General features: G+C 37.4%; 2 protein-coding genes across 2 annotated transcripts; one reads left to right on the plus strand and one right to left on the minus strand.

Moving 5' to 3' along the window:
* The first annotated feature begins 319 nt into the window (after positions 1-319).
* Positions 320-11,723, plus strand: got1 (glutamic-oxaloacetic transaminase 1, soluble). Its single transcript, XM_084392278.1, has 9 exons — positions 320-580; positions 3,101-3,282; positions 4,075-4,198; positions 4,434-4,546; positions 5,267-5,371; positions 7,605-7,755; positions 7,848-8,013; positions 10,116-10,258; positions 10,504-11,723. The coding sequence occupies exons 1-9, from the start codon at positions 472-474 to the stop codon at positions 10,641-10,643; spliced, it is 1,233 nt and encodes a 410-aa protein (XP_084248404.1). The 5' UTR covers positions 320-471; the 3' UTR covers positions 10,644-11,723.
* Positions 11,724-15,443: 3,720 nt separating this feature from the next.
* cnnm1 (cyclin and CBS domain divalent metal cation transport mediator 1) lies at positions 15,444-49,977 on the minus strand. The gene is made up of 10 exons (XM_084391996.1): positions 48,350-49,977; positions 38,286-38,429; positions 34,620-34,760; positions 33,338-33,507; positions 33,039-33,138; positions 29,589-29,734; positions 25,067-25,295; positions 23,206-23,310; positions 21,861-21,971; positions 15,444-18,857 (listed from the first exon to the last, which is right to left on the minus strand). The coding sequence occupies exons 1-10, from the start codon at positions 49,791-49,793 to the stop codon at positions 18,778-18,780; spliced, it is 2,670 nt and encodes an 889-aa protein (XP_084248122.1). The 5' UTR covers positions 49,794-49,977; the 3' UTR covers positions 15,444-18,777.
* Between the last annotated feature and the right edge of the window lie 2,658 nt (positions 49,978-52,635).

Consider the following 52,635-nt stretch of genomic DNA (forward strand, 5'->3'; position numbering starts at 1 on the left):
TACAATTTATATATAAAATCAGATAAAAGTCATACATTACACAATTTAAAATATGTTGCAGATAACTGTAAATGGAACTCCGATAGGCTAACTGTGTGGGTGTGAATGAAAAGAACGATGCCTATTGAATCTAACGTGTTCCGCCCTCTCTGCTTTACTATAGGTCAGAAGGCACGTCATTCTCGCATGTTTGAGTTCTCATTGGTCCCCGCAGTGTTATCGAGCGCGTTCTTTGATGACGTAAAGGCTTGACCTTCCTGTACTAGAAGTTGATTGGGTAATCTTCGAGTCCAACATGAGCTTCTGATTTCTATTGGTCAGGTTAGACACGCCTGGCCTCCATTGCCCAAATCCCAAATCTGAAGGTTAAAGTCAGGCATTCTCCATCACACCGCACTTCAAATCCAGCGGTACTTGCGTATTACTCTCTCCACTCTCGCTCGTAATTTATAGAAATATTAACACAATATCATGTCGATATTTGGTGAAGTCCCGCAGGCTGCTCCTGTCGCAGTGTTTAAACTGTCAGCAGATTTCCGTGAAGATCAGAACCCCAGCAAGGTGAATCTGGGAGTCGGAGGTGAGAGATGCGCTTTTTAATAAACACACACTTACATATCAGAGTTTACATGAATGTCAATGTGCGTATGTTTTTGCATTCTCCTCCCATGCACAAACAGTTCTTCTCTCTCTGTGACAGCAATAGGCCTAATAAATAATAAGACCTGAACACATCTGCTCCGCATCATTTAATGTAGATCTGTCTCGTTCTGAATTAAGATGAAATACTTTTTTTTTTTTATAATTATATTATGTTGATAGACATAGCACGTGATCACAGATCAGCTGTTTTCTGGAGGCATCAGTAACATGAGATTTTCCATACGCGATGATATGATATTAAAGGGATAGTTCACCCAAAAATGAAAATTCTGTCATTTATTACTCACCCTCATGTCGTTCCAAACCCGTAAGACTTTTGTTTCAGTCCAAATGAATTGAGCAGTTTAGTCCAAAAGTTTCTCAAGAGACACAATCGCTTTATATGATGAACAGATTGAATTTAGGCTTTTATTCACATAAACATTCATCAACTCAAACATCAGTTGTAGGAAAGGAAGCTCAAGCATGTTCGCTTGACGTGCGAGAACCAATGAGGTTCATTCTTGTGTGTTATGCGTCACTTTTGAGCTTCCGCAAGAACCAATGAGGTTCATTCCTGTTTGTTACGCAGTAGGTTTGAACTTGAGCAAGAGGTTTGTTCTCGCGCGTTAAGAGGGTTCGGTTGAGCTTCTGTTTATGTTCACTAAACAATGATTATATGTGAATAAAAGCCTAAATTCAATCTTTTCATCATAAAGTGACCGAGTCTCTAAAGAAAATTTGGACTAACCGCTCAATTCATATGGATTAGTTTTACTACGTCTTTATGAATATTTTGAACCGTCAAAGTTGTAGTTGCATATCTGTCAATGGAGGGACAGAAATCTCTCAGATTTCAACAAAAATATCTTTATTTGTGATTTCGAAGATGAACGAAAGTCTTACTGGTTTAGAACAATATGAGGGTAAGTAGCCTTATTAATAACAGAATTACATTTTTTTGTTTAAATTGTTGTTAAAGCTTAAATTCTTGAAATAGTTTTTTGTAGACTAGTATAAATGTAAAATTAAATTAATTTTATTATTCTAAAATATGGAAAAATTTCATTAAAAGTTTTGACTGATTAAACTAAAGGCATATCATGACATGTTGGCTACAGTGATCTAACATTAAACCCAAATCATTGCATGCAGGTCCAGAGGCATCTAGGGTTTCTAAATATATTAAGGGATAAAGTTACTCTTCCGGCATTGGTCGTTTTCATTGGTCACTGACTATGTGACTGATCTCCAATGAAAACAACCAATGCCATGTTAGCCGGGGGTGAATAGATTGTGTTATGTCAACAGTATTATTGTGTAGAAGCAGTCGTCATGTGTCATCTGCTGTGAAGTTATTCCTGATCCCGGTTAGAAAGCTTGACCTCGGAGGATTCTGGGAGGATTATCTTTATCTTCTGCTTTTCCCGATGCCCTGCCGACACCACGACTCCTGAGGTTCTGGGACAGATTAAAGACGAGCAAAGGATGAAAAGTCAACTCCCTAAAAATCCCTGAGTCATGATTGTGTGGACTGTTTTTGAACAGCTTCTCCTGTCCTAGTCCTTCCTCAGACTGAAATGATTATCCCTCTTGAGCAACCCAGAACACTGATTTACAGTGTGTGACTATTTCTTGTCATACTTCTGCAGACGGTGACAAAAAAATTCAGTATTTCTCATCTTCTTTTTTTTTTTTTTAAAGACAAATTGCTCATTGATCTAATATGAGATACATTCAGATATGCCACTTAAGTGAAATGAATGCTCTGCTTCACAGTCTTTAATTCTAAAACTTCCCCAGTTTATGTACAGAACAGAATTTATTTGGATAAGTTATATATTTGTGTAGGATTTGTAAATCAAGAATTGCATCAGGACATGAGCAGTACACGCTTATGTTGAATAAGCTCATTTTGCTCTTGGGTAAAAGTTCACTGATAAATCCTGATCAGCGACCCTTGATAAAAAGGAACAATTACGCATGACAAATATTGATTAGAAAGCAATTCAGTGAAACTTAGGGTGCTGTAATGTACACTTTCGTTCAATAATTTGGCTTAGTAAGATTTTTACAACTTTTTTTTTTTGCATTTAGGTTTTATTTAAGGTTGCATTTAAAAAAACAAAAGAAGTAAAAACAGTAATATTGTGAAATAATATTACAATTTGAAATCTATTTCGATATATTTTAAAATGTAAATACTGTTATATAAAATATCAATGTTGAAATATTTTTGTGTTCAAGATTCTTTAATGAACAAAATCTTTTGTAACATTACAAATGTCTTTACTGTCACTTTTGATCAATTTAATGCATCATTGCTGGATAGAAGTATTAATTTCTTTCAAAAAATGAAAACTTGCTGAGCTCCTTTTGAACGGTTGTGTACAAATCATAAGTTTGCCTCTGTGTTTGGAAGTGGTCTGGTTGTAATCCTCCTCTGCTTCTTCTTTAGCCTACAGGACAGATGAATGTCAGCCCTGGGTTCTCCCCGTGGTGAGAAAAGTGGAGAAGATGATCGCTGATGACCATAGTTTGAACCACGAGTACCTGCCCATTTTAGGCCTGCCAGAGTTTCGTTCCAGTGCGTCTAAGATCGCTCTGGGTGAAGACAGTCCTGCCATCAAGGACAACCGGGTCAGATGAGACGCTAAAAATCCTGTTTTGACCCCCTGTATTAATAACTGTGTGTCAGCAGCCATTTTCAGCATCATTACTCCAGTCTTCAGTGTCACATGATCCTCTAGAAATCACTCTGATATGCTGATTTGCTGCTCAAGAAACATTTCTTATTATTATCAATGTTGAAAACAGCTGTGCTGCTTAATATTTGTGTGGAAACCATGATACATTCTTTTCTTTTTTTTCCTGTTCGAAAGAACAGAATGTAGTCGAAATATGTTATAAATTACCTTTATGTAAATTTTGATTCATTTAATGCAACCTTGCTGAATTAAAGTATAAAAAAAAATCTTACTGACCCCAAACTTTGGAACAGAAGTGGCCAAAAGTGTTATCCGGCCTAAGAACATCTTCATCTTCACAAAGACATCTTCACCCTTTATGAACACATGCAAAACAATAGAGAGAACCAACAAAATATCAATAACAAAAAGTAAAATAAAATATGTAGCTGTAATTTACCCCTTTTTTGCCATATCATTTTGTCAGATAAATACTTTAACCAAGTTTAGGTTTTTGTTCTTCCCTCATATTCCTCGTATTTTGATGGTTTAATCGAACTTTTAGGGTCATCAAAAACAAATCCCCAAACCAATCACTTTTTTTGGCCACTACTGTATGTGGAGAAAAAACTAAAGAAATATCTATTCACCCACAATTCAAGTTTGACAAAAAGTTACACATTTCTCTTCTTGTTTGCACTAGCATCATTCTAATGTAGAGATTGCTGTTGTGTTTGTATTGCAGGTAGGAGCTGTGCAATGTTTGGGCGGTACTGGCGCTCTGAAGATCGGAGCGGAGTTTCTTCGCCGCTGGTACAATGGAACTGACAACACGAAAACTCCCATTTATGTGTCTGCACCCACATGGGGTGAGCACGAGACCTAATCGCACATGGAAAATACTGTGATGAATGTCATTCTGATAATAAATTGGCTACAATATTGTACAAAATATATGTAAAGTTTCACCTCAAAAGAGCATAACTAATTTCATGCTGGCCTTGAGTTCAATGATTACCTTTGTGTTTATATGTTGTTGTCTCAAATGCCAAGAATGTTTAACCAGCTTCCATGTTCAGTTCAGTTTGTGGTCTTCCGTTCTAGAGAACCACAATGCCGTTTTCTCTAACGCTGGATTTGAGGACATCCGTCCATACAAATATTGGGATGCAGGGAAGCGTGGACTTGATCTGACAGGTTTTCTGGGTGACCTGGAGGTGAGTAGTGATTTTGAAATTCCATTTTCTTACACAAAACAAGCACTTTATAGTTACTTATTTATCAGTTATTGATAAGATATCTAAAAACCTTGGAATATGTGTAGAAAGAAGTGCCTTTTGTCATTTACCACTGTCATCAAACTTGAGCGTGACAGATTTGTATTTTTTGCTGGGCTCATATCAGGCTACTTCAGATTTTCTATAAATATATTTTGAAAGAAATTTATATTTTTATTCAGCAAGGATACGTTAAATTGATCAAACGTGACAGTAAAGACTTTTACATTGTTAGAAAGTTCAGTTTGAAATGAATGTGATATTTGGAACTTTTTATTCATCAAAGAATCCTTTATTAAAATATTTAGCAGCACAAAATATTGTTTTCAACTTTGATAATAATAAGAAATGTTCTTGAGCAGCAGATTAGAATGATTTCTGAAGGATCATGTGACACTAAAGACTGCCATCCTGCCATCACAGGAATAAATTACATTTGAAAATATATTAAAATAGAAAACATACTGAAATACTGTTTTTACTGTATATTTGATCAAATAAATGCAGCCTTGATAAAGAATATTTGGTCAAAAACATTACAAAAAATCGTACTGAGCCCAAACTGTAGTGTATTATGATTTCTTTACAAGGAAAACTGATCAGTTTGAAAATAAATATTTGCTATATAATGTGTAATTTAAAACATGTCTGTCCTGCCAGAGCGCTCCTGATCACTCCATCTTTGTGCTGCATGCCTGCGCTCACAACCCCACCGGTACAGACCCGACTCAGGACCAATGGAAGCAGATCGCTGATGTCATGAAGGTGAGACCATCACAATTAACCCCACATCATCTGACTGTGACACCAGTGGCCAGTTGCATAAACTGCTTATACTAGTCTTAAAAGTTAGTCATCATATTTTTTCTTCAAGACTGGTCCTAAATTTTTTAAGTCAGTTACATAAAAAGGTAGAACGATCTAATTTGAGTTGGAAAAGTAAGATTGATTACCTCTTATCTAACTGTTAGTTGGTCAAACTAGTTCTTAAAGGGATATTTCACGCTAAAATGAAAATCATAATTTACTCACCCTGGTGTTGTTCTAATGCCTTATGCTCTTCTTTATTGTATGGACCACAAAAGGAGAATAATAACAACAACAAAAAAAATAGCGACCTGCATCAAGCTGGTATATTCCAAGTGTTCTGGGGGTTTACGATATGAAATGTAATGTATTATTTAACAAAAATCCTGACCTTGGCCGCTGGTCTTCTGTGAAAGGCTACGCGTCATGTGGGTTTGTCTGACTCTGTTAGAGCCGCAGTTTGCCCAGAAAAAACACACAATTTGTGAGAAATCAAGATTAACAAAAACGTGACATGAAATACAATCCATGTACCTTCTTCTCTGAGGTGAATATTTCCGTTGTGTTCGTCGCAACAAGAAATCAAAAAAGACAGTCAACTGTCATTTTGACTGTCATCAGACAAACAGAGTTCCGGGACTCAGTGAAGAAACACAGATACTTTTTGGGATTTCTATTAATCGCTTTTATTAATCTTAATTTCTCACAACTTGTGTGCTTTTTATGGGCGAGTCGGAGTAAACTGCTTCGCTAATAGAGTCTCATGAACGCTCACGTCATGCAGCCGTGCACAGAAGACCAACGGCCAAGGTCAGGATTTTCATTAAATAATACACTAAAATTCAATTTTTACAACAGAAGCTCATGCTCTATTACTTGCCTCGGAACATATTGAAAATGCAAGAGAACTGAACTTCATATTCAAAATCCTGTCCACAAACTCTGGAGTCTTTGAAGACAAACCATTCAATAATCATTGATAAATTAAAGCAAATCAGTTACGGAGACTCAAGTACAACATTGTTTTCTGCTGGATTCCAGGACATAGTGGCATTATTGGAAATGAGCAAGCAGACTTGGTTGCAAAAAAATCAGTAAATGCCAAATCCCACCCTTGGACCTAAATCCCTTAATCAACCAATATATATAAGTGAAATGGCAAGCAGAATGTCAATTTTTTTACAAATTATTAATTTTGTTGCAAAATTTTGCATGTCAAAATAACAAATTCTGTGAAATTCTGGAAAAGATGTGTCTACCCTTTTAAATCAAGACATGACCAAGTTTTATATACAAGGTGTCAGATAGGTCATACTAGACTGACGCATGGGCATTTACTGAAAGGTGAAGAAGCACCAAAATGTCAATACTATAGTACCAATAATCTTGTGTATAAAACATACTTTTATGAGACAGCGCTTTTTATCTGGACAAACTTTTAAAGACTAACACTTATTTATGGATCCTGAAAAACTTCTAGCAAAAGCACATTTAAAGAATCTTTTATCGAATTGTATTATGATATTATGTTGTTAAATGTTTAATGTTTCTGCAGTGTAATAGCTGGTGATGCTAAACTCAAATTTTAATACATCTACTACTCATTAAATAATACATAACATTTTATATCGAACACCCCCAGAACACTTGGAATATGTGACACGTTGCATGGGATCATTCTGTGATACTTTTACATCTTTTTTTAAAAAAGCTTGACGTTAGTCGCTATTCGCTGCTATTATATGAACGAGCGCAATTCTTTATTTTTTTTATTCCCCTTTTGTGGTCCATAAAAGAAAGAAGAGCATACTACATTAAAACAACACCAGGGTGAGTAAATTATGACTTACTTTTTAATTTAGGGTGAACTATCCCTTTAAGACACAGTCTTAACATAGAGGCTAAGTTTATGCAACAGGTTTAGAACATTGAAGCATATGATACAGAAATGGAACTTAATTGCAATAAGGCATTTAGGTACAACCTGTAATTACAACCTACTGTTGTCCAAATTTAAACTCTTGATAGTTTGATGAATACAGAGTTAACTATTGCATAATTACCTAAACCCAAAATATCATATACAAATTGTAGAGTCAGACAGGACAAAGAATGTGAAGAGTTGCATCATTGGAGCTGTAATTCCCCTTTGTTTTCTAACTTTTTTTTCTTCTCTCTCCTCTCTCTTCAGCGAAAGAATCTGTTTGCCTTCTTCGATTCAGCCTATCAGGGTTTTGCCTCAGGAAATTTAGAGAAAGATGCCTGGGCTATCCGCTACTTTGTGTCACAGGGTTTTGAATTGTTCTGCGCCCAGTCGTTCTCAAAGAACTTCGGTCTGTACAGTAAGTGATTCCAACAGGTTGTACATTCCTCGCTACAGATTGCATTTTAATGCCAGAACCATTTGATTTTAAAGAATAACCTGATTCCACAGATGAGAGAGTGGGGAACCTGACTGTTGTAGCTAAAGACCAAGACAATTTGAATCGTGTTCTGTCTCAAATGGAGAAGATCGTTCGGATAACCTGGTCCAATCCTCCGTCCCAGGGAGCTCGTCTGGTTGCCATCACACTCAACACCCCTGAGCTTTTTGCTGAATGGTAAATGCAATTCAAATGAATCTAAATTTGTTATTTTTGTTATATGTACAGTGCTGGTCAGAATTATTTGCCTCCTTGGTAAATATGATCAAAGATGGCTCTACATTTTTTTTATCCTTTTGATATTTTATTTAAATGCAATACAAAAATCTAACCTTTTATTGAAGTAAAATAATTGAAAGTGGGGGGCAAATCACTTTATGAAATAAATGTTTTTCTCCAAAACACATTGGGAACAATTATTTGCCCCCTTTTATTAAATACTTTTTGCAACCTCCTTTTTCCAAGATAACAGTTCTCTTTAGTTCAGCCAACTCATTTTCTATAGGGTTCAGGTCTGGGACTGAACAAGATGTCCAGGACCTCTGGCAGAAATTTAGGCCCACAGCATTAAAGATACAGCACAGTATTTCATTTTACACATGGGGTACTTTTTTATCCCTGTATGAACCAAACCCATATTAAGTGTTTGCTGCCAAAAAGCTCTTTTTCTTTTTTCTTTTTCATCTGTCCATAGAACGTTTGAAAAGTAACCGACACTACTGTAACTTCAAATGGGACGGGTTCTATGGTCAGATGAAACAAAAAAAATTGCTTTTTTGGCAGCAAACACTTAAGATGTTATAAGAAATCTTATAATGGGCCATGTTTGGATCTTCCAACAGGACAGTGATCCAAAAACAAACATCAAAATAAAAATAAAAATGGGTCACTGAGCACAAAACCAAGCGTCTGCAATGGCCATCCCAGTCCCCTAAACTGAACCCTATAGAAAATGAGTGGGCTGAACTGAAGAGAAGAAGCGCCAATATGGATCTGGAGGAATGGTCTCTGATCTCTTGTCAGTTGTTCTCCAAACTCATCAGGCATTAAAGGAGAAGACTCAGAGCTGTTATCTTGGCAAAAGGAGGTTGCAAAAAGTATTTAATAAAAGGGGGCAAATAATTGTTCCCAATGTGTTTTGGAGAAAAACATTTATTTCATAATGTGTTTTTATTTTATTTTATTTTTTTACTTTCAATTCTTTTACTTCAATGAAAGTTTAGATTTTTGCTATTTTTTTTAAATAAAATATCAAAAGATCATATTTACCAAGGTGGCAAATAATTCTGACCAGCACTGTATGTAAGACCTGTATACAATACCGTTCAAAAGTTTGTTCTAAGATTTTATTGCTTTTGAAAGAAATTAATAATTTTACAAACGATTTTTATTTCAAATAAATGCGGTTCATTTTAACTTTTTTTCAAAGAATCCTGACGAGGCATCCTCACAGTTTCCACAAAAATATCAAGCAGCACATTGATAATAATAAGAAATGTTTCTTGAGCAGAAAATTAGAATATTAGAATGATTTCTGAAGACACTGTGTCATTTCTGTGACACTGAAGACTGTGTATGTTGCTGAAATGTTGCTGAAAATTCAGCTTTGCCATCACAGGAATAAATTACATTTTAAAATAGAAAACAGTTCTTTAAAATTTTAATAATATTTTACAGTTTAACTGTTTTTACTGTGTTTTTGATCAAATGAATGCAATCTTGGTGAGCATAAGAGACTTCTTTTTAAAAACATACCGACCCTAAACTTTTGAATGGTAGTGTTTGTGAATTTTGCACATGATTTACTCACCCAGAAGCCATCCTAGGTGTATATGACATGCTTCTTTCAGACAAATACAATCGGAGTTATATTAAAAAACGTCCTGGCTCTTCCAAGTTTTATAATGGCAGTGAATGGCCGTTTATGTTTTGAAGTCCATAAAAGTGCATCCATTCATGATAAAAGTGATCCACACGGCCCTGGGGGGTTAATTAAAGCGATGCGTTCGTGTAAGAAAAATATCCATATTTAAAACTTTATCAATCGAAATAACTATCTTCCGGCAGACGGCCGTATGCATCGATTTACAAGTCTAAAACGAGAATTATTAAAGAGAAATGTCCGAAGAGCTTGAGTTTGTTCCCAGCCCTGTTTGTTTGAACCACGAGAGGCGTCAAAGCTTACGTTATATTATATAAATATATATTAATTTATTGATATGAATTTAAGGTCAGTTTATGATGTGATTATTCTTTTGCCATTTTCTATCTTCCAACAGGAAGGACAATGTAAAGACTATGGCAGACAGGGTCCTGTTGATGCGTGCTCAGCTGAAAGAAAAACTAAAAGCACTAGGAACTCCAGGAACCTGGGAGCACATCACTGAACAGATCGGCATGTTCAGCTTCACAGGACTCAATCGTAAGCACCTCCTTTACCTAAGGTTTCTGTATTTGAATTTCATACACAATTTCCATCCATTGGGATTACGCAGTTATTTTTTTGAGAGTAAGTGTCACTACTTAGAAAAGCCACATTTTGTTCAGAACATAACTTTGTGGTAGAGTTTACATTAGCCACTTGATATTTTGTTATCTAATTCATTGTATGCTTTTCAAATTCACATAGAGCGTCACTAAGCCATTTCAAAATGTTCTGTTTTACAGCTAAGCAGGTGGAGTACATGATAAAAGAGAAGCATATTTATCTAATGGCGAGCGGTCGCATCAACATGTGTGGCCTCACAACCAAGAACATCGACTATGTGGCCGAGTCCATTCATGAGGCCGTCACTACAGTCCAATAAGCACCTTTACCACACTTCCTGTTTGTGTGTGTGTGTGTCCACATGAACATAGACGCACACAGACACACACACATACTCCTGGTCTAATTTACTCATCAGCATTTCAACGTCCTGTTTTAACTTGTAATTATAAGGTGTTGAATCGGCCCCAGAAGATATATATTTCCTTCTCCTAAATATTCTCTGTAGTGAATATTTCAAATCATCTTGTTTGTATGAATAATCACTTTGTGGTAGAGTTACAGTCAACCAAACATCTTTGGATTTCATTGACCTGAAGTTCCATCTTGAATGATTTTGTGATCTTTCTCATTAAATTCACACAGCTTAGTGTCACTGAATCAGTTATATAAAGTTGAAGGGGAAAGATCTTAAGAACTAGCCCTATCTTAACTTGATTTTTATTATCACATTTCTGAACCTTTCACTGTATTGAGTGCTCAACTGAAGGATAATGTGCATGTTTCAAGTTTTATGTGTCTGTATACATTGAGAAAACTTGCACACAGAGACGACTCTAGAACTTGAATGACTGGGGGCATTAGATTGTTTCCCTGTTAATTCCAGTGTGATTTGTTTGTCACCTGATGCTCTTACCTCAATTGAAATGGTTTGAAGCAACATTTTACCTTTAAATCAACTTTTTGTGATTCACTTTGAATGGAGGGACAAACCTGGTATTGTGTTCTGTGTGAATAAGTGCATTCTGGCATATTGGGTCTCTGACAGCTGAGGGGGAGTGAATTAATACAGAAAAGTGATTTGGGGGTGTAATATTCTTTTAAACTTTTCGTCTTTGATGTTTTTTCATGAACTTCTGGGTTGTGAAGACCCCAGGCATTCTTTTGCACTTTATTGTCTTATGTTTTTTAAATCTGCTGATTCTGATCCATCACTTTCACTGCTGTGTTTCAGGCTCATTTGTGCAAGACTGCGCTGTTTATTGAATGAATGTGTCATTAGTCCAAGTACTCCCACCCAGCTTAGTCTTGTAAGATCAAACCTCTAGGAGTATAAAAACTCTTTGAGCACAAATCGACTAATCGAAGTGCATTGAAATAAATGAAGATGATGAATGAACATGTTGTCTTACATGTTTTATTAGCACAAGTATATATACGGTTGTAATCGAAGTTATTCAACTCCCATTGCAACTCCCACAGACTTTCAGCAGTTTGCAATGAACAAATCAAACAAAAGGAATTGAAATAGTGTTTTCTCCAAACTTCTGTAGTCTCAAAATTATTCAACCCCCGAGTAGAATCCCTCACGACAGCACAAATCTGCAAAAAAGTTGTCTCAAGCAGACCTTATGCAACTAATCAAAGACTTAATTAGTTGCACCAGGTGCGCTTGAGCTAGAACACATGAAATATCTCAAGTGGCTAGGTTTGGTTAGTGTCATGTTTGACTGCATGTTAGAAATATGATCAGAAAGAATAGTTCAAGAGAAGAGAAGATATCATCACACTTCACAAAAGGAACAGGATACAAAAAGATAGAGAAGGTACAAAATGTTCCTAGAGACACCGTTGAAAGCATAGTTCACAGTTAAAGGAATAGTGGTTACACTATCTGGACGGGGCAGAAAAAGGAAGCTATCAATGGCTACAACCAGATTTCTGAGAAGGCAGATTCAGAAAAACCATCAAAAGACCTTCAGTAAGACTTGGTGGCAACAGGCACTGAGGTTTCAGCTTTCACTGTAAAGTCATGACAGAACTCGAAGACATGCACCACTACTGACCCGAAAGCACAAGAAAAGTGCTCAAAATCATATAAATAAGCCACAGAAGTTCTGTTATGTGGAGTGATTAAACAAAACTGGAACTTTTTGGCCCTATAGATCCACTATATAACCCTATGGTCTGGAGGAAGAAGAATGAAGCATATGCTGAAAAGAACATTCTGCCTACAGTTAAGCATGGTGGTGGCTCGATGATGCTCTGGGGCTGCTTTACATCCTCTGGCACTGGAAACCTGTAGCATGTGGAAGGCAAGATGGATTCATTGAAGTATCTGGAAATCTTAAAACGTCATGTCATCAGTGAGGAAGCTGAAACTTGGGTGTCATTGGACCTTCAAACAGGACAATGCATATATCAGGAGAACTTCTCACCAAAAAAAACCTTTGCCTAATTCACAACATCTTTCTGATGTTAGTGAATTTGGAGTATTCGAAATGAATGGTCGCGTGCACAAGGTTATCAATTTGCATAAAACATGCCCAAACCATCTCCATATAAGGGCTTTCCGCACACACTTTCCTTACAGCCTTTGTCATGCTCGTCAAACTTGTTTGCAGACGTGCCTTAGTCCGATTCTCGAGCATTTCAAAGTGTGCCATTCTCACCAGTTCTCACAATAAAGACCTTTTTACAGACCTCTCATTAGCCAGCTGTACTGCTACGCTACTCTATCTGCATTATTCAGAGAAACCTCGCAGCTGAAGCAATAATGCAGCTTTCCTTACTCTTAAACTGTATATATGATGGAATATATTTAAGATGAAATTAAATTGTATTATTTAATACTTTTATTATATAATTTTATGGATTACATAGCTAAAATATAACTTCTTAACACGATTATAAGGCCATATAGACTAAGTGCTTTTTTTTGTGTGTGGTTTCAGTTGTTCCTATATTCTTTAGTAAATTTAGATTAAATTCTATTACGAAATTTTGGTGAATCATGATTTGTTCTTAAAATCGTTCGAACGCACATTTCACGCTCAAATTTGTGTGTATGCATGCTTAGTGAATGAGACCCAATGATCCCAACCATACCTCAAATTCCACCAAGGCTTGGTGGCAGAAGAAGTCCTGGAAGATTCTACAGAGGCCATCATAGTCACCTGACTTGAACCCCATAGAAAATCTCTGGTGGGATTTGAAGAAGGCGGCTGCAGCACGCAAACCCAAGAATATTACAGAACTGGAGGCCATTGCTCATGAGGAATGGGCTAAAGATTCCTCAGAAACGTTATGTTGTTTGCAGCAGGTCATAACAGAAAAAGGGTGTTCTACTAAGTACTAAAGATGCTTGCCATGAAGGGGTTGAATAATTTTGAGACTGCAGAAGTCATTAAAAGTTGCATTTTCAGTTGAATTTGGGGAAACCACTTAAAATACTTGTTGTGTTGAGCTATTTCAATTGCCTTTGTTTGATTTGTGCATTGCAAACAGCTGAAAGTGTAATTTTTGCCATTAAACCTGATTTGCAATGGGGGTTGAATAATTTCAATGACAACAGTATATATAAGTAAGTATAAGTATTTCTTACAATCTTTTTCGGTATTTTAGTACACTTATTGGTCTTGTGTACTTTTTTGTGATATTTGCTAGTTAAGTCTATTTTTGCACCTTCAGTGCTTTATAAGCCCTGTAATGCTCAAACTTGTAAAGTTTGGTTTTAAAATGTGTGATTTATAAACTGCACACAGTCTGGCACTAGAATGTATTCTTATCTATTCAAGTTGTAAGCATGCCCATTTTAAACTTGCTGTGACAGGTTTGACTTAAGAAACTATAAGTTTTGGTTCTTTGCAAATCTGGAACCATATAAGTTTGGGGATCAAAAGTTTAGGAATCTGCCATTACAGGCACAAATCACACTTCTGACTGTTGGGCCTTAGATTCTGAATGATCAAGTGGCATTAGCTCCATGATAAGCATATTCAAAGAATGTGTTCTGCCTCAAAATAACAACCAGCAAAGGTTATCCTGAAATAGCCCTGCAGTCAAACCCATAGAATGTCAAACCTCAACAAAGTTTCTTTACACTCAACGTACAGTGTTTTGGGTAATGCATTACAATTAACACAAGTTATGGAATCAAATTTCCTCTTTTCAAGTAATCAAAAAAAAAAAAAAAAAAAAATCTGAGCTACTTTTTCAAACAAGTTACTTTGTTTTCCCATTTACCGACTGGCACCTCTCCAGTCCCCATGTTGAGAGAAATTGGAAGTATGGTGTTGTGTGCGCTGTGTAAACATAGTTCTAGAAATGTGAGCATATTTCTCAACATTTACTCAACAGATTCAGTATTCCTCAAAATTATTAAAAACAGTGAAATAAAAACTAGACTACTACAAAAACCTACAATATGTTAAACAACACAAGTATACTTTATGTATTTAATCTCACTTTATTAACAAATGTCTTTGCTGCTGACCTTTGATGATCCTTTTCAACCAGACAAATAAGCAAAAATGACATTAGCTAAAAATCACCTTTGTGTTTCATTAGGGCCCGAGCACCAATGATGTAAGGACCCTCTTGGAATTGCTCTGTTTATTTTATTTTATTCATTAATTTTTAGTGTTAAAATGCATTTTCCTGCATCCTATTCTTCTGCAATCCAGAATGACTTTGTTTGAGCCGAGCCCTCTACTGAACAGGTGTGAATTTGCATTTCCTTCAGCCTGAGGCTTATTCATTTCACTTTTGGTGTGAAAAGGCCTTTACTTTTGCCAACAAAAAACAAGAAAGCCCGGCCCATGTGAGAAAAAGTAACACAAAAGTAATGTAACATTACTTTCCATAAAAAGTAACTAACACAATTAGTTACTTTTTTAGAGAGTAACACAATATTGGGGCTGTGCAACGATTAATTGCAACCAAAATAAAAGTTTGTGTTTACATAATATATGTGTAATACACACATGTATATTTAAGAAAAAATGTGTTATGTATAAAATATTTATTATTTCTATATAAATACATGTAAATATTTCTTAAATAGGCTATATACATACATGTGTGTGTACAAAATAATTATACACAGTACACACACATATATTATGTAAACACAAACTTTTATTTTGGATGCGATTAATCGTTGTACAGACCCATGTAGCAAGAGAAATTTGATGATTTTGATCTAAAAGTTTCTCATGAATGAAAAATGGATCTGTGTATAAATACCATAAAATCCCTTTTGTAGTATTGGTTAAAATCAGCATGAAACAGAGTTTGCGATAGTCTTTTCTTCCCTATAGTGACATACGGCCTCTCGAACAAGAAATATTGTAGGCGGGCCTTGATTTTGTCCATCAGGAATTGATAAGATGGTTGTGGTTTGCTATTGGTCAATCTAATATGAGTGACAGGTTGTCCCGCCCTCACGCATATAAACACATCATCACAGGAGAGATGTCACTGTAAGAGGGAAGGGGTTCATTTCGATTAAAGATTACGAGGGCACGTGAATTTCAACAAAATGATGTGCACGGATAATTCATTTATATTAAATAGGCTACTGCAATAAAAATGTCAATCTTGATTTCATGGTGACTTTCATTGTACTGAAAAATTATGTTTTCCAAGACATATTTGATTCAAATCTTAATTTATTGGGAAGCTAGTGGTACTTTTCATACTAAAAATACCACATCACGACTTAATAGAACATTTGATATTCTCTTTTTATATATATATGTCCTTTTTTAATAAATTCATTCACAATTCATCAGGTGCTTTCAAATAGAAGTCTTTGTAAACTCTGTAGAAACATATATCTATCCTTCGGCCAACCCCACTGCACAGAGAGCGAGAGCTGGAGAGGATTTTCTCCACGTCTTTAGCAAATACCTACAGTTTAAGGCTTAAATATACACGTCGTCTAATGTGTTGTTTCAGTGGATTTTGTGCATGTCTAGTCTTGTCAATCAGTACTCGTGTTTGTTTGGATGGGTTGATTCAGACGTCGGCATGCGTCACTCAGTCCACCCTGCAATGCAGCACTGTGACGTGAAAAGGGCTGTTCCTCTTTCTTTCTCTCTCTCTCTGTCAGCATGTGCTCTCCGTACAGTGGCTTTAGCTCACAGTATTGCACAACACAAAGTGTCCATGTGGCCTGAAAGCGAGCAGGCACATTCAGTTCACTCCAGCTCAACAAGATGCAAAGCAACTTTATAAAAAGGGGCTAGCCTGGTTATTGCTATTAAAAGTTACTAGGGATAAATATCATGGGATAGAAGAAGAAACAGACATCCAGTGTTTTCCAGCTTGAGTCTTTGTGCTTTCTTTGTTCGACTCCCTGGTGGTGCCATATAGGTCACTGTTAGCAAAGAGGTAAAAAGAGTCTCGCTTGTCGCCCAACAGTCTACATCACCAGTGTCTGCTGCATGCATGCAGGAGAAAGGTATTAATTTGACATACTCGGTAAAGAACAGCCTTTCATGCAAAACACATCCAAGCCCCTATAATCCTATGGCATAATGTAATCATGTGACCTGTTGTTGGCAGGGATGAGCTGATTGGTTAGTTTGTCATGATCGTGGCATGCTGGGTAAAGTCATGGCAGTGAAGCAGTAATGGGTGCTCAGGTATTTATATGATGTTTGGGTGATTGTACACTACCGTTTGAGGTCAGGATTATTATTTTATTTTTTTTATATAAGGATGCTATTTTTTTATTTGATCAAAAATACAGTAAAAACTGTTAGATTGTGAAATATTATTACAATTTAAAATGACTATTTTCTATGTTAATATATTTTAGAATTTAATCTATTCCAGTGATTGCCAAACTGAATTTACAGCATCATTACTCCAGTCTTAAGTGTCACATGATCCTTCAGAAATCATTTTAATATGCTGAAACATTTCTTATTATTAATAATGTTGAAAACAGTTGTGCTGCTTAATACATTTTTTTTTTTCACGAAAGTTTTTTTTTTTTAACAGCATTTATTATAGAAATAGAAATTATGTTACATTATAAATATCTTTACTGTCACTTTTGCTCAATTTATGCTTGCTGAATAAAAGTGTTAATGTAAATGTCATTTCTTTCAAAAAACACAAAATCTTACTGACCCCAAACTTTTGAACGGTGGTATAAATATGAATGCCACATAAAAAGGCTCTTAAAATGTACACAAAATATGAAGTTTAGAGATGAAATTCGCATATAAGTATGCTCATGGAATGAAACGTGGGTGCTATTTTCAGCATGTTGCAGCAAATAACTTAGTATTCTATAGTTTTCAGTTTTGAAAGGGCTGAGAAAAAAATAAATAGGCTTCTTGCATTGTTTGGATATTGCTTATTATTTTATATATATATATATAATTTTTATATCAATGCTTCAAGTTTGTTCAAGTTATGGCTTGCGCATATTCTAACTATCTATATTTCATACATTAAACACAATGCTAATCTAATAATAATTATACTGCTGTTTGAGAAAAGCATGCCAATATAATAAATGTTAATTTTAGACAAATAAATCTATTGTCAAATATATGTGATTGGACCATTAGCACTGGCATCTCGGATTATTTTTTAAAAAACTATTCAAATATGGCCTAAAATAGCTCAGAAAGAAAAAGAAAAGCCATATCACTTTGTACCCTGTGCTCTCAGCGCGAACGGAAGTGCAAAAATAAAAGCAAAATGATAAGAAACCGACATTAAATATTCATTCTTTTGAAAACAGAAAAAAAATAAAAATAAAAAACATCTGACAGCACTTACCTAATATAGGTATTTTTCCCTCTGTCAACCATTTAGCTATTCAACAGAATATGAAATAAATGGGTCTGATCTGTCTCAAAGTGCTTTGATATTAATAAATTCATCTTAATTGATTTCCAGGCACAGCCTGACAAATACTCCTGACTTAATATGATATAAAATCACACAATAAACACTTTGTTTCAAGAGAATTCTACTGACAGATGACCACGTTTAGAGACGTACTAAAAATCCTGCCGTCTCATTGGTCAGATGGTTGGCTTCACGTATCCAGGCTTGTGCTTGCTGGCTTTGCCCAGGTCAGAGGTCAGACTGTCATAACCACAGTGACTGGAGATGACATCATCATAAACCGGCATCAAAACTGTAGTATATCAATGGTTATGTAGCATTTCGTCAATTTAAAAAAGCATGTCTTGCTGCATGTTGGAAATTTCAGGTTTGTTGAAACAGGCGTTGAGCGTCGTCCAGTTTCAGTGCTGAAGGCAAGGCTTTATGATGCTACATCCTGTTGTGGTGGTCTGTGGTTGTGCTTTCTCTCTGGATCTCTCTCTCTCTCTCTCAAGATCCAGAGGAAGGCTGGAGAGGATTTTCACATTTGTCGGAGAAGCAGGAGAGTGCGAGAGAGAAGCAAACCCATCAAATGAATGCTAGGTCTTCACCTGTGAATGTTCAGGATTGTCCTCCAAAGGTTTATCTCCATCACGAGACTTCTTTCTTTTTTTGTTGCCTGGAGAGTAGAAAGAGAAATGTAAAATGCCTAGTTTTGAACTGACATGAAAATCTTAAATGAAAAGCTGGCAGTCGATGGACAATTTTGCGCTTTTCGCGTACAGGCGACAACATTGTCGAAGTGATTCCCGTTCAACACAGATCCGCAAAAACGATGAAAAATACTGTATTATGTATTCCAGGCCAGTAGTTGGCGATGCCACTTTGTATTTTTTAATGCGCCTATAGACTGAGCCCATAATACGTATGCGCATGACATCACGGTTTTCACGAAAATTAGCATTTTTGTAGTTTACACTGAGATGACAACGGTATCGTTTTCAAAAACTTGCACTTTGAAGCTCGTTATAAAAAGTTTGCGCTTTCAGGCCCCCAAAACGCTGTTGTTGTGTAAATGAACAGCCAAAACACAAAGTTTTCTGTTTTTAGTTGAAAATTGTGTTGTGTAAACAGCCTTTAATGACCAGGAGAGTGAGGTTTGATTTATTGATAGTTTGATAAAGTAATGTTTGAAATAAAACAAAAATGAACCTTAAATATTATGTATTTAATTAATAAAGATATCATATTTTATTATTATAAATAGTTTTTGACCTGAATATCTTAAATGAAAAGTTGTCAGTTGTTAAATAAGTTTGTAATTTTGGTCATATATGACTGATTAATCGTGACAGTGATTTAGCAAAGAGGACATGATCCTGATCTGATAGGTGGAGCTCTTCAAAATTTGAATTAGGAATGCCTTCGATTTGAAATAAATTTGAACTGAGAAAGCAAACAGGATGCAGAATTTGAATTTGAATTTGAATGTAACAAAGTATAGACATATGCCCCTAGAAATGCCCCTAGAAATTCCTATTAGTAAAATATCTCTGAAGTATATTCCCATTAATATGGACATTTTTTAGCACAGCAGGGTGACTAGGAACATGAAATTATCCTGCCATGACTTCCTGTTTCACAGGAGTATAAATATGAGGAAACACAAAGGCCAAATTCCCTTCATCATCAATGAAGAAAAAATCCTTCTCGCTCATTCAGAAACAAACTCCAGCATAACATCAAAAGGAACATCAAAAGGGACCAGATTTTATGGACAGATTAAACAAACAAAAAAAGAGTTTTTTTGCCAGTAAACCCACCAGATGGGTTTGGTGCAAAGAGGGATCAAAAAGTACCCCATGCCCACAGTTAAATATACTGTTGGATCTTTAATGTTGTGGGCCTATTTTTTTTTTTTACATGGTATGTAAAGGATTTGGCCTTTAAATTTGGCCTTTGTGTTTCCTCATATTTATACTTCTGTGAAACAAGAAGTCATGGCTGGACAGTTTCATCTTCTTAGTCACCTTGGTGTGCTAAAATAGTATGGGAATATACTTCAGAGATATTTTACTCAAAATAATTTCTAGGGGTGCTAATAGTGGTAATGTGTATTAGAGAAAAACATTTATTTCAAAATGTGACCCCCCCCCCCCCCCCACACACACACACACACACACACACTTTCAATTGTTTTACTTAAATGAAAGGTTAGATCTTTGAATGAAAGATCAAAAGGATAAATGCATATTTATTTTCACAGCTTTCTTTGCTCATATTTACCAAAGGGGCCAATAATTCTGACCAATATATATTTTTTTCTTCAATATAATAATAATAATAATAATAATAATTAATAATAATTCGTTACATTTATATAGCGCTTTTTCTGAGACCTCAAAGCGCTTTACATAGATGGGGGAATCTCCTCAACCACCACCAATGTGCAGCATCCACTTGGATGATGCGACGGCAGCCATATTGCGCCACAACGCCCACCACACACCAGCTTACTGGTGGAGAGGAGACAGTGATGAAGCCAATCAGTGTATGGGGATGATTAGGAGGCCATGATGGACAGAGGCAAGGGGCAAATTTGGCCAGGATGCCGGGGTTACACCCCTACTCTTTTTCGAAGGACATCCTGGGATTTTTAATGACCACAGAGAGTCAGGGACCTCGGTTTAACGTCTCATCCGAAGGACGGTGCTCTTTTGGCAGTATAGTGTCCCCGTCACTATACTGGGGCATTAGGACCCACACAGACCACAGGGTGAGCAGCCCCTGCTGGCCTCACTAACACCTCTACATATAACACTGGGCTACAGGGTGATATGGCTGCTGTATATATTAAAAAAGTAGAGCATGGCGCCAGCAAAATCAAGGTTATAAGTTTGATTCCAAGGGACATTTAAATAAAATGTAAGTTGATCTGGATAAAAGTGCCTGCCAAATACATAAATGTAAATAGGAAACATCACTGAAATTGATGATGAAAGTGGTAACACTTTACAATAAGGTTCATTAGCTAACATTAGATAACTATTAGTTAACATGAACTAAGAATGAACTGCATGTATACAAGCATCTTTGTTGATGTTAATTTCAACATTTACTAATACTTTCTTAAAATCTTGTTAACATTAGTTAATGCACTATGAACTAACAATGAACAGCTGTATTTTTATTGAACTAACGTTAACAAAGATTAACAAATATAGTAACAAATGGATTTCTCATGGTTAGTTTAACTATGTTAACTAATGAACCTTATTGTAAAGTGTTACCATGGAGTTTTGCTGAAGCACCAGCCTCCCACACAATATATTTTTTAACAGCAGGGATGAATCTTGTTAAAAAAAAATTCCAGGAGCAACAAAGGCTTCTGGCCCAGAAACATGCCCTACTTGCGCAAATAGCATTGTTTTGAGTGACTTGTCTTTTTTTATTAATCAGATATGTGGGCTGCAGTTTGTCTGGCTAGTTGCTAGGAAACAGATGGAGTTTGAAAATGCAGAGTAAAAGCAGGTGTGTGAGTGTGTGTGTGTGTGTGTTCAGCTATAAACTCAGGTGTCGTGTCATTACGGGGCGGATTCCCAAATATAGAAACGTTTTGCAGCAGAGTATAGGGACCGGTTGTGTGTTTGATTCAGTCAAGTGATTGGCAGCTGATACACACTCAGTTTCCGGAGCAGTTTTTTCCCCAGGTTCTCATCCGAGCCGCCCAGAGAGTAAGAGCTGATGAGCTGGGACGTAGACAGGTCCGTCTCCATGGGTACGGCCGAAGCATCTGAAATAGATCGGACACACTATGACAGCAGGCCATGATCACATGACAAACTGAGCTGGCGAGTGATTGATTCAGCAACTGTTCTCTGATTCATTGATTCCTGATTCAGTAATTCCTGTTAACCTCCAGTCATAACAAGCAGAGCTGAAATGGACAGTTCTATAGCCTGATGTCAACATTCCTCTGCAGGTCATATAAACAGAGACTAGAGCGTATGCATTTCCTCTCCCTGCAGTCTGTCAAACGTCCCTCTCGCTGTCAAACAGCTACTCCAATGTTTAAAAGTTTGGGTGCATTTACTCAGAGAGCAGACCACCACCCTTCTTAAAAGGACATTTGACCTAAAAATTAATATTGTGTCATTATTTACAAACCCAGACTCAAGTCATTTTCTAACCTGTATCCGGTTGAACAGGTTTTCCCAAATCACGGACGTGACCTCGACGTCCGGGTTAGCGGTAGCATAAGCCATCAGGCAAGTGTTATTTAAATAAACTCCTGATGTACTTACAAACTTTCCAATGCCTCGTTTTATGAGTACAGAACCTATGTGTACTACTGTATAAGTTTGGTACCATTCTGGGCATTATTAGTGGGGTAATTTACGAGATACAACCTTGGATCCATTAGCGCCTGCACTAAGCCATTCGGATGATATCTCTAAATAAGCTCTAACTTTAATAATGTTCGACCAAGGGAAAAAAGCTTCGGTTTGGCTTGAGGTCATGGTGCAAAGGACCCTAGGTTGATTTTACTCCGAAACATCCCTTTAAATAAATAAATAATGACATTTTGGGTGAACTATTCATTTAGAATTTGAAAATTAGGTAACACTTTATTTTACAGTGTCCTTGTTACATATGTTACATGTACTTACCATAGTAATAACAGTAAATTATGCATAATTACATGCAACTAACCCTCAACCAAATCCTAATCCTACCCTAACCATATAGTAAGTACATGTAGTTGCTTAAAATTACTCAGTACTTAAATATGTAATTACACTGTAACAATGACACCTTAAAATAAAGTGTAACCGTAAATTATTTATGCAATAATGACAATGATTTATGTTCACCTGACCAGCAGTTTGCTCCAAATGCAACTTTTGATTTCATTTTCTAGTAGCTTTTATATTACATTTTTGGACTTGATGAGGTAATCACTGTATACTGGTGCTTAATAATATTGTCATGGTTTTGCTTCAGAACTAATCCTTCTATTCACCCACCAGTTCCTTCTTTTCTCTCCACACGATTCTCTCTAATATATGGGATGTCATCCATACGGAGGAACACAGAGTCACTGGGGCTCTTCTGTCCATCTGACTTACTTCCTACAGGGGGAGACAGAGAGACACAGTCAGCTGATCACACAGGAAATAAACAAGACATCAGTTTGTAGTACTACTATGTACTATAAGTGTATGAGTAAAAGAAAGTATGAACAATCAAAGCTTTGAAGATTTTAGGAACTGTCTTTTCACATGAAAATGAAATGGTTTGGCAAACAATGTTCTGTCCCGTGTTGACTGGAATAGCATGGGTTACTATTTCTGCAACATATGCAATGTTATGCAGCTAGCTAATATGCAATTCTGAGTTGAGTCACATTTCCTAATGAAACAGGACATTTCAAATTGTTTGCTGATTATGATGTATGATTACTGTTGTATAATTCGATTGGTGGCATGTGGTATCTATAATTCTGACTGAGGAGATATTTTCATTATAGAAAGCATTTATTGGACAAAAATATATATTTATCAATATTTTTGGTCAATTTTTTTGATCCAGAGAAAGACTGTCCATTTTAAATGCCCACATCTGTATATTTTGTCTAAGTTTGTTTTGACAGTTTTTATGAATACACGACCTCGGACAACCTCAAGCCTTCAAACTTGGACGAAAAGCCAAACAATTCTGATTTCATTAGGATTTTAAGTAAAACTCTGCAATGAATTCCGGCTGTGATGGTGGAACAACGTTGTGAAGTTTGCTATCAGTACTACATTACACAGTACATTAAATATTTACAGTAGACTTTGATATAAATGCAAACATTGATGTGATCTTGTTTAACAGTGTAATTTGATTACCCTGCATTTGATCCTGTGAACACTTTAAGACAGATTTAATTTATTAGTGGAAACTGAACTCTGTTTTGACATTATAAGTGATTTCTAGCTTAAGAATCGGAGTTAAAATTTGTCACACAAAGTCTGATTGGTTTTACTGCTAAGAGGATTAGAGTTCGGCCTCGGCCATCTGTCTTGTTTTGCGCTTGGAAGCTGTAAGAAACGTCTTAATTCTATTACATGTATCATCATCAACATGCATTATCTGCATCCTCAGTTTCCACAAAGATTAAAGTGCCCCTATTATGCTTTTTTGAATATTAATATGTGTAATTTAGCTGTTTGTGAGCGTCTACTTTGCCCGCCCTCAAACACTGTAGTTGTAGCTGAGACTGGAAGAGTTTGGTTCGAGTTGTTGACATGTAGAGAAGAAGTGTTGCTGCGAATCCACTTAGCATGCTCTTAAAAAGGATGAGTACTCGTGCTGGAATTGATACGGAAAACCCAACAGCATCTTTCCTGTTCGTATCGCTGTGTATCAAGTGCTGAGGAAATTCAGATATGGTAATAGGCGTTTTGTTTCCCTCATGCGTTGTAAGCAGTAGACCAATCACAACAGACTGGGCCGTCTGACCAATCAGAGCAGAGTAAGCTCGCGGAAAGGAGGGGTTTAGAGAGACTGAATCTTCAAACAAACCGTTTCAGACTCTTTGAGAAAATAGGTGATGTGCAATGTATATTATGAGAAAATGTAAGTGTTTTTTGACCTTGGATGCATATTGTAGGAGACCTCCAAAACAAAAATAAGAACCTTCATAAGAAACTTCATAAAAGATCAGAGCCTTTATAGATGAGCTCATAATCTGTCATATAAAGCTTTCGCTGACTGTTATCTAGCTCCAGAGTAAAAATATATTCCAGTGTCAAATTGTTTTAATATTTATTTGCTGCCTGACAAATAACCAAACAGACCTGAGAAAGTCAGACGCTGTAAACGAAAAGCGAATGCACTCACGGACTATGCGGTTTCTCTCGTTGAGGGTGGTGGTGCTGTCTGGCTGTCTGAGCTGGTGGAATCGGGTCAGACTGGGCCGCGGTTCAGTCAGAGGAAGGGCGATGCTGTTGGAACGTGTCTCGGGGATCGTCATTCTCCCCCCAGGAGCTTGACTGTCTGCATCGGGTGTTTGCGGAGAGATGTCCATGCGTGTAGCTGTCAGGGCGTTCTGATAATGGTTACGAGTGATCTGGAAAGAATGACAGAAAATATTGAGGCAATTTTTTCAATACATATCTTATAATACTATGTTTCTATCGTAGAATTAGAATATTTACATAAACATTATTATTATTAAAAAGTTTTTTTTTTTTTTTTTTTGGAGCAAAGAGAACACTGGAAATAAAAGTGTGATGCAAGTCCTTGGTTCATTCTTAACAAAGAAAACTGGGTCTGGGTCATATTGCGCCTCAAAAGAAATAATATTTTTAATAAAGAAAATGTATTTTCTATTTCATTCACCCTAAATTCGCATTATTGTAATTTCATCTAATACACCAATACAGTAAAAAACGTAATATTGTGAAATATTACAATTTAAAAAAAACTGTTTTCTATAGTAATATATTTTAAAATGTAATTTATTCCTGTGATGGCAAAGCTGAATTTTCAGCATCATTACTCCAGTCTTCAGTGTCACATGATCCTTCAGAAATCTTTCTAATAATATTAATAGTAATATTAATAATGGTTCTTATTATTATCAATGTTGAAAACAGTTTTAGCTGCTTAATATTTTTGTGGAAAATGTTTTATTTTTCAGTATTGTTCGATGAATAGAAAGTTCAAAAGAGCAGCATTTATTTGAAATAGAAATATTTTGTAACACAATAAATGTATTTAGTCACTTTGTATCAATTTAATGTGTCCTTGCTGAATAAAAGTATTAATTCATAACGTCATTTATATTATTTAAATGGAAAGTACAATTGTAAGTATACATTATGATCATATTTTATGTACTGAATTTAATGCTAGTAAATATTTGTTTAAAAAATAAAAATGATGTACTTATCATTTCATTTATGAAAATATTTTTTTGAAAGTTCTGCTTTAATTTAAAAATAACATTTATTAGCAAATTATACATCAATGGACACATAACGGTAATTAATATGATTAGCCTTTGGAGAAATATACTCAGCAATGCTGTTGATTGATGAATTTGAACATGGTTTGTCTTAGAAGCATGTAAAAAAAAAACCACCACATAGACATACACTCACCTAAAGGATTATTAGGAACACCATACTAATACTGTGTTTGACCCCCTTTCACCTTCAGAACTGCCTTAATTCTACGTGGCATTGATTCAACAAGGTGCTGAAAGCATTCTTTAGAAATGTTGGCCCATATTGATAGGATAGCATCTTGCAGTTGATGGAGATTTGTGGGATGCACATCCAGGGCACGAAGCTCCCATTCCACCACATCCCAAAGATGCTCTATTGGGTTGAGATCTGGTGACTGTGGGGGCCATTTTAGTACAGTGAACTCATTGTCATGTTCAAGAAACCAATTTGAAATGATTCGAGCTTTGTGACATGGTGCATTATCCTGCTGGAAGTAGCCATCAGAGGATGGGTACATGGTGGTCATAAAGGGATGGACATGGTCAGAAACAATGCTCAGGTAGGCCGTGGCATTTAAACGATGCCCAATTGGCACTAAGGGGCCTAAAGTGTGCCAAGAAAACATCCCCCACACCATTACACCACCACCACCAGCCTGCACAGTGGTAACAAGGCATGATGGATCCATGTTCTCATTCTGTTTACGCCAAATTCTGACTCTACCATCTGAATGTCTCAACAGAAATCGAGACTCATCAGACCAGGCAACATTTTTCCAGTCTTCAACTGTCCAATTTTGGTGAGCTCGTGCAAATTGTAGCCTCTTTTTCCTATTTGTAGTGGAGATGAGTGGTACCCGGTGGGCAAGGCCGGACTTACCATTGGGCTTGACTGGGCTCAAGCCCATGGGCCCCGCCCAATAGGGGGCCCCGCCCGTTTACGTTTGATTTTTTCAATAATATGTCAGTCATTTAATTTTTCATTTAAAGTTTGTTGATTGGTCTAGCATTGTTACCTGGCCCGGCTGCCCTGCAATGAAAAAAATGTAATTTAATTAGCTAAATTAAATGTCAGTCATCTTGAGGTTTTACGCTCACATGAGGTGGTTTTTCAGGCAATTCGAAAAAGGAATATTTCGCAAAACTGCAATGGAAACAGTTTTTGCGCATTTACAGTCACCACAGTTAGAAGACGCGGTGTGTTTGAGGTCCATGTATAGCTACGCAAATAATAATAATTTTATATTATTAAATTATAACATTTAATAGGCTATATTTAGAAGACGCTTTTATGCAAGAAAGGAACAAAGCTAAATGTGTGGAGCGCACTGCATGGCACGGAGGCGCGGCCGCGAACACTTGCATTTTCCTATCAACAGTGGAAACAACTTAAAATACTCTATCATTTCTGGTCATACAGAAAATAATAATACATTATTCCCAACTACTTTTATTTGTGTAAACTCACAATAACAAGAAAACGTTTTGTAAAATAAAAGAGAACAATCAGACGCACTTTCATGATCTCCGTAAACTGGAGCACGACAACTGAAACAATATATAGCCTATGTAGGCTAAAGCTTGAAATGTCCACTTTAAAACGAACAAATTCGAATCGAAAGCTAATACCTTCTGATTAATCCGTATGAAATGTGCATTTCTCTCTAAAAGCGCATCTGCTTAGCGGAGATGGAGATGTGATTTTAGCCAAAGCAATAGTTTATTAATAATATTATGGCTCTTCTCATTCAGCACTGCGGGAAAAACATAAATTCCAGGTTCTAATTTGGCCTTTGAAAACCAGTAAAATCGACATGTTTTCCATATTAATTTGTGGATATTTTAAATGTTTTATAAAGGGGCAAAAAGTCATAAACAAAAATCTGAAAATTCGTCGATATTTACTTTTTTGCGCAGCAGTTGGTGTAGCCAGTTCAAATTAAAATGTTGGTGTTCAACTTTGCGTTTTAAAAAGACAACAACCGTTCATTTTTCGTTTTTCAATTACGGGTTAAAAAAGGAAAAACGAATGGACACAAAAGTAGCCTACATGGATCGTTTGGACAGAATACGAGACAGAGTTCTTTATTAAATTCATAAAAGAAACAATAATTAGCCTATAGGAATTCTGGATTCTAAATCTCAAAGAAATGCCACGATCAAAACATATGTTTTCCAGGTAAATAAGTGTTTTATTCTCATTCTGACCAAGACATTTCTGCATTGCAATAAACTTATGATCACTTTGAACTTTTTTAATCATTATTTATTTATTGGAAAATAACTTTTTCAAGCTTCAATCGGTGGTCATATAAATAAATTATTACGTTTTTTAACATGTAACACTGTCTATGGTACCAGTCACCTTTTGAATAGCTTTGCACTTCAAATAACGTTTGGATCGATTATATTGTTATGCCACCAGATGACGACAAATGACTTTTAAAAAACATTTGTCATTGAATCGTTCATTCAGGAGATTCGTTCAAAAATGCTGATTCATCTATTGAAACAAGTGCATTTGATTGAGGAATTGAATCATTCATTCAAACCCAAGTTTTTTTTTTTTTTTTTTTTTTTTTATAATTCAGATTAATTAAACATTTTTAATAGACTTCAGTAATTAACATAAATTATGTTATTTTGTTTAGTTGTTTGTTCAGAATCGTGATCTCTATTTTTATTCTCAGTTTATCCAGAATTGTGTAGCTCTAATACAAAGCTTGTGTATGTATCATTTTGTTCTATTTAAAGTAATGTATAGAAGGTAGGGCCCGAAAGTGACTCAAGCCCAGGGGCCCCCACCACCCTAAGTCCTGCCCTGCCGGTGGGGTCTTCTGCTGTTGTAGCCCATCCGCCTCAAGGTTGTGCGTGTTGTGGCTTCACAAATGCTTTGCTGCATACCTCGGTTGTAACGAGTGGTTATTTCAGTCAAAGTTGCTCTTCTATCAGCTTGAATCAGTCGGCCCATTCTCCTCTGACCTCTAGCATCAACAAGGCATTTTCGCCCACAGGACTGCCGCATACTGGATGTTTTTCCCTTTTCACACCATTCTTTGTAAACCCTAGAAATGGTTGTGCGTGAAAATCCCAGTAACTGAGCAGATTGTGAAATACTCAGACCGGCCCGTCTGGCACCAACAACCATGCCACGCTCAAAATTGCTTAAATCACCTTTCTTTCCCATTCTGACATTCAGTTTGGAGTTCAGGAGATTGTCTTGACCAGGACCACACCCCTAAATGCATTGAAGCAACTGCCATGTGATTGGTTGATTAGATAATTGCATTAATGACAAATTGAACAGGTGTTCCTAATAATCCTTTAGGTGAGTGTATAAACAACTAGCCAATAAAACCTTGATTTTCACCACAGGGGTTCTTTAAATTCTTTCAGCATAATCAAATGTACCTTAATGATCTGTAGGTCTGTGAGCTGACGAACTGAATAGTCTGGTATATACGGTCCTGCACTGATGCTCAGTTGACCCAGGCTGCCTCCATGGATCGTAGTATCCGAATGATTGAGACCGCTGCTCCGCGATGGTGACCTGTGGACTGGATCACAGAGATCAGTTCATTATTGCTTAAATTATTGCCACAGATATTTAGACACTCCTTTCCTCAACATATCGAGAGACTATAATTACACAGTCTAGAACTTAGACTGTACAGTATAGTGTATATTGTATATTTTTGTACACTTAGCTTTGGTGGAATCATTCAAATAGTTTGTAATAGTTTGACTTATTGATACTATTATAGACATTATTTAAGGTTTTAGAGGTTTTTCAATGAAGAAAAACAAACTGTTGTTTTATAATGAATTGTACACTTTTGAGTGAAATATATATTCATATGAATAGGCTATTTTTAATTTGTTTATGCATAACACAATTAAAACACTCTGCTTAAGACAAAATACACTCCTAAAGATACATTCTCTTGAAAGAAGTCTTATACCCATTCTAGTTTGAACACAAAAAAAGTTGCTGCCTTACATTTTTTAAGTACAATCAACTCGGATGTTTAAGTCACTTCAACTTAAATTACATTAAACTGATTAAAAAAATGTGTTGAAACTTGTATAGCTGAGTTAAAGCAATGTAAAAACATGTTGTCATAAATTATTGATGATATAATTTTTTACAGTGTATACAGTACTGCTTGTTTCAAGGATTTTTAGACAATTTAAAGTCCCTGTAAAGTCAAAATTAAGTATGTGTTCTGAGTTTGTCATACCACCGAAAAATGTGTTATTAGCCACCCAGCCCAATTTCAATGATTAAAAAGCCGCCAAGTAAATAAAATAAGCTATCAAAATCTCGAAAAAATGAGCAGTAGTCTCAGCTCTCAAACGCTGGGGGCGTGTCCGCTGGCTGCGCTGAAACCACGCCCACTCGCGGTAAATATGACTCGCGCACAGCTCGTGCATGTCGGCGCGACGGGAGGATGAAGGCCGAAGCGGACAGCGGGAGATAGTCGGTTCGGCCCCATTCACCAGTAACAGCGGATTATCAGTGAATTCCAGTTGTCTCCAACGAAAGTAAACTATCCTGATCTCTACAGAGGCGGGTGTGGTGGTGATCATCAGCTCTCCATCAAGGTAACGTTAGCTCTTCACAAGATAAATCCACCTCTTCTTGATATGATCATTTTTCGGAAATTTAAATAAGGACACCGATCTGTTTTCTAAGTGATTGCATCCAGGGAATACGCATTTACATGACGAAGGCATAGCCAGAGCCGTGGGCATAGTAGCTAGCAAACTGTAGGCTGTCTGATAGTAACTCGCGATTGAGCGATAGGCTTAGTGACTCCGTGCGTCATCAAGTAGGGGCCCAATCAAGCTCAGGGGGTCGCAGTGCGTCATCGAGCCCCCGTTTTAGCCCCGCCCAAAAAATCCGTCTCACAGCAAGGATGAAAAACTGTTAAACGGTCTAACTCCACAATTTAGTACTTCACAGTTCTCAGTCTTTGTAACATGTTTTAGCAATACATTTCTAGCACTTATAATGTGTTTAGAATTTTTTTGCAGAATTGCCTTTACAGGGACTTTAACTTAAAATTTGGAGTGTGGACTTGGACTTGAAAATTTGGACTTGCAGTGTTGAAAAAATGGAAACACTTTTTAGTGTTGACAGATTGTGAAAAAAAAAAAAAAAATAGGGATATCTTTGGCTTCATTTTAGATGCCCATTTATATGTAATATCTAATTAGCAAAGAATGAGGTCCTGGACGGAGTGTGATGGAATGTGTGTTTGCATCTGCGGTGTGGCTTTGTGTGTCTACATCACTGAGAGACACTGATAAACCTCACCAGAGAGACAGACTTTGACACAGACACTTGGTTTAACTTAGATTTAACGCACATTTGTTCTGAATTAATCTCTTCAACGAGGGCTAAAGGCTCCATCCTTGGAGTTATTTTTGCATTTTCATGACGCTAAGCTTATGAGATTTTCATCCTTATATAATAACGTGCCAATTTTTGCCTGAGTGGGCAGACAAGAGTTTCTCTCCCGCTGTAATTACCCGACTCTACTCTCCAAAGATTTACATAGCCGCTCTGTTTAGATTTTCTGCTTTAATTATCTCTGGAGAGCGTTGCTAGAGGGGTCACGTATGCTCCGCGTGCTCAACGCCTAGCACAGTTTTTAATTGCTCATTAATATTTTTAATGCAGGAAAATCTTTCGGAAATATTCTGGAAACTCAAGTTGATTTATCAAATGAGACTCTGTTCAGCTTAAGTGATGAATTCTGATAGTATTACAATGCTCCTATTATGCTTTTCAGATATTACCTTTCATGTAGTGTGTAACATAGCGTTTTGTGAACGTAAAAGGGCTACAAAGTTTAAAAGATCAAACTGCACAATAAATGTCTCCCACAAGAAAGAACTGATTCTGAACTACCTGAAATAAGTCAGTCCAGCATTACTTCCTTACCCTGGAAATCCAGAGTTCTCGCGAGAGCACAAGTTGAATTTGCTCAGCGAGTTACTCTGGCGTCGAGTAATGATGCTCATTAAATATGCCCTTGGCCTTGTATCCGAGCTGCACCAATCACATCGGGTTATCTGATATAGGCGGGCCAGAGGCGAGCTAAACAGATGACGACAGCACTGTGACGTCAAAGTCATTAGTAAACATTGCAAGATGGCTATGGATGAACACCAGTTGTTTGAAACGGCTTAGGCCGCTATAATGAAAGAGTTAGACTTGGCTTTTTATCTAAAAGAGGAACAGAAGACGCTGCTCAAATCGTTCCTTTGCAAGAAGGGCATTTTTGCTGTTTTGCCACCAGTTCGCTCCGCTGGTAGCTAAGCGATAACTTGTTGTGATTGGTCGTAGTGTTATCCAGTTGCGTGCAGTGAGATTTTCAAATGCATTCTTGGTGCCACCCCTCGAGCTGGGCGATTTTCATTAGTCGATGCCAGACCATTAATCTTTCAGATTTAGGTCTGGATTTCCAGGCTATTACATCCTGCTCAAACCTAACAAATTTGCATGATGCCAGCCTAAGTTCTTCATTGGCTGTCCACGAACAATGATGCCATCATTACTGTTTGTATCACTGTGTATTAAAGTGCTGAGGAAGCATCCGGAGCTGAAATTGCCGTTTCGTTTCCAACACTCGCTGTAAGCAGTAGACCAATCACAACAGACTGGGCTCAACATCTGACCAATCAGAGCAGAGTAGGCTTTCGGAAAGGAGGGGTTTATAAAGGCCAATCCTTTATCGAGCCGTTTCAGGCACTGTGAGAAAATAGGTGATGCTGCATTGTATATTAGGAGAAAATTCAAGTGTTTTTTGACCTTGGATGCATGTAAACCTGTTATAGAAGACCTTTACAAACCTGAGGGTAGGATGGCCATGATAGCAGGTAAGCTGTAGTATGTGAACGGCCCATTTTCAAACTTTAGTCCCTCTTTACCGATCTCTACCTCGACTCGACCCTGCAGCCAGAGAGAGATGAATCACACATTTATTCTGCTGAGACCATCTGAAATCAAGTTTGCATTAATGAAAACTGAGCAAAGTAGCACTTTTACTCCACTTACAGTGGGGTCCAATAGTGAAAATGCTTTTATTTTGCATATGTATTTCAACATAAAAGTCATTTCAGAATGTATTTCAAAGCTTGTAGCGCTGCACCTGCAATATTAGGATGAAATAATCCACAGGCTTGTTGCGCAGGAAGAGGAAGTGCTTTGGCGATCGCTTGTTTTTCTCATCAAACTTGAGTTCCTGCAAAACGCTCGGGTGCTTGATCAGTCGCAGAAGGATCTTTTCTGAGAGATGCGTTGGCTTAAAAGGCTCTAATTCTACCGACAGGAAGGGAACAGAGAGAATCATTGACAGAGAAACACAGCATTTATTGATGGTTTACAAATCTGCACCAAATGAGTATACTATTGTCAAATAATTGTGCGCACATACCTTTGGCCATGCATTGTATGTGCTTTAAACTTAAAACAACATCAGATAATGTCTAATAAGGGGAGAACTTCCACTCTCAGTAAACTTACGGCTTCTGAACTGGTTGCAATTTCACTCTGGTTCCATGTGAGGGCGCTCACAGGACGAGTGCAGAATGAATGGAGGTCTATGGAGCTATACCCCTCAAAATCCACTTTTCTCAGGATATAATTTTTTGTCTAGTAATTTGAATGTTGTATTCGAAAGGAGATGCAAAAAAATTACACATTGCTGGGTGTTAGATTTTTTAGAGTCACTTATTTGCTTTAAAAAGTCTTTTAAAATGTCAATGACGTCATACACATCGTACGACCAGAGATACTGCTTTACGGCAATCCTTCAGTCACTTTGGTGCTTTCGCGCCCTGCAATTTCTTTTCTCTCGAGGCATCGACAACACAGCTGACACAGGTAAACACACGTGCTAGAAGAGTTTTTGTTTTGTTGTTTTAAAAGCCCACACCGAAAATACACACACACACACGATGCCATCAAGCGGTATCTCTGGTCGTAATCAGTCCTTCACTGACCAATCAGCGTTCATTAGCAGAATGCTAGCGTGTTATGGGCAACAACAACTCAACCTGTAAGAAATCGAAAGGACATAAGTACTCGTTCATTCAACTTTCGACCTATAACCCATGTTGAACTTGCAAAACCTACAATCAAATCTGAGATTTCTCAACGGCAATCGGGTGAAAGAGACACATTTAGCCGTCTAGCTCTATAGACTCCCATTCATTTTGCACTCATGGGCGATCGCCCCCAGTGGAACTCTGGTGGAACTACAACCAAAATTTGGAACAATAGGACTTAATAGGGAGTGGCCAGGCTCTCCGTAGACGGGCTCTGACAACATTTTAAATTTCATAAAACTAGAAATCCTGTTTAACTTAAATTGATCATTAGCAAAGTTGACATACATTTGACTCTCTCCCACATCTGTGAATTGAGATTACCTGTGGCTAGAAAGCGATGTGTCGCGAGCAGAAGCTGTGGTGAAACTTTGACCTTCATTTCACTCTCTGAGAGTTTAAATATGGAGAAATCTTGCTGTTTCCTCTCATGGTGAGACACTCTCCTCTTCGAACGGTTATCAGCTGCCAACACACAACAGCAATGGATTATGTAGGCTTTACCGCAAACCAAGAAGCAGTAAACGAGAGCATTGAGAATATGTTTAAGATGTATAGAAAATAAAACTGTTAAATTGTTCTCCAGGTAATTTATACCATATTTAACTCCATATAATTGAATTAAATATAATGGAAGAACATTTTCAGGTCATTTTTGTATCGAGCCTTGATTTTTGGTTTTCAACACAAAATGGGTCCAGTGAAATTATTTGCAATACTTTGTTATTTTTATTTATTGATTTATTAAATTTACAGTAAATGTTGTGCCAAAAAGACTCAGATGCACTTGATTGGAATTAACATGCTCAACAATAATTGTTAGGATTAAGGATTTATTTTTAAATATCTTCAAGAGTAAGATATCAAATCTGGCATGTGGTAGGCTATTTCAGTTTATTTTGGACTGAAGTTTTATTGCAAAATTGTATTGCAAAGTGTCATACTTTTATTGCCATTTCAAATAACCAATATTAAATAATTTTAATTCACTTTTTTTTTTTTTTTATAACTTAAACACAACAGTATTGTTTTACATAGTAATATTCAGCATGCTAATGGCATTGTCCCAGTAGCAGGACACTTGGCGTGCTTCTTTCCCGATCTCGAATTTTAGAAATCATGGAAAAATACTTCTATGAAATCAACTTCAACTTTGGACACAACTTGGTCAGACAAATGGCTTTGATCAGTTTTAGAATACAAATTATATTATAAACTAAAACATGTGCTAAATATATGGTTACTGCAGCAGATATTAATAATAATAATATTAATTACAATGTTGTCATAACACAGAAGGATGCAACACAGTTAATAATCTCAAAATAAATGTATTTTGAAGGTTTGGCAGACGAAGTAGATGTAAGTAGTCGAAGTAAGGAAGTGAGAAACTGAGAAATGGGTAGTTGTAGAAGGAATGGCAGTGGATAACAGTCTTATCTGTTGCAGATGCAGTGTTGGAGATACATGGTTGAAGCTGAAGGCAAACAACTGAAGACTGAATTGTACAGGAGAGTGAATAGTACAGGTGAGTGAATCGTACAGGTGCCTGAATCGTACAGGTGAGGTAATCGTACAGGTGAGGTAATCGTACAGGTGAGGGTATCGTACAGGTGAGGGTATCGTACAGGTGAGTGAATCGTACAGGTGAGGGAATCGTACAGCTGAGGGTATCGTACAGGTGAGGTAATCGTACAGGTGAGGGTATCGTACAGGTGAGTGAATCGTACAGGTGAGGGTATCGTACAGGTGATTGAATCGTACAGGTGAGGGAATCGTACAGCTGAGTGAATCGTACAGGTGAGGTAATCGTACAGGTGAGGGTATCGTACAGGTGAGTGAATCGTACAGCTGAGTGAATCGTACAGTTGAGTGAATCGTACAGGTGAGTGAATCGTACAGGTGAGTGAATCATACAGCTGAGTGAATCGTACAGGTGAGTGAATCGTACAGGTGAGTGAATCGTACAGCTGAGTGAATCGTACAGCTGAGTGAATCGTACAGCTGAGTGAATCGTACAGGTGCCTGAATCGTACAGGTGCCTGAATCGTACAGGTGAGTGAATCGTACAGCTGAGTGAATCGTACAGCTGAGTGAATCGTACAGGTGCCTGAATCGTACAGGTGCCTGAATCGTACAGCTGAGTGAATCGTACAGGTGCCTGAATCGTACAGGTGAGTGAATCGTACAGGTGAGTGAATCGTACAGGTGAGTGAATCGTACAGCTGAGTGAATCGTACAGGTGCCTGAATCGTACAGGTGAGTGAATCGTACAGGTGAGTGAATCGTACAGCTGAGTGAATCGTACAGGTGCCTGAATCGTACAGCTGAGTGAATCGTACAGGTGAGTGAATCGTACAGCTGAGTGAATCGTACAGGTGAGTGAATAGTACAGATGAGTGGGCAGGTAAGTGGTTCAGGTTTGAACAATGAGACCAGACAAGACAATGTGTGTCCTTAAATCTGGTGCAGAGTTGATTAGGTGAATAGTGTCTGAGCTGGTGATGATTGTGGAATGCGTGCAGGTGGCGGACCAGAAAGGATTCTGGGAGATGTAGTGCTGAAGGTGACAGGGCTGGTGATTTAGGATTGTGACAAATGTATAATCTGTTATAATGCACTTAATTAGCTATTTAATGGCAGGTTCCCATTGACACAACCTACCTCACTTTCTGGCTATTGGGATACGTTGTCACAAAAGGTCAAGATGGTATTAATAACTATAACTTATTTCCTGGGCGGTAACTGTAAAAATGTTCAAAAGTCATTCAGCAATTTAGCAGATGCCTTACAAATGAGGAATACAGCAAGCGAGTCATCATGAAGAGGCAAACAATGCAAGAAGTGCTCAAAATACAAGTTTTAGACATTGCTTTGAGTAGCATAAGCTAAGATTAAAGGAAAAAGAAAGGATAGATTTTTTTTTTTTTTTTTATGAGGTTAAGTGCTCACAGAAGAGATGAGTTTTCATCTGTCTTTTGAATGTTGTCAGGGATTCTGCATTCTGGATGAAGGTGGGGTGATCATTCCACCAGCAAGGAACTGTGAATGAGAATGTTCTGGAGAATGATTTTGTGCCTCTCTGTGATGGTACAACGAGCTATAATAGTCAAGACTTTAAGGTAAATTACCTTTCCAAGCTAGCTTAAGAAATATTCACAGTAAAACATGTAACAACCAGTGCTGAAAGTAACGCATTACAAGTAACATGAGTTATGTAATCAGATTACTTTTTTCAAGTAACTAGTAAAGTAACACATTCCTTTTAAATTTACAACAAAATATGTTAGTTACTTTTTCACATAAGTAACACACATTACTTTGTTTTCCTATTTATTGACCGACAGCTCTTCTGTCACCATGTTGTGAGAAATCATGAGTAAGTGCAGAGACGTTGTGGGCGCTGGATCACCGAAGGATCATTTCACTTTTGGTGTGAAGGGGACTTTGCATTAGCCAAAAATAGCCCAGCCCAAGTGGAAAAAAAAAGTAATGCAAAAGTAATGTAACGCATTACTTTCTATCAAAAGTAACTAAGTACCGCAATTAGTTACTTCTTACTTAGGGAGCACCGCAATATTTCAACACATTCCTTTTAATAGTAACTTTCCCCAACACGGTAACCCCAGTCTCCCCCTATTTTTAGCACTGTTAATATAATTAAAAGCAATCTGTTGATTGCAGAGAACAGGATTTGCCAGAAGACAAATAACACAGAGTTATGGAATCCAATAAGTGTGGTAATTATTTGTAACAGGGTCACAGTATTATTGACTATGCATGAGGAAGCAGCAGAGATTAGCAGGTTTTCACAGTCAAATGCTCTATAATGGCTGTTTAGAGGAATATATCTTACAATTCACCATTTTTGTAACTTTTAGATGTTTGAATGTTCACCTGAAGCTTTAATAATGATGGAAAGATGAGGCCAAGGATTTGCACAAGTGAGCTGGAGAAAATTTAAAGAAGAGAAATATTAAAAACACCTACTGTAAAGGTCCGTTTCGTCCACAATCTCAGATTTGATGATTTCCTCGATGACGTCTTCCAGAGTGACGATGCCCATGACTTCGTAGAAAGGATCTCCTTCTCCTTCATTATTGACCCTCTGCACGATAGCCAAATGAGATTTCCCTTTACGGTGCCAGAGAAAGACATAGGAGCATCATGGCAGGTTATGCAATTGGCATTTCATTTTATGCTCATAATCCCCATCCTCATTTAAAACACACTAAAGCTAATTTCACACAATTACAGTGCTATTAAATCAATCCATGAATCAATCCAGTTATTATGCAAAGTGTGCAAAATCAGTAGTCACATAACTTTAGTAAATGACGCCCTGTCCATTTGTTTTACCCTTTTATGGATGTGCGGTCTTTTGCATTGTTGCAGGAGTTGAACTTTGTCGCATGCCATAAAGAGTGCTTGATATGAAGGTTCATGACAGTTCCGAAGATCCAGACCTGACCTTATGTAAAACAGCGTTGAAGGATTATGCAATGGGGTTTGGGAATCCCTACGGCTATGATGATAAAGCTGACCAAGCTAAAAACCTGGAATCTGCAATTTGCTGTTTTAAGCTGCTCAGCCATTATTGGGCTTTCATTAGTTCATATTGCCCAATTTCCCTGCCTATCTATGTTTCATATTATGAAGAATCACGTTTCCTGTGTTAATATACATTGCCATTTTTTCACTTTTATTCAGCAAGGATTCATTCAAGTCACAGTAAAGACATTTATAATGTTACAAAAAATTTATATTTTACAATAAATGCTTTTTAACTTAATCAAGGCATCCTGAAAAAAAGTATCATGGCTACAAAAATATCAAGCAGCACACTTGTTTTCAATATTGATAAATAATAAGAAATGTTTCTTGAGCAGAAAATCAGCATATTAGAATGATTTCTGAAGGATCATGTGACACCGAAGACTGGAGTAATGTTGCTGAAAATTCAACTTTGCCATCACAGGAACAAATTACATTTTAAAATATATTCAAATAGAAAACCTTTTTAGTATCACAATATTAGCTATTCTTTTTACTATATTGATCCAATTTAACAGAATTTACTTGTTTTGTACTTCCACAACATTGTGATATGCAACAGATGACTTCATTTGAATGCAATACCATTTTAACAATGGCTATTCAATGTTTAGCAGATCCGTCTGAAGAGTCCCAACATTAAAAACTAGTAGTTGAAGTCTGGTCATTTCAGCAGTTTGATTTATCAATCTCATGTAATGTAAGGCATCTTTGCAAAGAGTCTGTTATTGAAATTTGGTACTGTTAACTTAAATCTATATTGGCACCAACAGCAAACCAGCAGCTTGTTTCTGCAGCAAAGTGCAGTGTTTTATTTCACTTGCAAAGTGGGCTTTTACATTAGGATCTTAAAGGAACAGCAGCAGCAAAAACAAAAACAAAAACAAAAAAAAGTCACAAAAAGCTAAATTGTGTTTTCATCACATAATGTTCCTTATACAATATTGTTCATTGAATTCCCAGACCGAAGCAATGAAACAAACAAAACATCCCAGCAAGGATTTCTGTTATTCATTAGATTTTGAATATCATTTCAGGCAAGGTTATTTTTGTCAACAAAAACTGAATTTAAGACTAAAACTATTGGTCAAAAAATTTTTTTCGTAAACGGAAATAAAATAGAAATTTCAACATGAATGAAAAACTAAAACGAAGCTGAAGCTGAAATGACCAAATAAGTATTTCCATCATAGACCTTATGCAAATACAGCTGTACCTTGATTCCAGGTAAGATAATCATCTCATGTGAAACTTAATAATAAACAAGATATCACTTGAGACAGGAGACCACACTGAGCAGATAATGGAAAAAAAAAACAATAAGCATATCTAGCCCACAAATAGACAAATTATCAACAAATGTCTGGTAAACAAAAGTAAACAAAATGTCTGGTCTGACATTTACTATGAGTATACGATATTAAAATATACAATAGACATAAATCATATATGTATCAGTACGAGAATAATATTTTAAAATATTAATCATAGAAATAACCATAGAAATCATACGCAAATTTTTTGGTCTTATACACCAAATGTGACCCTGGATCACAAAACCAGTCACAAGTCGCATGGGTATATTTGTGGCAATAGCCAACAATATATTGTATGGGTCAAAATTATCGATTTGTCTTTTATGCAAAAAAAACATTAGGATACTAAGTAAAGATCAGATTCCAGATTTTTCAAATAGTCATATCTCGGCCGGCTTATTTATTCAGCTTTCAGATGATGTACAAATCTCAATTTAAAAAAATTTACCCATGTGACTGGTTTTGCGGTCCAGGGTCACATATGTTTAACAAGATTTCATCTTTAATATGAATGAGTATGAATTAATATTTTTTACTTTTATACTTTTAAATTGCATTTATTTGTTTCTTTGTTAAATCAACCAATTTTTATTTATTTATTATTAAGAGGTTTGCACAAAAGTCAACTGGAAACTGAAAACATTAAACTTTGCTGGATTTAAATGACCTTACCTGGAAGTGTTTTGTTAACTAATATAAATATAAATGTGTTCACGAAATAAAAAACTAAACTAAAACTAAAATTAACAAAACCATTTATGAAACTAACTAAACTGAAATTTATGGGAAATTTGAAAATATTAAAATAAAAACTCTTTTAAAAATGCAAACCTATAATAAACTTGATTTCAGACAGAGAGGATTAAATGATATAATCCTCAACCTTTTGATAGAGAGAACCTAAAGCCTCTCTCTCTCTCTCTCTCTCACTGTGGTCTCCATGGTAGCGGTGCACACTGAGTGAAAGTGAAGAGTTCTGCAGGAGTCAGGTGGAGAGCAAGGGCAATGCAGCACTCGGCACCATATACTCCTCAAAGCTGATGTGCAGGGAACCGCATTACATCACTACGATGTTATATAACACACACGCGGAGCCGAGGGGTCTGAGCCCACACGGATGTCCCTGCGATTCCCTCAGCTGCTGTGCCAGCAAATGAACTCATTAAAGCTGGCACTCTACTCATGTGATGCGCGGCAGAGCAGTATGGTGAGAAATGCTAAATAAAGCACAGAGTGTAGCTGAAAATAGAAAGAAAAATACAGAACTGACGAAGGAAATGCCTGACTGTTTTCTAAGAACTGCAAGTAAATGGATGATTTATGTTAAGTGATATGGAGATAGAGATGTGCATGTATGAACAGTGACGAGCCAAAACTTTATGACCACTCATAGGTGAAGCATATTTTGTTGATTGTCTCCTAACAAGGCCACGTGTCAAGGTCTGGGTAGATTAGATGGTAAGTGAACAATCATTTCTTGTAGAAAACATGTTGGATGCAGGAGAAATGGACAGGAGTAAAGATCTGAACGCCTTTGACGAGGGCCAAATTGTTATGGCAAGGCGACTGGGTCAGAGTATCTCTGAAATGATAAGGCTTGTGGGTTGCTCCCAGTCAGTAAATGTAAAGTCTATATAAGAACTACACTCACCTAAAGGATTATTAGGAACACCATACTAATACTGTGTTTGACCCCCTTTCGCCTTCAGAACTGCCTTAATTCTACGTGGCATTGATTCAACAAGGTGCTGAAAGCATTCTTTAGAAATGTTGGCCCATATTGATAGGATAGCATCTTGCAGTTGATGGAGATTTGTGGGATGCACATCCAGGGCACGAAGCTCCCGTTCCACCACATCCCAAAGATGCTCTATTGGGGTGAGATCTGGTGACTGTGGGGGCCATTTTAGTACAGTGAACTCATTGTCATGTTCAAGAAACCAATTTGAAATGATTCGAGCTTTGTGACATGGTGCATTATCCTGCTGGAAGTAGCCATCAGAGGATGGGTACATGGTGGTCATAAAGGGATGGACATGGTCAGAAACAATGCTCAGGTAGGCCGTGGCATTTAAACGATGCCCAATTGGCACTAAGGGGCCTAAAGTATGCCAAGAAAACATCCCCCACACCATTACACCACCACCACCAGCCTGCACAGTGGTAACAAGGCATGATGGATCCATGTTCTCATTCTGTTTACGCCAAATTCTGACTCTACCATCTGAATGTCTCAACAGAAATCGAGACTCATCAGACCAGGCAACATTTTTCCAGTCTTCAACTGTCCAATTTTGGTGAGCTCGTGCAAATTGTAACCTCTTTTTCCTATTTGTAGTGGAGATGAGTGGTACCCAGTGGGGTCTTCTGCTGTTGTAGCCCATCCGCCTCAAGGTTGTGCATGTTGTGGCTTCACAAATGCTTTGCTGCATACCTCGGTTGTAACGAGTGGTTATTTCAGTCAAAGTTGCTCTTCTATCAGCTTGAATCAGTCGGCCCATTCTCCTCTGACCTCTAGCATCAACAAGGCATTTTCGCCCACAGGACTGCCGCATACTGGATGTTTTTCCCTTTTCACACCATTCTTTGTAAACCCTAGAAATGGTTGTGCGTGAAAATCCCGTCTGGCACCAACAACCATGCCACGCTCAAAATGGCTTAAATCACCTTTCTTTCCCATTCTGACATTCAGTTTGGAGTTCAGGAGATTGTCTTGACCAGGACCACACCCCTAAATGCATTGAAGCAACTGCCATGTGATTGGTTGATTAGATAATTGCATTAATGAGAAATTGAACAGGTGTTCCTAATAATCCTTTCGGTGACTGTATATCAATCCAGTAATGTCATCGATTTTTGGGGACCAAGCACTAAAAGATAGGCACCTATTATATTTGTTAGATTATTATTTTATGTTTTCTGTAATGGGGTCTATGGCGACACCTATAATTCTCTAGCACCACCAACAGCTCAAAATTTCACATATTTTCTGAACTTGTGAATGAAATAGATACAAAATTCTTCCATTTCATTCCTTGGACTTGTTTCAGTTTGCCCAATTTTCACCACACCAGATCCTTTTCAGACAAAGCCTCAGCAAACTGAGCGGTACGAGTTTTTGGTTTTCAGCACCACTCTCTGCTTAAATCCCAATGGAATTGCTGGCAAATGTCAAACAGAAGTGATTCTGCATCTTATAGTGATTTCGCAGACTGACACAAAACTTTGTACGAATGGTTGCCACAATGCCCTTAAAGAAAACCCACCTAAATTTGGTGTCAGTGCCACCTACAGTTCAAACATTACGTTATAATTATATTTTTTAATTCTTTTAAAATACAAAGTTCTGTCATGAAACTGGCGCAGGATAGCCTGGGTATCCCCATGCTGCCTTGCGCGCAGCGCGATTTTACGATTTTCAGCGGGAGCAGCAAGACGATGACGATGTCTATGCGACACACCGAAGCAGTTTGTTTATATCTATGGATCCAACATGGCAGCAGACGCGAAGTTACCTTTCGATGCAGCCTTAGATAGTGTTCTAAGTAGTTTAGAACGCAAGTTTATTTCGTCTTCTTCCTCGTCGAATTTCTGTCGCTCTACATACGTCATCTAATATAATTGAAACGATTGGCTATGAGCTACGTACAGGCACATTTGATAGACATTCGTAGCGCCCAATAAACGGCTCTGGGCATTCGTAAACCACGCCTCAAATACGAGAAAATTAACATGTGGTTCCCAGACCACGTCTCAATGAGACGAGGTCTGACGTTAGCCAGGCTAGACAAACCATGACAAGACAAACCATGAGCAAATTCATGGTACCCTCCACCTTCCCCAGCTCCTCCTGTAGATCGGCTACGGGTAAATTCATGTATGCTATATAGTACAGCAGCAGCAGCATGTTTTATTTGCTCACAGCAGTGTGTCGTGTATGTATTGTGTTGTATGGGCTTTTTGTCTTTATAGAACAGACCAGTAGAGTTAGAAGAGGAAACAATAGAGAGAGGGTTGTGGAGGCTGACAACCAAGTGATGATCAATTAGATCCTATAGTGATTTCTTGTTTCTAAAGGCTACGTCTACATAATCCGGATACATTTGAAGACGGTTTCGTTTTGAAACGCTCTCCATCCACACTAGCGTTTTCAAGCTTTTTTTAAAGTTGAAGAGTGTACAAAGTAATATATTTTAGCAACTGGGTTAAAGTGAATAGCACATAACAGGCACAATACCGGTTTAAATATGAATATCCATCGGTACAATATGCGTCACATGACTAAACTTGCGTCATCGTTTTCAAAAACTTCCATTTTCACAGTCCACACTACAATGCCATAACTTTTTTCAAATGTATCCACTTTGGAGAGCGTTTTCAAAAAACGTATTGGTATGTCACCATCTTATTGTGGACGAAAGGCCAAACCGGAGAGAAAACTGAATACATTTCAGTTTTCAAATGAAAATGTATTAGTGTGGTTGCCTTAATCCCATTCATGGCACTCATGGTGCCTATGTTTGACCAGTTTTAATATGTTTGAGTCAAAAACCATTTAAAAATGTTCTTTTTTGTTCCAGAGAAGGAATATGGTTTGGAACGACATGAAGGTGAGTAAATTATGACAGAATTTTCCTTTTTGGGTGAACTGTTTCTTTAAGAGTTTTTTATTTGGCAAATTACCAATGTGTGTTTTAAATTTAGCATTTGTTACGTGCTGAAAATAATCATGGCTTTACTATTTTTTAAAGAACAGCTACATGTTGACAGTTTTAGCTCTTTTTCAGAAAAAGGTAATTATATTCAACTTCACCTTTACCTGCTGTTCAGCATCTGCCTTATTTCACTGAATGGAGAGGGAAAGGTTTAGCCTGCATATTTCATTATCCCTGCTGTAATATGTTCACTGGAGGCAGAGGCTTCAAAGCGTGACAGGCTGGGTACTCACAGTGTGAGGAAGCAGATCCTCTTCTCTCTCGCTCTGCTCTGTTTGTCCATACGGTCCCAAGCTGAGACACTGATTGGACCAAAAGGTCACAACTTCCGCTAATCTGCCCTGATGTTTCTCTACAGACAAGCACTCAGAGGAACTTTCATTTAAAGGGATAGTTCACCCAAAAAATGACACTACTTGATTTACTCATCTTTGTGTCTTTCCAAACCTGTTTAATGTCTTTACACAGCTAAAGCCAAAATGTTGTTGCACTGGCAAATTTTTGGTCAGTTTTGAAGCTCATTGAACTATCATATGTAAAAAATAAAAAATCCATGAAAAAAACCATACTATAACAATATACGAACATACTGTGTGTATTTGAAATTACATGAGGGTGAGTAATAGAGTGCAAATAGCCTGCCGTGTTGGCAGAGGCTATTTACACTAACCACCATTGTCTGATTGAGCCAGCAAAATTACAAGAAATCCCGTTGATAACAGGATCAGTGGTGTGGAGAGTAAAGCGGGTGGCGTTAGCTTTTGATCCGCCTTTTTCCGAACTCATCCGTCTCCCTTTTCCCATTGCATATCAACTCTGAGAGACCAAAAAATATATATATGAAGAGGTCAGATGCAAAAGCCTCTAAGTGCCATCTGAAATCTTCTTCTAGAATGATCATTTTTATCAAGCTTGTATATATAAATTCAGTAATGGCTATGAAAATGACCTATTAATGGTCATTTAAGTGAAATTACTGAACTTAATTATACGAGCTTGATAAAAATGATCATTCTGTAAGAAAATCTCAGATGGCACTTAGAGGCTTTTGCATCTGACCTCTTCATATTCAAAAAGTGGAAATAAAGTGCCTATCGGGAATTGAATAGTGGGAATAAAGTGTTTTACAGGTAGGGTTAGGAGGCCTTTAGGGACAATGTCCCAATTAGGCAGCAACCATTTATGATTTGAATAAATATAATCAAATTCACTGAATATGTTATTATTGCATGCTGTTTTATAACATATAGAATACACAGAGGTGAAAAATACTACCTGCCACAATTTGCACTAAATATAAATAGCATATATCACTATTTGCACTATCTGCTGCCTTTTTTTGGGGTGAACTATTCCTGATTTCTTTTTTTTTCTTTTTTTTAACTAGTGTGTTTGTTATATCATTTAACAAACCCTTACAGAAAAGCAAAGAACACAGTCAATTTATTCTGTCATCATTTTTGCCATATATTTGCTATGTTAGAACTTCTGAAAAAAGCATGTACAATTAGTTTGCGTGTCTGAATGTTTGCAGCAGGGATGAACAGTAATTAATTCATTATGAATCTGTCTGGGGCAGTAGTCCTAAAGGGATATCATTCATATAGTACCTTAAAGGGTTAGTTCACCCAAAAATGAAAATTCTGTCTCACCTTCACTCACCTTCATGTTGTTTCAAACCCGTAAGACTTTCGTTCGTCTTCGGAATGCAACTGAAGATCTTTTTAGTGAAATCTGAGTGCTTTCTTTCCCTCCATTGACAGCTATGCAACTACAACTTTGACGCTTCAAAAAGTTCATAAAGAGATTGTAAAACTAATCCATATGAATCAAGCGGTTTAGTCCAAATTTTCTGAAGAGACTCGATCGCTTTATATGATGAACAGATTTAATTTAGGGTTTTATTTACATATAAACATTGATCAATTGTCTTGGAACGAGATGAGGGTGAGTAATAAATGACAGAATTTTCATTTTTGGGTGACCTATCCATTTAAGAGTACTAAAGTGCACCTTTTAGTGGTAGATAAGGTAAGTTATCCTTTTAAGGGTACTGCCCCAGTGACAAGCTGTTGTACCCCTAAAGAGACAATCTGACAGTGAACAACATCAACATCTCTAATACTCCATATCCTTTACAGTTCCTAGGAATGTTTATTTGAATGGAGCGATTACTGAAAAATGAGAGCGATCCACAAGACGAACTTTGACCTCAGTGCTAAATTGAATGAATTCTCTCAGACAGTTCTGCTGTGTGGTAGAACATAAATTGAAGTCTTGCTCAAAGATTAAACTCAATCCAGGGTTAAAAGTGCAGTGCGGTGTCAGTCTGTGATAAAAATCCTATTTTTGGTCTGGGACTTTGCTTAAACTGCCCTGGATTTTCTACAGCGGTTATGGAACTGACACTGCTGATGATCCCTTTACTATTTTACTGCGTGCGAACATTTGTGCCCTGCGGAGATGGTAAATCTGGTGAATCTTGTACCCATTGAGAGCGGTAAATCTGACAGGTTACTGCATTATGCTGAAGTAAGTCATTCTGCACCCTGCTGCCGCTCTGTAGCATTGACTCTGTGCCTTCGTAGAAAACACCATCAATCTCAATAAGACTTCATTACGTAATTGCCACTGTGATGCAGTAAAGGCCAAACTATGATTTCATACCAGGCGTCAGAACGCATCACATCACTGTCTAGGATTTGTGCAAGGCAGGATCAAGAGAAAACTGCATTCATCCCTGCATTCCACAAATGTCAGTGCTTGGCATTAGTAATTTATGCAGTTTTAGAAAAAAGAAAAGTGTGTCGAAACATGCTTGTCTGCTCTGCACGCAAACAATCCCTGCTGTCGTGGTGAACTGTGATGACAGAATTAAAGTAGTTGCCATAGGAACAAATTCAAATTATTCAAGTCCAGCCTCTAGCCATGCAGATGTCAGATGAAGTTATAAAGATGAGGCTGATGCTAAATCCTTAATGTGCAATGCATATCAAAATAAAATAATGTAAAATATTATATATATTTATATAGACCACATAGCCAGAGGGCAATGACAAATGGAAGGGCAATGCATCACATTTAACCAGCATATTTTCATCTATAATCTCATGAAGTACAGTATGTTCTCCCATGCACTGCCACTGTGATATATTCTTAAAGGGACAGTTCATCATATACTCCTGGACTCACTGTTTTGCAACCCTGCATACCTGAAATGTATGCACATCTATATATATATATATATTATTATTTTTTTTTTTTTATTATTTTTTTTTCATACAATAAAAGTTAATGGGGTCCAGTGTTGTTTAAAATATATTTTTGATCAACAGAAGAAAGAAATATATAAAGGTTTGGAATGAAATGAGGGTAAGTAAATTATGGCAGAGTTTTCATTTTTGTGTGAACTATCCATTTAAGTTCGATCTTCACATAGCCTAACTAGAGTAGGTAACAAACATCTTACCTTTCTTGAACTGTTCCAGCATTGCATCCAGTTTGGTGTCATTAAAGACACAGTGCAGCGGGTGCTTGTAGAACTGGGTGATGGTTTTTAACGGGGTGCAGTCATCTGGATCAACAAAGGCCAGATCTTTAACAAACATAATATCAACAATATTAGACCTTTCGTTCTCAAACACTGGAATGCGAGTGTATCCACTCTGCATCACGTCTGACATGGTGTAGAAGTCCAGGACGGCATCCGAGGCCAGCATGAAGCAGTCGTTGAGAGGGGTCAGCACATCTTCCACCGTTTTGCTCCTGAGTTCCAGAGCTCCCTGGATGATGTTCAGCTCCTCTTTCACCAGGTCATGATACGGGTCAGTAACTCTCAGCATAGCCAGTAACTTCTCCCGGGTGTAGAAGTTGCTGATTTCCTGGTGCAGCATATTGTCTAGGAGTTTACTGATGGGATATGTGATGGGGAAAGTCAGCAGCATCAGCATCTTGGTCAGCCACACGGTCTTAGACGCGATGGCCAAACCGTGCCTGGACGCAACCGAGTGCGGAAAGATCTCTCCGATGAAGAAGATGAGAAAAGTGCACGCTGCAGTGGAGACGGGCGTCCCTCCGAGGATCTGGCATATCCAGACCACCAGGAAAGTGTTGGTAAACACGTTGCACAGCACTAAGGTGCACAGGACGTAGTTGCCGTGTTTGCGCACCGACTCGATCTTGTGCGCGTACTTTTGCTCCATGTCCGTGCCGCTGTTCTGCAGCACTCTGAGCTCCACCGGGTCCAGCGCGAGCATGCTGATCACCAGCCCGCTGAAGAGCGCGGACAGCGCGAGCAACAGCACCGACAGACCCGCCTGAAGCCACCCGTCCGCATGCGGCAGCCGCTCCACCACCGCCAGCCAGAAGTCGCGCGTCCGGTAATGCACCCACTTGATCCCGTCAAAGGCGCAGATTGAGTAATACTTGATTTTCTCTCCTCTCCGGAGGTCTTTGGCGAGCAGCTCCACCAGGATGGAGTTTTGACTAGAGGCTGACTTGAAAGAGCCGAGAAGCTCTATATCCGAGCTCCTCGCGCTTTCCTCCACGCACAAGTTGCGTTTGGGATGCACCTGCCCCTCTCTGCCCGGCTCCGGTTCCTCTATGAAGGCGATCCACGGCGCGGCTCTTCCACCGGTGCTGCTGACGGTCCGGTTGAGCCTCTGCGGTGATGCTGCATAGTACACGCGTAACATGAACCGCGTCCCTTCGGTGGCCTTCAGCAGCCCGTCCTGCACTGACAGATCTCCCCCCGTGGCCTCCGGTCTGAAGCCCAGCAGCCCGCGGCTCGGTGTGGGGAGAGCCGAGGCGATCAGCAGGAGCAGGGGAAGAAGGCATGGTCCAGTGATGCGGTGCGGGAGGAGAGCATCCGCAGCATCCGCAGCCATGATGCTGAGTGGGTTGTAGAAGGACATTGGCGAGCTGGATCACGTGGCGAAGACACACACCCACGGACACACATATCGACTCTGTTTGCCGAGTCAGTGTTAACAGCTGGAGTCTCGTGTAAATAAAAATGACACCGCAGTGACGTCATGACGCGTCGCAGTGCTGCGATACTGTAGGGAGCGAACATGAAATGTAGGCTAGAGTCCAGAAGAACTGCACTGGAAACAATTGTAACATTTAAATGAACTGGGGTTAGTGTGAAACGATTTCTGTTTATGTTACCACTACAAACCCAGAAGGTCGGTGGACAGATGTATAGAACTTTAGCGCATAAGATATCTGCCTTTTATATTGTATATTACAATGTGTTGCATGTGGACAGTGTCCTAAAAAGTAGCCATTTGAACATAAAATGGATGAATTTCACTGCATCACAAATATTGCATTATATTCTTAGTGAATGTACGCTGTAAAAATGACATGATCAATAAGTCATGACAACAAATGTGTTTACATTACTTCAACTCATCAAAATAAGTTAAGCTATTTTTTTAAGTTATACGAGATTCAACTAAATTTTAATCAGGATTAAATTATTTCTATTTTAAAATGACATATTATCAGAAAGTGTACCACTTATTCACTCTATTTTTTATGCCAAACATACATACAATTATTGAAATTATTGTCCAATAAGGGCATAGATGAAAATTTTATTTGTTTCTCAAAGCAAAACAAAAAAAAAAATCAACTTTTATGTGGAATATAACGAGTCTTCACCACAAGGTGGCACTCTATCACAATTCGCCTCGACTTCCATAACCAAATGCCACTGAATGACGGAAACTTCTAGTCAAGTGATATTGTTGTTTGATTGATGGAATAAAATGTAAAATTGTATTTTCGTAAAACAACTTCACAAATAGTGACATAAGAACAACATATATCTATAGAAATTTTATTTTATAATTTTATAAAAAAGTTTTTTTTTAAAATAAAATTGCTCTAAATATATTCAAACATGCATACACACACATAGACCTCAGTGTGTGTGTGTGTGTGTGATCCTGATAAGAATGAAATAAAAATAGGGACAAAATATCAGAAATCCTTGTCTTTGTGGGGACATTTTTTGGCCCCAATGAGGAAAACAGCTTATAAATCATACAAAGTAATGTTTTTTTGAAAATGTAAAAATGCAGAAAGTTTTGTGTGATGGTTAGGTTTAGGATTAGGGTTGGTGTAAGGGGATATAATATACAGTTTGTACAGTATAAAAACCATTATGTCTATGGAAAATCCCCATTAAACATGAAAACACGACAAGAATCCAAGATTGTTATAGTTCAATCACATTTTATAACACAGTCTTCATTGATTTGCATTCCATTTTTCGTTTCTCAAAGCAAGAAATTCGTTCAGTGGGATGTTTGTAATATTATTTAAAAATGTCAACAACAACAAGTTGGGTCATAGCACTTGCATATTGTTGTCCTGACTCCTGATGTTAGTTTAACTGCTTCTATTGTTCTCATTTGTAAGTCGCTTTGGATAAAAGCGCCTGCTAAATGAGTAAATGTAAAATGTAAAAAACCTCTCTTCGCCGATCGCAGGTTGAAACAATAAGTTGCGGTCTCATAAAACACTTATTTTTATTCCCTGAGTGTTTGGAGCCAGGCCTAAAGCAGACAGCCAGTGCGACACCATCTGAACAGTTTATGAGTAAGATAAAACTATAAGAAAAAGAAGAAATTGGAGATGTTTGGCTGTGGAGATGTGTGTGCTAACCACTTTCGTCTGCTCAGCATCACTCGCTTCCACCTCGTAAATCAGAGACAAATATGTGGAGGGCTTTTTCTTGATCTCCCTCTCTCTCTTATTGCCCACGACTCGTCAATATTCGTATGTAAAGCCTTGACCTTGTCAGGGGGTCTGACTCTGTACAGGACAGATAGCAGGCTCAGGAAACTTTGAACTAATACAATATTGATGGTCCACATAGTGTAGGCTAAATGTTGCACGGAGCACTATATAAAAAAGAATATCGAAAATGGGAAATAATGCAATCTTTAGTGCATATTATTTAGTTGTTTAACCCAATGCATTTTAATAGCCTATTGTATTAGGAGATTACTAATATTATTGCGTTGCGTTTCTTATAATTCTGTTTTATTTCCTCTGCAAATAAAATTTACATTTTAGATTTGGGCAGGACGATAGCGCTATTAGTAGGCTATGTTAATAACTGGAAATCTCGACGTGTTATTTTTTATTTATTTAGCCTATGGACTTTGACAAATTACCCGACCAAAATAGTGCATACATAGGCTATTTGTAAAGGCATTTAATAGCTATAACGCATGACTCATTACCTTCTGCGAAATCTTTCTCTTCGCGTCTTATCAGCATACTCACGCCATTTTAATAATTAACAATGTGCGCAAATATGATATATTTATATAAGAACTAACTTAAACCTTTGAAACAGAAATGACATTTAGGTGAAGTTGAAAAGTTGTTTTTCCCCTTAAAGGCATTCAAAATGATTGTAAAGTCTATTTTGTAGCAAGAACTAAACTTGAATTCATTATTTAGGTTATTAAAAGCATACAGTTTTTTGTTCTTTGTTTTATAGACTTTTCAAAATGTTTTTTTTTTTCTTTTCTTTTTTTTAGAAATGAAGGGGAGCAACAGATACACAATTATCTGGACTCATTTATAGCTACTGTTTTTCTTTACATAAAAATATAAGAATTCCTTCCTGTTAAACCTAGCCTATTTGATATATTTAGGCTATACGCACCAGTACTCTCTAAAACGGCGAGTTCCAGTTTTATAAAGCTAAAATGCACTTCAAAAGATTTCTAA

Source organism: Rutilus rutilus, assembly GCF_951802725.1.
Source record: "Rutilus rutilus genome assembly, chromosome: 20".
NCBI lineage: Eukaryota > Metazoa > Chordata > Actinopteri > Cypriniformes > Leuciscidae > Rutilus > Rutilus rutilus.

Coding starts and splice junctions, on each gene's coding strand:
- cnnm1 (XM_084391996.1), bottom strand. CDS start 49,793: ATGTCCTTCTACAACCCACTCAGCATCATGGCTGCGGATGCTGCGGAT. Junction 38,430..48,349: donor GCTGGAACAGTTCAAGAAAG/GTAAGATGTTTG, acceptor GGCACCGTAAAG/GGAAATCTCATTTGGCTATC. Junction 29,735..33,038: donor CATGGCCATCCTACCCTCAG/GTTTGTAAAGGT, acceptor TCTGTGATCCAG/TCCACAGGTCACCATCGCGG.
- got1 (XM_084392278.1), top strand. CDS start 472: ATGTCGATATTTGGTGAAGTCCCGCAGGCTGCTCCTGTCGCAGTGTTT. Junction 581..3,100: donor GGTGAATCTGGGAGTCGGAG/GTGAGAGATGCG, acceptor CTTCTTCTTTAG/CCTACAGGACAGATGAATGT. Junction 7,756..7,847: donor AAAGAACTTCGGTCTGTACA/GTAAGTGATTCC, acceptor CTGATTCCACAG/ATGAGAGAGTGGGGAACCTG.